Consider the following 70,927-nt stretch of genomic DNA (forward strand, 5'->3'; position numbering starts at 1 on the left):
CTAGAAATTCCCCATTAATGGTAAATGAATATCATGATAAATATCAATATTGTATGATATGGAACAAAAATATATTGTGATAGCCTATTTTTATAAATTTTTCTGGAATATTTTCCTGGATTGATAAAAACATTGAAAATGCTTGTAAGAAATATGTGACATGATATTTATAATTTTATTTATTTATTTGGAGTATATCAAACTAGCAGCCCATCAAATAAAAGGCAATTTTTATCAAAATAAAGGCAAAAAATTGCCAAAAATAAATCATAAATAAAATGGACAATGGACCTTTTTTTGCCCACGACATTTCACCTACATTTTAGATCCCTCATCGGAAAATCAGTGAACCGATTCAACCCGATTCGTGAACGACTCTTTCGGTTCGATTAGTGAATTAACTCTTCAGGGGTGTGTTTCCCAAAAACAACTATGTGGTCGCAAGTTCCGTCGTTACCAATAGAGTTCAATGGAACTAACGATGCTTTTGGGAAACGCACCCCAGACCGATTCAGACAAGTTTTGTGAGCCAGTTCAACCGATTCACTGAAAAGCTCCGACTCCAAAGAACGATTCGGACGTCGCTAACCGAAGAGGGGGCGGGGCACAACGAGGACCATCTCCAACGGGTTGGATGTTGTTTTTCATGAGTTGTCGGGTCTCTGTCAGTCATACAGCTAGCCCTACCCCGCTTTCCGAGTCCAATAGCGAAGCCCGTGTCTCCGACTTTTCGAGCAAGCAGACTCCTAGTCCGTTTTAAATCGGTCTCCAGCGTATCGACATTATTCAGCATGCCTGAGCGGAGGCCCTTCGTGCGGTTGCCCACTGACGTCTACCCCGTCAACTACGGGCTGCGCCTCAAGCCCGACCTCGTCGACTTCACCTTCGAGGGCAAACTGGAGGCAGCCGTGGAGGTAATGTTGAACCCGATGCCATGCAGCCCCTCTGCCCCCCTCTGGTCTGGGCCCCATGTTCATGTTAAGCCTGGTTTTTCACTTTGCATTTTAATAACTGCTGATACTGTCGTTGCTGCTAATCTAACGAGCTAACGTTACCTGCTAGTGCACCAGACAGCGGCTTTACCCACCACGTCTTTCACATTTACGAGTCCAGCATGTTTGAATGTGATTATTTATACTTAAACCTGGTGACCTCTGAGGTCTGCCTCTCGCAATAAAGAGAATTTAGCAGTTTGTTGCCCCGCAAGCTAAAGCGCTAACTGGCGCCACACTGCTAACCACGCTAGCCTACAGAGCTGCTGTCATAATGCACGTAAAAACACAAATATATGTCGAAATTTAACCGCCTTCCAGGTTATAGTTTTCTCGTATTTGGCCGAGACGGTGAATCAGTTCCGTCTACAAGCTCCTGAGTCACTCTGAGCCTGTCTGATAGTTTACATGATACTTTGTAGCTTACTATAATCACAGTGTAGTGCCCCAGGAAACACTAGGTGCTCCCCCCCACAATGCCATATGCATTGTGACTGTGATTGGCTTCCATTTATGAACGCCATTGAAATAATGTACTGCTAGTGGTGGCCTGTCGTCACATGGCCAGTGCACTCATTGCATCCAAGTCACATCCAGCTTCAACAAGCCACATGTGCTCTCTAAAGCTTCACCTTGGCAGATTCAAGCCTCTAAATACAATGCGTATCATTATGCAGGATCCAATTCACTGTAAATAAAGTGTGGAAATAGTTCAGTTGAGGAATAATTAACACAGTCCGTTTACTGACTCTGGGATGTATTTGTCTGTGAAAACTAGCTTATGGACATGAGGAGAGCCTTAAAGCTATTGATCGTACCGGGAAAGTTTCACTTTAGCATTATGCAATAAATGCAGTCTTAAACAGCCTATTGCAACATAAGAGGCCATGCAAACTTTTGTTCTTTTTATTCATAATCTGATTATATATGCACACGTCAGAATTTCATAGCAGCAGCAGGAGATGGCCCTTGAGCCTCAGCAAAGCCGTGAGGATTCAGGCGGTTCTTTTTCCATGTGCGTCGTATTTGCTCATACTCCTGGAGATTTCCTACAACAAAATAGAAAGGGAAATTGTACGAACTATGATATGAGCAAAGATAAAAACGGCTGAAGTAGATGATGCCAATACACTCAGGGTTATTAAAAGATCAATGCTGCATTTATTTGATCAAAAATACAGTAAAACAGTAATATTGTGAAATATCAATTAAATTGAAATGAGCTAGTTTCTGTTTTAGTATGCTTTTAAATGTAGTAACATTTCTGTGACGCAAAGCTGAATTTTCAGCATCATTACTCCACCATTCAGTGTCACGTGATCCTTCTGAAATCATTCTGATATGCAGATTTGGTGTTTAAGAAGCATTTATTATTATTGTTATATAAATACTTGGAGAAAACAGTTCTGCTGTTTTTCTTTTTAAGATTCTTTCATGAATAGAAAGTTCAAAAGAACTTAAATCTTCTGTAACATTCTAAATGTCACTTTTGATCAATTCAGTGCATCCTTGCTTACTAAAAGTATTCATTTCTTTAAAAAGTACTATATATCATTTTAAACTTTGATATTAATTTCTCTTTTTGTGTCAGAAAAAGAGGCTCGTTCGGTATTTACCAAACCAGGAAGATTTTTTCCCGCAGTGATTGGCTCTGTTGTATGTAGGTGACTTGAGTTTGTTCCATTTTTATGGCTGTTATCTGATACAGTATGAAACAAAGGAAGGTTTCCGAAGCTTGCAAAAGGCAATGAAGTGTTGCTAGAAAAGTAACCACACACCAAACACTGAACACTGGAGATCATGAAACAACTGGAGCCACATAAACCTTAAAACTGAACTGTATGTCATTGTTCTTGACAGGTTACACAAGGGACAAACCAGATTGTGATGAACTGTGCTGATATAGACATAATTACTGCTTCTTTTGTGCCTGAAGGGGGGGAAGGTGAGTGCGAAACTGCAAATCCACATTTAGTTGATGTATTTGCATGACTTTTGCCTGATTGCTGGTTCGACCTGCGTTAAATGCTTTATAGTCTGTTTTTATTTTTAGGATTAACTGTGCTCATTTCCCTGTCCATTTAGAAATTAACGCTACAGGATTTAACTATCAGAACGAGGATGAGAAGGTGACCCTATGTTTCCCCAGCATTCTGCAAAAAGGTAAAGCACTCTTGATGTGGCCTGGAAGGAGCCTGCTGCCGTCATGTCAACAATCTCTGTGTAATTAGTTGCTATAGTCGGTTTATTGTCGCTTGAAAGCGGCTCAAACAGCTTCCTGTTAAAAGATGAATGGGCCTTACTTGCTCCGTCCTACTGTTTAATGTGCCTTTTGTTTTTTAATCATGGGCTTCTTGGTTTTCAGGGCCGGGATCATTGAAAATAGACTTTGTTGGAGAGCTGAACGACAAAATGAAAGGCTTCTATAGGAGTAAATACACAAATCCTTCGGGAGAAATCCGCTATGCTGCTGTCACACAGTTTGAGGTAAATTCATATTGGGTCGTTTATTTGTTTACTCGCTCACTTTCTCTGCCACTGTTTGCTTTAGCCCCGTCATTTGTCACATCCCCCTCTCGCTCGTCCTGCTCAGTCATTCACTTTCCTCTGCGATCTTAACCATCTGTCTCGATGGAGAAAAATTCACGTTCACGTAGTCATTCAGCAGCATACTCTTTTATCCTTGCAAATGGGGAAAAACAAGCAATTCATTATACAGGAGCTGATAATGGAGTCGTGCAGAAGTAAAATTGTAGTCAAGTTAAACCTCTTACATAATGTGTTGCTTGGACTTCAAAAGTATGTGTATTGTACCATTTTAATAAATTTGCATGTTTAACTATAATGCTTAGTTGCAAATCCGTTAAGGTGATTTAGATGCTCCTGCTTATTACATTTTTACTTGATAGGTTTTAATGTTCAATGCACAATTAATTGAAAGTTTAGCTTCTTAAGTTAACTTAATCAGGCTCAATGATAAGGATGTTCCCGCTGACTCAAGGCCAGTGTGATAGAGTTGATGGGAAAGTAATTTGCCCTTTCGGTTTAGTGCTGCATTGCCACTGAAAAATTTACATGCATTGATCTTTCGCATCCATTTTTATGCCTTGCCAAGCTTAAAGTTAGTTTTTTTCAGTGAAGCAATCTACGCAGTTGTTGTACATTTTGCTGATTTGTCTGCAAGGTAATGTTATCTGGCTGACTAACATAGAAATTGAAAAGAAAAAAAAATTGTGTAGTCTTGTGTGTGTAAAGTAATGTTGTATATTGTATATTCATTATGGTGTTATATTACAGATTTGTCATTTTCTGCTTAATGCAAATTTTCAACAACAACAAAAAAAAAAGATAACCAAAACATTTTGTAAATTTAAGGAGAGAAAAAATATTATTATTAATAAAAAATAAAAACAATTGTATAAAAAACAAAAATGCATTTTAAAAAGAAAAATAAGCAATAATGTTTTTGCATCAATAATGTTTTTGTTTTCCAGCAAAGGTGTTTTTATTTAAGAAAAATGTTACAAAAGAGTTTTGTTTGTTATTACAAAAAATAACAAAAAAGTAAACAATTCTAGCAAAACTTTATTTGTTACTGACCCAGTGTTATACAACAACTGAATAATTTCCAGCTTGTTGCAATTTCTTTCTTTTTTTTAAATGAGGGGGAAAATGGCAATCAAAATGTTTTGTGAATTTAATAAAAAAAGTTAATATAAATAAAAATACATTAAAATGTGAAAATGTTGGCAGGGCAACTCCAAATCCAAACTGCTGACCTGACTAGGCCTTTAGGAAAAAAGAACACCTGTGCACCTGTGGTTTTTGATGCTATGCAAATATCCTTACACGTTTAAATCACTGCAACCCACGCTAACCCTGAGTCCTCTCTTCCTGTCTCGCTGTCTCTACCTCTCTCGACGTCTCTCACACCCTCCAGGCCACGGATGCACGTCGAGCTTTCCCTTGCTGGGACGAACCCGCTATCAAAGCCACTTTTGACATCATCCTTATCGTCCCAAAGGACAGAGTAGCCTTGTCAAATATGGTACGTGTAATTTTTTTTCTTTTTTTGATCTTTCCCTCTGGAAACAAATGTCCCTAAATGGCTATATTCACATTACTGTCAGACACAAGTGCATTATCTAACACAGGCCCAGAGGCGTCGTGCCTCCCCTAGCCGATGTACGTTTTCTGAGTCATTACACTTGTGGCGCACATGTGACATACAAGTTTTGACCTGTGACATGTGCCATTCGCATTCCTTCTCTGTTTTGAAAAAAAATGTTAGACCTTGTTCTAATAACCTCTGCTACTGGTTTTTACCATTCTTAGGAGGTTATTTGTTATTGTGGTTTCATCAATTTAAATGTAAATTGGCCAACCACAAATGGCCATTTTTTCACACAGTGGCCAAATGTGATGCAGACTTTTCTTTTTCTGTGCAGAATGTTGTTGATCGAAAGCCATATCCAGAGGATCACAGTCTGGTGGAGGTGAAGTTTGCCACTACACCCATCATGTCCACCTACCTGGTGGCGTTTGTCATTGGCGAGTATGATTTTGTGGAGAGTCAGTCATCAGATGGTGTGACGGTCCGTGTGTACACTCCTGTTGGAAAGGGAGAGCAAGGGAGATTTGCACTGGAGGTACGGCAGGCACTCTCTGTTTGTGACTCTTTTAATTTTTTTGGCATGTCAAACTCAAATTGGTTTAGGTATTTGTAGTCTAAACAGCAAAACCACATGGAAAATGATTTTTGCAGATCTGTATGATACTGTATTCGCTATGTAAATAATATAATGCAATTTACATTTTTAACATTTTATTTCCAAACATCTAATTAAATTAAAAAAATATACACCACCATTAAAAAGTTTGGAATTAGTACATTATTAAATAAATGTTTACATTTAAGGACACAATAAATTGTTAAAAAAAAAAAAAAATTCTTTTTAAAATAAATGCTGTTGTTTTGTATTTTCTATTCTTCAAAGAATCTGGTCAAAATGTATTATGGTTTTGGAAAAAAGTATTAACATCGATAATAGAAATTTTTTATTTGAAATGTAAATATTTTGCAATGTTTTACTGTATTTTTGATCTGGTAAATCAGCCTGGGTGATCATAAGAAACCATAAGACCCCAAACTTTTGAACTATAGTGTATTTAAATCATTATTATTTTCATTAATATTATTATGATATTTATACCATAAGCTGACAGTTATTGTCATTTTAGACTATTACTGGTAAATGTGATATTAAAAATAAAGCGCTACAAATAAATAACATCATAGTATTTTAATGTACGATATAAAAAATTAAAAAAAGATTTACTTAATGCTAGCTGTGATTATAATAACACTTTTGTTGTCAAAGTATCATCCTGTGAAAAACATTTTGATTTTGATTTTTTTCAGGTTGCTACAAAGACCCTTCCGTTCTACAAAGACTATTTCAGTGTTCCTTATCCGTTGCCTAAAATTGATCTAATCGCTATTGCTGATTTTGCTGCTGGTTTGTATCATTTTCATTAAATATTAAACATCTCATAGACATTGTTATATTTAGTTTTAACCTTTGGTGCTCTTGTGTCCTGTAGGTGCCATGGAAAACTGGGGCCTTGTTACTTACAGGTGACTTTTAAATGAAATAATTAAATAGCATAACTGAGACTTGATAAATCATCACGCAAACCCAGAACCTTGTGCTTTTTGAAAGCGTCTGTTCAGGGGAATTTCATTAATATTTCATCTGTCTTGGTAGCATGTTAATCCCCAGCCATACCTGAACAATATGAGCCACGTTGTGTCCTGGGTTCTGTTCTTATGCATTTTTTATTTCCTTTTTTAAAATCTCGTGATCATCCCATCACAGGGAGACGGCTCTGCTGATTGATCCAAGGAACTCATGTGCATCGTCCCGGCAGTGGGTCGCCCTGGTAGTCGGCCACGAGCTGGCGCATCAGTGGTTTGGGAACCTGGTTACTATGGTGAGTGTTCAGATGGTCAGTGTGGTAGGTACGCCACATATAGTTTTTATAGGTCACAGTGGTATTTGAACATAACTTATTCTGGGTGCTGAGAAAATGTATGTTGCTGCAGGAATGGTGGACTCATTTGTGGCTAAACGAAGGCTTTGCGTCTTGGATCGAGTACCTTTGTGTGGACCACTGTTTCCCCGAGTACGACATCTGGACCCAGTTTGTTTCTGCCGACTACACTAGGGCTCTGGACCTGGATGCGTTAGATAACAGCCACCCTATTGAGGTCTGCAACAGATGAGTGTATCTTTCTCATTCCACCCAGATCTCCCAGTGTGCGCCTGTTTTGTTTGAGTTTGTGTGGATTGCAGGAAGTTTTGATTTGCACTTTGTTTGTCTGCTCAGCCGTATCACTTGCAGCATTTAACCCAGACCCAGATTTAGCCTGATGAAATATTGATCTCCGAATCATGTTTCAGATCGTGTGTTTTGAATCATAGGTTGATGTTGGACACCCTTCAGAAGTGGATGAAATATTCGATGCCATATCATACAGCAAAGGGGCCTCTGTCATTCGCATGCTGCATAACTACATCGGCGATGAGGTGAGAGGTCACATTCAGTCAGCAGCAGAGAGACATTCCCAGCGTACATCTGTCAGACAGGTGGTCAGTGTGGGTCCTGTCTATCTGTCTATTGTGCTGGAGTCGGTGACGAGCAGCCCTTGTTAATACTGACTTTTAGATTAATTTACAGTTGTGTTTTGAATTCTGTCTGATTGAGTGATCTTTATTCTAGGATTTTAGAAAGGGAATGAACGCTTACCTTTTGAAGTTCCAGCACAAGAATGCATCTACTGGTAAGTCTTTGCGTAGATTAAGCTTTGACCATCTAATAATTGTTATCTCGATGACTTATAATGATTGTACCATAGCCACCTGTTCACAATTATTTGACAGCCAAATTTAGTAGTAGAATTTTTAGGTGTCTTATAGTTTCTAACTCAAATAGGAATTTCAGCATGAAAATAGCCAAATAAGGTGTTAAAAAAACAACAACTAAACTAAACTAAAATATAGCCCATCCTATGTTTGTTATTTTTCAATAATCTGTTACACTCGGATGTCCGTTACATTACAGAAGAAAACATCTGTCACAACTTCCGTTTCATCATGACGTGAAATATGAATAAAAGAGTTCTTAAAATCTGTGTTATAGGCGTAGACTGTATTTGACATGAACAAAACTCAGTTAAGTCACAAATCATAATTATTTTTATGACAATTACTCATTGTGACAGACAGTCCTAGCAGTTATCTTGAACTGTGGAAAGCTTGCTGTGTGTCCTGTGTATCAGTTTCACTGGTTAAATGTGGGAATATGTTTCTGAAATGTAGTGTTTAGCTTGACCTTCATCTGCATTTTATGTTGTTTTCAAACTTTTAAAAATGATAATACAGTATTAGAAATAATATATTATAATTTAAAAACATTTAGTCTCAATTGAACAAAAATGGTGCACTCATTTTCTGTTCTTCTGACTTTTTTATTTATTTATTTTTTTTATCCTGCAACACCACAAAAAAATGAAAATGGTCCGGATTTCATTTTTGTTGAAAATTTTGAATTCTTATGAATCTACACACCTGGAGTTTGAAGAGCGTACAGTGAATTGTAAAAGAAAAAAACATAAATTTTCACTTGTATGTAGGAAAGTGGCTCCATAAGGAAATGATTGCTTGTGGTCCACGATCCGATCCAAACAACAGTGATTACAGCTGTAGTAATTACATAGTGTGTTACATAGTAATTCTGACATGACAGTATTTTGCGGGATTGTTGGGGGCGTGTGTGATCATGCAGCAGTGTTGTTATTATGCTTTGTTAATTGTTGTGTTGTCAGAAATAAAGGGTGTAACGTTCTCTCTTTCTCTATCCCAGAGGACCTATGGGAGTGTTTGGAGCAAGCAAGTGGGAAGCCTATAGCTGCAGTGATGAATTCCTGGACCAAACAAATGGGATTCCCTATTATAGTAGTGGATCAAGAGCAGGTAACAGTTACAAACTTATTCTCAAGGACATCAAGGTTTGGTTCTGATTTGATCTGATCCAGCACTGTGGGATTGTGTTTCTATATAAACAGTCAGAAAAAAGAAAACAATTTTTATATATTAAATTTTTATTTTTATTTTTTTTCCTGGATGTTTTTGTCTCCCTGAAGTTCCAAATATAATTTAAATACCCCTCGGGTATTGAGTCTTGCTGAGATGGACTATGAGCTTCTCAGGGAGCATCTGGTAATAACAACTGTTGTCTTGGCAATACAAGATTTAATCAGAGCTGAAATAATTGGTCTTGGGTTTTTTTCCCTCCAGCATGGCAGTGACCGTGTGCTGAAAATCTCTCAGAAGAAGTTCTGTGCTAGTGGACCACGTAATGGTACATGCAAAAAAAGCAGTTCAACTATTGAAGCCTGTGACTTTAACAATTTGTTTATTTGTCTTTTTCTATACTCTAATATCTGTTTTTACATTCTAGATGAGAACTGCCCCAATTGGATGGTTCCCATCAGTATCTGCACCAGTGAGGACCCGAGCTGCACCAAGATGAAGGTTCTGTTGGACCAGCCTGAAACCACAGTTAACATCACCAACGTTGCACCTGACCATTGGATCAAGGTCAGATTGCTGCATTTCATATATTTTATTGAAAAGGTTATTTATAATTCAAATATCAGTGAAGATTGGAAGGGCTTCAAAGATTGTGCATTTATAAAATCACGTTGTCGTCTTCCACGTGCAGATTAATCCAGGTACCGTGGGATTCTACAGGATCCAGTACAGCTCAGCCATGCTGGAATGTTTGCTGCCTGGTATCCGAGACCTCACACTGCTGCCTGTGGACCGCCTGGGCCTGCAAAACGACCTCTTCTCCCTGGTGAGATGCCACACATCAGTCTGAATCAGTGTTTTGCAAATCTGAGTAGAGGCTCAGGTCTCCACCTTGAGTCAAGTCTCAAGTATTAAGACTTGAGTGAAGTGTCAAGTTACAAAGACTTATGGAAGTCAGGTTCTTTCAAGCCTCCAGGCCTGACTAATACATTATAAATTATGAATCAAATCATGTGGGTTTTGTAACTTCAGCACCAACAAAAAAAAAAGACTTTGTTAGCAAACCTCTATAGATACTGAGAAATGTTAAGTTGGCAATTTGCTGAAATAGTAGAAGCATAGAGGAAGTTGTTGTTTTTAATATCCATTGGACTATTATGTATTCCATATGAATATCCAGTGAACTATCCCTTTAAATGTATAATTTTTTTAAGTATAAAAAAGTATATTTTAAGTACATTGTGTGGCTTAGTGATTGTGTTAGTGTGTCACTAAGTTTTTTTGTAGGTCACAAATCTTTTTTCCAAATGTTGCTATCTTTGTGTTCAGTGTTGCTGAAAAGAAAAGCAATTTCAGCAATATCATTATTCGTTTCTGTTTTTTCTGTCCATCCATTGCCACTGTCTGTTTTTAATAGTGTTGTGCTGTCATGCCCTCAGGCTCGAGCAGGTATGATCAGTACTGTGGAGGTGTTGAAGGTGATGGAAGCATTTGTGAATGAGCCAAACTACACGGTGTGGAGTGACCTGAGCTGTAATCTGGGTGTTCTGTCCTGTCTGCTCTCACACACTGACTTCCATGAGGACATCCAGGAGTTCATCCGAGATCTCTTCACCCCTATCGGCATGAAGCTGGGCTGGGACAGTAAAACCGGAGAGGGTGAGAGCCAGAAATAAAGGCATATGAACATTGTGTGTCATAAATATTCACCCCCATGTCATTCCAAACCTAAACTTTCTTTCTCCTGTGGAACATAAAAGATGAGATTTTAAAGAGGCCATTGACTTTCATTATATGAGCAAACACACTGAGACGTTTATGTTCTCCTGAAGAAAGTAAGTCATAATTTTGGGTGAGAAAATTGACAATTTTAATTTTTGGGTGAACTATTCCTTTAAAGGTGTCATATTCTGCACTTTTCTCTGCACTCCACTTAACAGTCTAGGTTTGTTGCGCTAAAACAGCCAAAACATTTTATTTTCACATCACCAGTTTCTCAACTTCTTTCATTTAAACAGGCTGTTTTTTTGTATGTTCTCGATGTAAATGACCTTGGTTATGATAGGGTAAGAGTGCAATGAGTGACAATGAGGTTTTTAATATATGGTGAGGGTTAACACAATGCAAAAGTTTCTGTAGTAGATAGGAGGACGAGTGACATTGCGCTTTGCATTTTCGAAACCAGTTTGGATACAAAGTCAAAAACAAATGTTATTTAGACTCGTGATTTTAATAAGTTAAATTTGTGTAAATATTAATTAAATATAAATGTAAATGGTATTAATCATGAATGTGTATATATATAAAGGTAAAAAATGACGTAGCTTTCAAGTATTTCTTATTTAAATGTAAAATATATAAATATAAAATAATAACATGAAATTTGAAGTAAGCGTGCCTTGTTAGTCGTTCTTATTGATGTTATAGTGTTCATTGCCCATTAACTGCTCACTGCCTCCACCGTCATTTTACTTATTAAATTATTTAAAAAAAAAAAAATCATTTAGTTTGATAATGGATGCTACAATATAAATCATCTACTCCATACAGCATTAGCAGCAAGAGTCAGATTTCCCTGATCATGTAAGTAGAGTAAGGAGAGATGACTGACAAGAGGATTTGGTGTCAAAGCGAAAAGCAAAAGTGCCTATTTAGCCATATTTCCATGTTTAATATAAGTTATGTTTGTCTTTGTTTTATTGTTATTGTATTTTTCATTAAAATGAATAATGAACCACAAACTAATTGAAGAATTTGACATGCAAGAAGATATACATTTCGTTTCAATGAAACGATTAAAGGAATAGTTGAACCAAATAACTTAATAAAATCTGCAGTTTCTCACAAACTTATGTTTGCATTGTACATATATCTCCATTAACGCTGTTCTGTTTTAGTTCAATGGTTTGTATTTGATTCGTATCATTCAAATGAAGTGTTTTTTTGTTGGTTGCCCCTCTATCCTGTGTCTTGTTCAGGGCATTTGGATGCCCTACTGCGGGGTCTGGTGCTGGGGAAGCTGGGGAAAGCGGGGCATAAGGCCACACTGGAGGAGGCTCGGCGGAGATTCAAAGAACACGTGGAGGGTAAACAGATCCTGCCTGCAGACCTCAGGAGTCCAGTGAGTCGTCTTGCATTTCTGCTCATAGTACAGACACATTTGCATCAATGTGCTAGTGATAATTTCGTTTGAAGTTAATTGAATAGATTAATTAGATTGTAGACAGTGTTGATAAAATACAACAGGAACAGCTGTGTGGATGCTAGTGCTTGAATAACAGTATCGATTTCTCATTTTAGTCGATACTGATCTGGATTCTTAAATCTCAAGATCAAGAAATATGAAACAAAGTCTCAGATGTAAAATTCTGTCAATATTATCACAAAATACAAACAGTAACATTGTTTTGATGCCATTTAATGTGAATTGATTGTTGTTTTGATACTGTTTAATTATACACATGTACTGTTAGTCTCATCTTTATTATTAGTTATAGCACAAAATAAATATGAATGAACATCATAAGGTATGTTGAAAGAAACCGTAATACTGAAATGTATCAAGTCTCGTGCAGTTGTTCAATCGTTTGTTCAAGTTTTTCAAACGTAGGACAACATCAACCATCTTGTACGCAGGAAAGTCATTGAATGTCCATGATGTCCAAATTGATCATCAATTAGAAAAAGAAAACTCGAGAAAGAAGTATTTTGCTAAATATATGCACCGTATTTTACAATTATTGTATTTTTTCTTAACATGTTGTCTTCATTATTTAATGTTTGAGTAAATCTGTCATGAAAAGTTACGAGAATCATCGTTTGAATGTTTATATTTCAACAAGAAATTGGGAGTAGAAACATGATTAATTGATTATTAGATCAAATTTATGTTCCGTTTTATTGTTTTTGTTTATATTAACACTGTTAATTATTATTAATAATTACAGTTTTCGACCAAGTGCATCCTGAATTTTTGGTTTTGCTTTCGACATCTATCAGCTGATTTTGCAAATGGTGTTCCTGTATTGTTTTTATTAGTACTGGCTCAACATGTTCCTGTAAACGTAGGTGTTTTTTTGCATCCCTTTAGGTGTACCTAACAGTTCTGAAGCAGGGAGACAGCACAACGCTTGACACCATGCTCAAGGTGAAAATTAACACGTGTCTGAACATTACACAGCAACAGCCTTAAAGGTGCAGACAAATAAAATGCATCTCTCATGTTCAGCTTCACAAGCAGGCAGACATGCAGGAGGAGAAGAACCGCATCGAGAGGGTGCTGGGAGCCATTCCCGCCCCTGACCTCATCCAGAGAGTGCTTAACTTTGCTCTGTCGGTACGCAAATACACGCACACACTTACTGTAGAAAATAGGTCAGACTGGGAAAATTTAAAGCGCCAGAACCACACTTTGCAAGAGTGTGAAATGTTTGAACGGATAAAGGAAATGGCACAAAACAGTCAGGTCTTTTTGGGTGAATCGTGCCAAGCCTGTCAATTACATATCTCGGAATTATTGTTGATGTTTTATGTATTGAAGGACCAGTATTATTTAGTCCCTCTGATTCATGTTTAAAGCTGCAATGCATCCGTTTTTCTCAGGAGATCAATAAAGCACCATTTCATCTTTGAATTAGGCTAACATTCTCACAAGAAATCCAATCTGATCTGACACGCTCTAATCTGAGTCCGTGGGAATTCAAAATCTCCAGAAGTGTGAACAGTGGCGCTGAGTGTGGCTGTGGTATTTTTAGGAGGAGGTTCGTCCCCAGGACACTGTGTCTGTAATCGGGGGCGTAGCTGGAAGCAGCAAACAGGGGCGCAAAGCTGCATGGAAATTTGTTAAGGACAACTGGGAAGAACTTCATAACCGTTACCAGGGCGGCTTCCTCATATCAAGACTCATCAAGGTGAAACAAGTGCAGCGCACAAATAGAATGCAACAGTCTGTAAATTAAGATGGGAAATACAGTATTAGACTTAATTTATTGATTATGTATCATGAATATGTTTTTTCATTTTGTTTCTTCACTGCAGCTGACAGTGGATGGGTTTGCAATAGATAAAATAGCTGCTGAAGTTAAGGTGAGCATCATGTCACTTATAAGCAGTGTTGTCAAATTATAAAATTATAGTGTATATGTTTTTACTTTTTTTTTTTTTTTTTGAAAACATGGGATTTATTTTTAAGAAATATAATGCAAGCAAACATTTCAACCAGGAAGTTTGTTTGGTTTCAGATGATGGAGCAATAGATACCGTGTTCAAAATTCAGATAAAATGTAGACCGATAACCACCGCAGGTTGCTGTTCTGAACCGAAGTGTTGGGGTTTTTTCTGCTTTCAGAGTTTCTTTGAAAGTCATCACGCGCCAGCGGCCGAGCGCACGGTACAGCAGTGCTGCGAGAACATTCTCCTGAATGCCGCCTGGCTCAAGAGAGATGCAGACGACATCCACCAGTACCTGCTGCAGCGGAAAGTGCCCCCCGTCTGACCTCTGAACTCTGAGCCCTCCCTGACCTGCTCACTCACTCCCAAATGAGCATCATCTGGCTATCTTCAGCGAAAACGGAAACGATTACAAAACTGCAACTCCATCATAAGAATTACCCAAGAGTCTATAAAGAGAAGCGAGACTAGGAAACGAGAAGGTTATTCACTCTCGAGTATGACGTAGCTCCCCATTCTGCCAGCAGGAGGCGCAAGTGCACTCGAGCAGAGCTGTGACTGAACGCAAGAGATTCTTCATGTTATTTTATTATGAGCTGGTAATGCATGTACACATGTGGTTCCCTCAGTATGGCACTCCTCTCATACAGTGGTATTATTACGCAATCATCTTACACCTTACATTCACAGATAGAAAAAAAAAAAGCATGACGTTGATATGCTCAGTTTTAAATGTGTTTTCTTTTGTTCTGTACAAACGACGATCTCCTCTTGTTTTATTAGTAATGGCTATATACGCGTTTTACCCATAATCCTCGGCGGCTTGACTGGGCAGAATGGGGTTAAAGGTTGGGATGCACAGGTGACTGAACAGACTCTACGGTAACGGCTCTGAATCCCATGGTTAGGACTGAAGACGCATAAGCATGGTACTGTGTGTATATTGTAAACTGCAAACATTAGTTCTAAGACCTTCAATTAATCTCAAATGTGATTATATATACATATGTATGATCTCTGATCTTTGCCCTTGTCTCCTGTATGTCACTATCACCTTTTCTGCAGTTTGTACCTCCAGAAACTGCGAAAGAAATGAACACAATGGATGATAAATTAGCATGGGCCATGATAATACAAAGATTTTATCAAATTAATGTTTTAGTGTTGCTGAAATCAAAAATAGCATTCGGGACTATGACAAACTCAGAGGCCTTAAATTGGTGAACCTGATTTGCATAATTGATTATTCGCTGACGAGCTGAGATGCAATGGGCTCATATTAGCTTTGTTGATCAGCAAACCAACAGACAAAGTTCATGATCATCAAATTCTGTCCAAATCTTTCCCTGACATGTGCTTTTGTTTAAAATACAATTGATGTTCATTAAAGAAGATGAGAAAAAAGATAAATGATGGGCACAACTGTATTGTGGGAATGCTGTGTTGGATTTGTACATGTGAGGTATGACTCTACATGCTCTTATATTTGTGTGCATTTTGTAAACTATATACAGATGAATATGTATCCCTTAAATGTAGACTATGCTGTAGAGGTTCACACAGTTCAAATGAGTGTTTCAAAAACATATCACTCATGGATATACTTGTAAATAATGATTTAAATCATGTGCAGCAGGTACAGTGGGAGGAAAGCCCAGGACTTTGCTCCATTTTGGGACACTGAAGTGCAGATGATGATGATGATGATGATGATGAACATTTACCTGTGTGTGTGTTGGGAGCTTGTGTTCACTTTGTGCACCATGCAGCCTGAGGTTTGCATACTATAATCGTGAGGGTCTTGATTTCACAAGATTTTCATTACAGCATTGCCGGAGACAACATAGAAACTAGGCAATAAAGGAAATCACATCCGATGCAAGAGTGAAACCTTGTGCAATGGATTGCTTGCGTTTCTCAACCTATTGAAAAAGACATCCGTATTACAGCTTTAACACGTTAGCTGCTAGCTTATCGATCAAATGCAGTCGTGAGGACTTTGTAAAATTTTACAGTTGTCATGGGAAATAATAAAATGGAGTTTTGACGATGCAGGCATAAAATATTTGTAAGAGTTTTTGTTTGAGAATGCATCTATATAAAATGATTCTTAAAAACTTCATTCCACCCAGGTCGGGTTTCAGAATCAAGGCACTGAGGCTGCTCTACATCTATTTTAACATACTGTGTATTTGTTTTATTCCATTGCTATGGTTCTCATCTCGCTTTAGATACTGTAGTACCTCTCCTCTCCACCGGTAGGCGGCGCTAAAGACACATTCACGCATGTTAGCTGTTTTTCAGTTACACGAAGGAGTCGGTGTGGCTGCTGTGGCAAGAGCATGGCGACCTCCATATGTAGGACGTTGAAATGCCTTCAACCGACAACATATCAGAATATAAAGGTATGAAATTGCAATTTTACTTAAGCAGGGCGCCTTTTGCAAATGTACAGTGCTGCTCGCGTAACTTAAGTGACTATACTTTAGTTGAGTGTCAACTGGTGATTTGGGTACGTTACAAACGCTTCAGGGATTTATTTACCTGGTTTTCTTTTTGTTAAAGGTCAAATATACATGTGTGAGATATACTCCTTTGTTGTCAAAATCTCTCTCTCTGGTGTAACGTTAATTCAGTGCGCCGTGGCTCTGCTGGACGCGCGGCTGCCGCCGGTGTTGGTTCCGATCCGCACGAAGAAGCGGTTCTTCATTCCTCCTGCGGTGAATGTGAAAGAGAAAAGCCAAAGCGAGCAGGACGCTAAAGCCCGGGCTGCTGGTGTGGTGGTCCGGCAGCAGTACATCGAGAGAGCCATCAACATCTCATGCACAGGTACACAAGTCATCGCCTGCACATTTATATGTAACTTAAACTCCTCCAATAAAAACTCTGGACTCACCTGCTCATTCTTTAGTCACTAATAATACATTTGCTACTAATAATAATATACTTTCTTAAGATATGTGTACATTGGCACAATTTACACCAGTGTCAAACCTAGTCAATGCGTTTTTAAGATCATTGTGAAACATACACTAAATTGCATGATTTTTATTTATGTAGCACAGTTTCCATAAAGCAGCAAAAACTATTTTCAGTGTTGACGGAGATCAGAAATGTTTCTTAAGCACCGGAGAAGCATATTAGACTGATTTCTGAAGGATCATGTGACACTGGAGTAATGATGCTGAAAATTTAGCTTTTGCATTCCAGGAATCGATGACATTTTCAAATATTTTAAAATAGTAAATGGTTATTTTAAATTGTAGTAATATTTCACAGTAGTACTATTTTTTTTTTTTTTCTGTATTTTCGATCAAATAAATACAGCTTTGGTGTGTATAAGAAAATTCAAAAACAAAAATCATAAGACTGTTTTAGCGCATCAAATTTTTCAATATGCTTGGTATTATATTTAGAAACACCTTCTCTAAAATCTCTTATGTATTGAGCATTGTTCTTTAGATGTTTAGGTGATAAACCAACATCACTTGTTTAACAATATTTCACATTTATGGTTCATTTTCATAAGTGATTTTGTGTGACTGTTGTTTTTTCAGCGGGCATCTTTGATCCGTACGTTCCTCCTGAAGGAGATGCACGCCTCTCCACGCTGTCCAAAGAAGGTCTGAAGCAGCGCACAGAACAGCTGCGTCAGAGCGCAGCATCACAGCTGGCGTAAGCACCACCGCGGCCTCAGTGACGCTCTGTGAACCTCATACTTCAGATGCTGATGTAATATTGGTACTGTTTTCTGTTTGACCAGGTTTCGTAAAATAAAGGACCACGACCCCGAGTTCTCCACTAAAGCGTTCCCAGCACTAGCTCAGCAAATCTTCATAGATGCTCATGCCGCACTCACACAGTAAGAAAGAAATCCTATCAACAATAGTTACTGCTTCAAAGTTTTACTGTCTTTTCCATTTTCCCACTTACAAGATCTGCATTAATAAATAAACATCATGTTTTTGTAAATGCCCTCTTTTCGTCGTCCTCAGATTTAACAAAGAAAAGCTTCATTCTTTGGTGACAGAGAGGTGTTACCCTGTAAGTAAATCTGTATATGAATCAACTGTCAGAATTTACAAGTTTATTATTTTAGCCTTGTTTCGGACTCCAATCAAAACTGTCAATATACTTGAAATTAAGTAAAGGTTAACTGAAGTAAAATATAAAGGCCCGGTTTCACAAACGAGGCTTAGCGTAAGACAGGACTAGGCCTTAGTTAAATTAAGATATTTAGCAACTTTTACAAGAATGCCTAAGAAAACATTTAAGGTGTGCATCTTGACAGAACAATGACACTGACATATCTTAAGATAGCAAGATATTTTCAGTTCAGACGGCTCAAACATGCATTTTAGTCTGTGAAACCGGGGGGAAAACACGTAAACATTTTATTTCAGCTAGTTGCCAAAGCAACATTTCTCATTTTCATTTAGTTCAACTTCATTGACCAAAATAACTAAAACAGAAATAATGAATAAAAACTAAAAGACATACTATTTAAAATGTGTATAATCAAAATTACTAAAGCATTGACTCAAATGTGTCCTCATTGAGCATTTCAGATTGTTCAATGTGTGTGTGCATGTTTTGCAGGAAATGGTTCGGGGGAACCGTTATAAGACTCTGCGCTGGCGCTTCGTTGAGTCACTGGAGCCACCGCGGGTGGTCCATGCAAGGTGTCCTGACATGATCAGCAAGGGCAACATGTACGGTCAGGTGACTCTCCGTATGCATTCTAAACAGGTCAGTGAATTAGACTAACAATTGTGTGTAAGAGTGTGACTGCATGGGAGTACTCTGATTTTGAGCTCGTGATACCAATCCATCTCTCAGACATTGGCAATCTATGACCGCTTTGGCCGGTTGATGCTTGGGGATGAAGATGAACCCAGGGACGTCCTGGAATACCTAGTGCTAGAGAGGCATCTGGTCAACACCTATGGGCGCTGGAGACTTCATGGCAAGATTGTTCCAGCATGGGCTCCACCAAAAGAACCCATTATTAAGGTAAACAAATAGGATCAAGGAGAAAATGTGGAATGTTTTAACTAAGACTTAAAATTTGGCATCTGATTTCAACAGACTGTCATGATTCCTGGTCCTACTCTGAAGCCTGAGGAGCAGTTTGAAGATCTGCATTTCCAGGTACCAAAGCCAAAGGCAGTGCAGTGGTACAAGTAATTCTGAATGTGGTGCCTTACTCCATCCAACACAGGTCCACTCTGTACAGACTGATTCCCAATAATCAAAATAAATATTTATAAAAAAACTTTGGTGGTTGCTTTTTTTTTTTTTTTTTTTATCTCATTTGGCACTCTCAAATAACTTTACATGCACATATGTGACCTTGGACCACAAAACCAGTCTTAAGTGTCAATTTTTCAAAATTGAGATTTACACACCTTCTGAAAACTGAATAAATAAGCTTTCCATTGATGTATGGTTTGTTAGGATAGGACAATATCTGGCCAACATGCAACTATTTGAAAGTCTGGAATCGGAGGGTGCAAAAAAATCTAAATATTGAGAAAATCGCCTTTATGAAATTTACAAAATATCTTCATGGAACATGATCTTTACTTAATATCCTAATGATTTTTGACATAAAAGAAGAATGGATGTATTTTTGGCTATTGCTACAAATATACCCCAGCGACTTAAGAATGGTTTTGTGGTCCAGGGTCACATATGGACTTGTTATACACGTTAATCAACATGGTGTTACTTTCATTACACATGGAACTTGATGAAGATCAACACCTTGGATTATGCAGTTTAAAAGTTTATTTCATAATACTCAACTCACACATTTTTAAGAATATAAAAATAAATGTTGCATTTTTTTTTACATTGACAGAAGTTAATGTAAACTTCCTTTGGCTACTGTTGAAAACTGACTATTGGTTCTTACAAAAATCTTTACCTCATACAAAAGCACAGTCTTTATGTTCCTAATTTGAAAAGTTGACATTGCAAGTTCTGTCAAAATGATAGAATAACTTAAAAAATAAACTCAATTGTCTTACTGTGGTAGGAATTGCTAGTGCAATCTAATGGTCATTGCCTGTGCTTGCATCTGCTATTATTTTCAGAAGCAGCATGTAAATAGGTTGAATTAAACATGTAGACAATTTGTTGTTAAGCCTGAACATTTAATTACACATCCTCATATACAGTAAGAGTTTCTATGAAACATTGTGTAATTTATATTTGATTCATTTTAACATTAATCATATTTTTTTATAGATCAAGAGTACTTTGCCTTAGAGGAAGATTAGATTTTTTTGATCACACGCACTATGATGTAATTTCACATAGTATAATGTAGTGTTATGCGTTTTTGAAATGAATACTTTGTAGACGGGGCTCCTTGTCAAGAAATACCATGGTGCTACTCTTTAGATTTGTAAATTAAAAGCTGTTAAACTTATGTTTGTCTAAACCATTAGAGTAGACAAAAGAGATGTTAAACATGTACAACGTTTAAGACTAGCAACATTGATGTGTATATCAGGACATCGCATATTTTAACTTAGTTATGTAGTAATATTAGTGCAGTGTTTTTTGACTGAAAATGTGTTGAATCAGACTTTCTAAATTTTCCACCCAGGGTATGTTGGTGATGTAGGATTTACTGACAATATAATCTACATAGCCATATGAACACAAATACACACAAAACAATACCAAATTAAACAGGGTGTTCGAGTCAATGTAAGGCCAAAAGGGAATGTGCACAGGAGAGCAGTCTGTCTTAATAGCAGTCAGTCTTCAGATATGGTTTGTTAGGCTGAAGAGGGAGAAAGTTGGCATAGGTGGAATTATTTCTTAACAGTCACTGAAGTGTGCTGATGACATTGGAGGGACATTCTGCATAAAGCTGTAAAGTGTGACCGGTGGTCCCATTTTGTCACAATGAGTCTTTCAAGCTATATAAAGCACAATGATACTGCCCTTGCAGTTCACAAGTCTGGAGGGAAGATGAAGGCCTCTGCAGCAGTTTCTGCATCACCGTCATCTTCCTCTGGAATCGTCTCCTCCCAAGTGAAGACATCTACATTATCAAGCACTGTTATAGATTCTTGTCTGCTGCCTCCCATGTCCCAAGGGTACAGTGCATCACGTCGAGCCAGAGGAGGGTTAACTCTCATCTCTTCTGCTGTCTGTGTGCCTGTGTCTGAAGGGTGTAACTCACTTATATCTGGGGCAGTTTGACTTGTGCTGCTTTCTGTTGCTGGTGGTGTTCCCATATAATTTTCCCTGGGACAGACAGATTCTTGAGCACTGTCTTGCCTTTTTGATGAGACGGCATGAGTGCAGTCTTGTGGCACAGATTGTTTGGGTGACTGTTTTGCCTCCAACGGACAGGCATCGGAGTAGACACTTTCTTGTTTCTGGAGGGTCTTCACTGGCTCACCTGTCTCCCACGGACAGACATCTGCGAGAACACTATCTTGTTTCTGCAAGGCCTTGACTGGTTCACCTGTCTCCCAAGGACAAACATCTACACGGACATTTTCTTGCTTCTGCATTGTCTTTGCTGGCTCTCCTGTCTCCCAAGGACAAACATCTGCACTGACACTTTCTTGCTTCTGCAAGGCCTTTTGAGGCTCTTTTGTCTCCCATGGACAGACATCTACATGAACACTTTCTTGTTTCTGCAAGGTCTTCGTTATGTCTTCTGTTTCCCAAGGACAAACATTTTTACAAACACCTTCTTGCTTCTGTAAGGTCTCGACTAATTCACTTGTCTCCCATGGACAGACATCTCCACAGACACTTTCTTGTTTCTGTGTAGTCTTCACAGACTCACTCGTTTCCCATGGACACACATTTACATGAACTGGCCCCTTGTTTGTAGCACTCACCTTCTCTTCTGACCTCCCAGAATCCTCTGCTTCCCAAGGACAAACAGTAGCTTTCTGAGGCATGGTCTCTTTTAAAGACCGTCTTCTAGCGTCTTTTGTATTTGGCTCAGACTCCCAAGGACTTACATCAATTACAGGTGGGGGTGGTTCAGGAAAATCACTTTCTGCTTGTTTCAGTATATAACGTGGTTCCTCTGAACCTGCATCTCTCTGTATCGCTTGGTCTACTGGACTTTGTCTTGCATTAACATAAATTACCCTTTCACCATGTTTTGAGTCACTAGAGGTTTTGATGTATCCCTGTCTTACCTGAGATATATTTGTGTCTAGTACATAAGAAGAGCATGCTTCAGGCTTCACATTTACCTGCTTCTGGGTGTCTTCAGACATAGGGACTTCAACACTGCTATTATATATGTTGTCTTCAGTGATTCTTGATGGCTCACCATCTGTTTCCCAAGGACAGACATCGGTATGTATGCTCTTGGTTTGCAATTGCTCTTCTTCCACAACCTCCCAAGGACAGACATCAGAAATGCTGGTTTGATGAAAAGGTTTTGGGACATCCCATGGACACACTTCTGTATTAGGAACAGCCAATAATGATTTCAGTTGGAACTCAGGGGGATTGAAGACATCATTACTTACTGTCGCAGATAGTACTTGCTTGTCACTATATTGTCTTTGTAATACACTGTCATTCAAATTCTGCTTCCTGACCTCCAAGATCACCTCCTCTGACTCCCATGGACAGATGTGAACTGGAGCAGAATGTTTGGGACTCCTTTCAGGAGAATCAGTAGATGGCAGCCGTATTGCTGTTTGTTTGACAAGGCAAGGTTTTGTGCCTACGGTAGTCATAGCCCGTCTGTGTGTCTGAGGGGTACGCTTGTCTGAAGCTGCACTGCCTGGGGACAATCTCATGGATGTAGACAAAGATTTCTGTAGTGTTCCCTCCCTAACATTACTTTCTTGTGTGCTTTTCTCTCTGCTCATACTTCTTCCAATTTCCCCAATGCCTTTTGCTGTTAGGAGACTTTGGGTAGTGGAGCGGAAAGAGAAAACCTGAAAGTCCTTCGGCTTGCCGGAGAATGTGTGTGGCGACCCTGGAGCGCTACAGGAGATCAGAGGCTTGGGTTTTGTGGAATCAACATCTGACTGAATACCATTCCCAGTTTCTGTTGCAGGAGTAGGAGGTGGCAAGAATTCCCATGGACAAACATATAACATCGTTGGTGACGAGGTAGCACCAGGTGATTTGGGTTCTTCTTGTGTCGAAATGGAATATGTGACATGTTTTTGGTTCTTGTTTGCAGGGAGCTCCTCTGGAACCTCCCACGGGCAGACTTCAGCCTTGTCAAATGACTCTGAGAGCAAGGCACTTGAAGTCTGCCTCTTTATATCAACATCCACAGTTAGCTGGGGCTTATCTGCTGGGGCAGCTTTGCCAGCAAGCAACACATTTTCAGTGCTTCTACAAGGAGTCACAGAGCGATGGCCATTGCGTTCTATGACACTAAGTGACTTTTGAAACCTGCTGGGCTCTGGAAGTAGAAGGTTAGTGTCTACCGATAGATTGTGGGCACTGGCAGACTTGCAGACCAGCAATGTTGCGATGATGGATCCTGAGTCAGAATGCAGTGAAACCCTTTTCTCTTTGCTCCTTATGGAGGAGTTTAATAGGGAGACCTCCCTTTCTGGGGTACAATCATAGGCACTATGGGACTTCCGCAGCTTTGGAGAGGGCTGCATTAAAGTTTCAGTCATCTTGTTAATGCTTGTGGTGTGATGACTTTTGTAATAAGATCCTGATCGGGTTATACTTCCTATTGCAGCATTGACATCTTTATCTTCACGACTGCATTGCCTGCTTAAACTTTCTGGGATCTCACTGATCCGTTTTATAAGGGACCGTCCAATACTGAGGCGAGAACTGCGCTTCTTTGGAAGGTGGGGATTGCTGTTTGCCATCCTCTTGGTCTTGTGGACTTCCAGCCGAGAATACAGTTTCTTCAGCTCATCCTGGTGCAGAGGAGAAAAAGGGTTTCAGTTGAGGAAAGCTGGAGGGAGCAGTACAGTAGGACGGTTTTTGTGATGGTATGTCCACAACAATGATGTTCAAGAGGCATCAAGTTACAGGGTAGTTTTTCAAAAGAGGGCAAGTAAAGGCGGAGGAGGAGGAGGAGAAGACCAACATCGGTAATAATTCTGTAATTCTTTTGAAGGTGATTTTTAATAATAAAATTGCTCGGGACATGTTGGCTCATGGGGACCAAGGTTTGAGTCCAATCTGGGTCATATCCCAAACCCATTCCCCTCTCTCTCACCCACCCCTTGCTGCACTCTTTCCCGTAAAATAAAGACAAAAAGCTAAACAAGCTTCTTTTATCTTCGCATTATTTTATACTTAGTAAATGTTTATGAAATTTTAGACTTAGTTTATATTAGTTCATTTAATGTGAAAGGTCAAATGTATGCTTTTTATGTAATTCATAAGTATAAAATGTCAAAGTGTAAGTGTATGTGGTTTTCTTTATATGGAAGTGTGAGCATGTGTGAGTTAGTAGAGCTGCTGCAGGGCAAGGTGTTTTACCCGAATGTCATCAGGGTCCAGGCTGTGGTCACTCCAGCAGTTAGAGTTGAAACTACTGTTGAGGTAAGAACATGAGCGACGCAAGTCCACCTCATCCTCATATACTTCTGCAGCTATTTCCTCTCGGCCAGGCCGAGACATGTGGAGGAACTGCAACAAACACCAATGCTGATTTTTGCTTGGCACAGGCTACATAACATTAATGTGAGAAATGTGTGATATGTGCGCTAGTTTATCAGAAAGTACTTAATAAATAGATGGACGCTGCATCTATTTTGAATACTTATGCTATTTACTGAAAGTAAAACATTGCAAAAGTAAACAATGATACTCTGGACAGTACCTTGGGTACAAAAAGCAGGCCGAGTGTTACTGTAATTGTGACATGGGTGTGAGTGAAGAACAGCAAGAGCATCCAGTCAGGATGAATTGATGGTCTTGCAAACCTGAAAGTTGCAAAGACAAAGAAGTCAATAGAACAACCTCTTCTGATTAGTGATAAATCAGAACAACTTTATTCCCCCACCTGAAAAGATGAAACATGGAGGAGAGCAGTAGCTCATTGTGGATTGCGATGCTCATGTAACGTGGTTCATGAAATGCTGAAGGTACCGTCTTCACTGCACTGCACAGGAAACTGCCCCAGCACAGAAATAACAGCTCCGCTGAGAGAGAAAAACAACTTTTTGTTAACTTTAAAGCTTTTATTTGTCACATACACAAATATACACAACAGCAATAGGGCAGTGAAATATATGAAGTGAAAAATGTGTAAGGACAATGTGACTTTTTTTTTATTATTATTTGTATTATGTAAATTATAAATATCAGTTTTTCTTAGGGTTACTCCATTTGGTCCAAATGAAAGTTGCTTTTCCAAGATCAAAATATAACATTTTGAAATAAATTGCATGGTTATGAGGGTTTATAGAAGTTCTCTCTGTGATATAATTTCCTGTTTTAGGGTTTGCTGGTTAAATGAAAATAGTTTCGACTACATATGCTGACCAAACTTATTTCTTAACCCAAAAACGTTACTCTTTAAATGAGACTTAAATAAATAAATAAATAAATAATTATGATCTGCAGATAGTTGCATCAGTTCTAACTTTGAACCCAGTGTTGCTTTTTTATGTAAAAATATCTAATATTAAAAAACATGATGAGGGTTCATATAGGTCCTCTCTGTGATATAATTTTATTACATATGATATAATTTTGATACAAATCGTTGCGAAGCAGCTTTACAGAAAATGTAAAGTTTCTACATTATATTTAGGAGTAGGTTATTAGTTAATCTTGATACGTGTACTGCGTTAAGCTAACCGAGACATTGACAAAATGAGACAAAAAGTTATTTATGTACAGCATAAATAAGAGTTACAGCTCAAGACAAGAAGGATTATCTATTTAATAGAAAATATACAGTGCTAAGTATTACAGGCTATGGTGTCACGGCATAAATAATCCAAAGTTTGTTGTGTAAGCTGTCTTTGAATGTCCAAAGGTAATTCGGAGTGTGCCAGAATGATTGTGTAAATCTATTTCATCTCCTGGTGTCATTTCAGGTCAGTCCCTCATTCACTTAGTCTAATTTATGACATTATAGCAGTAACATTATTATTATTTGTTGTGGTATGTTATTAGTATGGTAGGTAGTGGTTAATGCTGAATCATATCCAATGACAGCGTTTAACGGTGTTCAAATCATCAACTAAATGCTTCAAAGAACATTAAATTATCCAGGACCATTCATCCTTTCATTTGTCTGATCTACTAATGTGCCCCAGTTTCAATTAATCTCTCTGCCAGACACTCAAGAAAACTGATGGACTACTGCCACCGGTCAAAAATGATATCACTTACCCACAGCCATCATGTAGTCCCACCGGTCCAGGTCGCACACATTGAAGCCTTGTCCTTCTGAGGTGGTGGAAATGATCAGCAGTGGAACGTTCCGGTCTCGATTCTGAAGGACGCCCACGGTCCACGCACACAGGAACCAGCTGACAGTAAGCACTATAACTCCCAGCATCCTCAGCACACCTGTGGTAGTGATGTATGGCACTCTCTGGGCCGTACGTGACAGAAACACCTTCAGAACCCTGGAAACACATGACCGTGTCGGCTGGTTCATTTAAGGAGTTTAATTAGGTTGCATTATCAGGTTTTTTTCCCCACCTCCAAAGATTACAGAATTTTAGGTGCAGTCAGTAATTTTTCCCTAACAAAAAACGGTAACACTTTATTTCGAGCGTCCACTTTAGACATTCTACTAACAGTAAGTAACTTTGCAACTACATGCCAACTAGCAGTCATTAGAGTATTAGTAGACTATCTGCTTAATATCTTCTAACACTTTATTTTGATGGCTCCACACCATACTGACTATGAGAAACTTTGCAAGTGTATGTCAACTTATTCTGCTAACCCTAAACCAGTCTACTCTAAGAGTTAGTAGACATGTAGTTGCAAATGAATGAGAATTAATTGACGTAGTTGACATGTATTTACAAAGTTATTTAGTAGAATGTCTAAAGTGGACAATCAAAATAAAATGTAACCAAAAAAAATAATATTATACATATCATGTGAACTCATTTGTAGCCTAATAAAAGCTGTTTTATTTTACATGGAATGGGCCAACTCATGGAGGAACATTATGAATATTGTTATTAGGGGTTCATGCACGCAAGTGCTGAAACCCTGTTGTAATTAATAGAATGGCCAAAGATCAGCATTCTCCACTTAAAAGTGATCGGGCAGACCAAACTATAAGTCGCAGAGACTTGAAACTTGGAGGGATGGTAGTACTCACACCATCTACAGTGTCACCAAGGCTCGCTCCAAGTGCCCTGATGGTGGCGCTACAGTGATCAAAAGTAACTCATAAACCGTTAAGTGCCTTATATTGTTGGAATCCTTGGCTCACGATGGACAAAATGCATGAAAGTTAAGTTTAACTTTCGACTCTTCGATGCGATGGAATGCCAAAATGGTCGAAAGGGGCGGAGCTACTTTTAGTAAAACACCTAGAACTCTTGAGAGTTAACTGAGATATCTTCGCCCAACTCAGAACACTTATGTAAGATCTCAATCTGAAGTCAAATGAAAAGATAGTTTAATTTCCAGAGTTTGGCCACTTGGTGGCGATATAAGAGTAAAAAACAAACAAACATTAAAACGGCTAAATCTAGTCTGATCAACCTGACAATTGTTATGCAGTGTCTTTGTCCAACATGTCACAAGTGTCTATGTGGACATAGCCTATGCGCATCTAAAAAAAACATGGCTGCCATCGGCTAATGAAATTTTAGCACCAATTAGACAAGGTTAACGGAGGCTGATTGGAACGAAACTCAGTGGGCCTGTTTGTCTCTTGGCCCTAAAGGTCTGTGACAAATTTGAAAGAAATCGGCCAAAGGGTGGTGCTAACGAGTTTTACGCCTCTGTAATCACACAGCATTTCACATATATACAATATTCATATCATATCATATCAATAGACAACTTTGCCTCAAGACCCACTGCTGTCAAATCATTAGTTAACTATTTGAGAGATTATGTGAAAAACCTGCTTTTGCGAACTAGTCCGTTTTATCGTTATATCCTGTGATGCATAGCTGAATTTTCAGAAGCCATTACTCCAGTGTCACATGATCTTGAAACCATTCTAATATGCTGATTTGCTTCTTATCAATGTTGAAAACAGTTAAGCTGCTTAATTTTTTTTATGTTTTTTTTTTTTTTGCATGGAGCGGCTTAACTTATTTCAACTTATTTTCATTCATTATAAACCTTTTATTGGACACTTTTGTTAGCCAAGTAAATTGATTATTTCTAGAAACAGCAGAACTGAAAAACACTAATTAAATTATTGAGAGAATTTTTAAATGCCTTAAGAATAGCATCTTATTTTGCAACATTTCATCTGACAGATGTGCAGGTGAGACAGATGGAAGGGAGGGCTGAGTTTGATCAATTTGGTATTACAGGACTGAAGTTCTACAGACCGGTACATCTTGAGCGTCACAGTTCCATAAACAATGGCGAAGCCAAGCAGACGGACCCAGCGGAGCAGAATACACCGGAAAGTGCTGGGTTTGAAGTATAAAATGAAGACCTGAAAATACAGTTAAGAAGCTGAAATTATTGGTGAAAGGTACAAAATTCTTAAAAAAAATAAAATAAAATAATATTAATTTTGTCATTACATTCTTAAACTTATGTTGTATGTTTAAGACCATATGACTTTCTTTTGTTTCTTTACAGAATGCTGCAAGTAAACTACACTACCATTCATAAATTTGGCATCATTAAGATTTTTGTTTTCTTTTGAAAGTCTTTTATATGATTACTATTTTAAATAACAGTTTTCTATTTTTAAATATTTTAAAATGTAATTTATTACTGTGATGCAATGTTGAATTTTCAGCATCGTTACTCCAGTCTTCAGTGTCACACAATTGTTAATTACTTTAAAAAAAATATTACTGGCCTCAATTTTTGAATGACTGTATACCAATCACTAATTTCCTTGTTATGAAAAATGTTAAAGAAGGTAATATTGTCTAAAATGTGATTTTGTTTGCATAATAACCTCACTTATATCCTAATTCACATTTTTGTAGTATAATTACTGACATAGTTACTTTGCTAAATGCTATTTCATTATTGCACAGTTGGTTAACCTACTAGCAACCATAAATAGTGTTATTATTTTATCCTTTTTATCCTTTTCTGCCTTCTAAGTGCAACCCAGCCATTATGATTTCAACTGCAGTCCAGTAATCTGAAAAGAAGATTTGAATCATACACTCACTGGGAAGTAAAGCAACAGAGAGCCACACAGGATCATCTCCAGCAGCAAAAGCCCCGACGATCGGATCCGCTGAGAGATAGAAAGATGGAGAGAAGAAAAGGGTGAGAAGTGGAGAGGGGAAGCTGAGGTGAAATTACTAAATGCATGAAGTTTGTGCACATGTGGAACCTGTTTGAGAGTGTGTCTAAAATGATGCATCGAAACACAGTACCATAATATGTAAGATATATAGCATATTTGATTAATCGTGTGCTCAAAACCTACCTTGGTTCTCCTGCACTGATATGCCACCAGCATGCTGATAAGCACAAGGACCATGAAGAGGCCCTGCACAGCCAGGACGCCTGTCCTCAGCAGCCAGTCTTCCTGCACCCAACATGGGGCTCCATCCTCACACTCATCACAGCCAGGCCAACAGGGCAGACACACAGGGACTTCTGGGTAACAAGCTCGGGTAATATTCACACGGTTGTTCCCTGTAACCCCATATACCATCAATTATTATTCTTTAAACGAACCAATTTTAAATGAATTAAAATGAATATACTATATTTTCTAGTGGGGGGCAAAATTATTTGATCCCCTGCTGATTTTGTATGTTTGCCCACTGGCACAGAAATGATCAGTCTATAATTTTAATGGTAAGTTTATTTGAACAGTGAGAGATAGAATAACAACAAAAAAATCCAGAAAAATGCATTTCAAAAAAGTTATAAATTGATTTGAATTTTAATGAGTGAGATAAGTATTTGACCCCTTCACAAAACATGACTTAGTTCTTGGTGGCAAAACCCTTGTTGGCAATCACAGAGGTCAGACATTTCTTGTAGTTGGCCACCAGGTTTGCACACATCTCAGGAGGGATTTTGTCCCACTCCTCTTTGCAGATCCACTCCAAGTCATTATGGTTTTGAGGCTGATGTTTGGCAACTCGAACCTTCAGTTCCCTCCACAGATTTTCTATGGGATTAAGGTCTGGAGACTGGCTAGGCCACTCCAGGACCATAATGTCCTTCTTCTTGAGCCACTCCTTTGTTGCCTTGGCCGTGTGTTTAGGGTCATTGTCACGCTGGAATACCTCCCACGACCCATTTTCAATGCCCTGGCCCTGACGGTACATGGCCCTGTCCATCGCCCCTTCGATGCGGTGCAGTTGTCCTGTCCCCTTATCAGAAAAACACCCCCATAGCATAATGTTTCCTCCTCCATGTTTGATGGTGGGGATGGTGTTCTTGGGGTCATAGGCTGCATTCCTCCTCCTCCAAACATGGCGAGTTGAGTTGATGCCAAAGAGCTGGATTTTGGTCTCATCTGACCACAATACTTTCATCCAGTTCTCCTCTGAATCATTGGCAAACTTCAGATGGGTCTGTACATGTGCTTTCTTGAGCAGGGGGACCTTGCGGCCGCTGCAGGATTTTAGTCCTTCACGGCGTAGTGTGTTACCAATTGTTTTCTTGGTGACTATGGTCCCAGCTGCCTTGAGATCATTGACAAGATCCTCGCAAGTAGTTCTGGGCTGATTCCTCACCGTTCTCATGATCATTGAAACTACACAAGGTGAGATCTTGCATGGAGCCCCAGTCCGAGGGAGATTGACAGTTATTTTGTGTTTCTTCTATTTGCGAATAATCGCACCAACTGTTGTCACCTTCTCACAAAGCTGCTTGACGATGGATTTTTTCTGGATTTTTTTGTTGTTATTCTGTCTCTCACTGTTAAAATAAACCTACCATTAAAATTATAGACTGAACATTTCTTTGTCAGTGGGCAAACGTACAAAATCAGCAGGGGATCAAATATTTTTTTTTCCCACTGTGTGTATGTGTGTGTGTATAGATACATTATATATATATATATATATATATATTATATATACACTGAACAAAATTATAAAAGCAACATTTGTTTTTGCCCCCATTTTTCATGAGCTGAATTCAAAGATCTAAGACTTTTTCTATGTACACAAAAGGCCTATTTCTCTCAAATTTTGTTCACAAATCTGTCTAAATCTGTGTTAGTGAGCACTTCTCCTTTGCCGAGATTATCCATCCACCTCATAGAGGTGGCATATCAAGATGCTGATTAGACAGCATGTTTATTGCACAGGTGTGCCTTAGGCTGGCCGCAATAAAAGGCCACTCTAAAATTTGCAGTTTGTAATCGCTTGCAGTTTTTGATTTTAATTTTTAACATTTAATTTTAAATGAATAATTTAACCTATAATAATCATACAGCTTAAATATTTCTCAGTTTGAATGACATTATGGTTGCCATGAATTTGGTTTTTGGACTTCCATCCGCTAGCCACCAGAGATCGCTATTTCATTACATTGACTTTCACACCACACAGACTGTTACATATCACCCTGGACTGCATTTCCCATCATCCATTGCAAGTACACACAGCTGTCTCCAATCACACTCTCACCTGAGTGCTATTACACCCACTATATAACACCTACTCAGATCGTTTTCATACTGCCGAGTATTGTTCTGCATTTATCACTCTCCTGGTGCTAGCTGCTTTACCGAGCCATTCCGTGTTTCTGTTTAGTCTCTAGTATTGTTCTGTGTATTTCACTCACCTAGTGATAGCTGCTTTACGGAGCATAGTTTCTTGTTCTAGTTCAGTCTAGTCATTTCGTGTTTCCTCATTTCCTGTTTCCTGATTCTTTCCCGTGTATCTTGGATTTACTCGTCTCGCTGCTTGGACTCTGTTTGTACCTAATCTGGACTATAGCTCATGTTTCTGGATTACCCCTGTTGTCTATGAGGTTCCATTTGTGCCAAAAATGAGTCGACTGCTTTGTACTATACATTTGTCTTTGTCTACAGTCATTGCCTACTTGATCAGGTAAATCCGTATGTTGGCGTGTATGTTGTCTGTTGACGTCGTCCTGCCTGCTTTTTCTCTGTTGTTTTTACTTTCGTCCTTATTGTCGTTTTGTTCTGTCGTCTTGTGTCATCTTATTCTGTCGTCCTGTTCTGTCGTCCTTAATGTCGTCTTTACTGTTGTCTTGTTCTGTCATCATAACCTTCATCAGCGTGGTAAAGTTGGTTTCAAATTTCATATTTGACTAGGCTGCTTTAGGGACCGTCTGCAAACTTACCTCACAGTACAAAACGAAGTCCAACAATTCATTCAAATTAATGTTTACAGGAAAATACTAAATGCCTAGTGGGCAAACTGACTAAATATATTTTGCCAATATCTTGCCTTAGACAATACTTCCAACATCTCCCTTACTGTCTGTACAGTACACAAATATTTTAATGAAAAACATTTTTTTTTCTTCATGTTACAACGGTTGTAGGTTGTAGAAGACCGACATATTACAGGTGAAATTTTGCCAATACCTGCTTTACTGGAGGTACAGTGCACAAATATGTTTAGAAAAAAACTAATGTAATTCACCAAAAATGCCTTTTTTTTTACCTAGTTACAAAACTTACTACAGGTGAGAGTTTGCCAATATCTCCCTTGCTGTATGTGCACAAATATTTTTTGAAAAAATTAATTTAGTAATTTACCAATAGGTTTTTTTCATGTTCCAAAGTTTGTAGTATGTTCTTAGATACAAGACTGACTTACTACATGTGATATTTTGCCAATACCTCCCATCATATATGTACAGTACACAACTATTTTCATAAAAATTACTGTAGTACAACCTTTAGAACATGAAAAAAAAACTATTGGTAAGTTATTAGTGGGCAAAACTGACTAAATATAGTACAACCTTTGGAACATGATAAAACCCTCTTGGTGAATAACTAGTTATTTTTTTTCTAAAACTATTTGTGTACTGAACATACAGTAAGGGAGATATTGGCAAACTCTCACCTGTGGTAAGTTAGTCTTGTAAATAAGAAAACACTACAATCTTTTTCTAAAAATGATTTGTGCACTGTGCATTTGTACACTGTAAACCCATTTGGTAAATTACAGTAGTTTTTTCTAAGAATATTTGTGTACTGTATGTACAGTAAGGGAGGTATTGGCAAAATCTCACCTGTAGTAAGTCAGTCTTGTAACTAAGAGTGTACTGCAACCTTTGGAACATAAACAAACACTTTTGATAAATTACAACAATTTTGTTTCTAAAAATATTTGTGTAGTGCACATACAGTAAAGGAGATATTGGCAAAATCTCACCTGTAGTAAGCCAGTCTCATAACTAGGAATGTACTACAACCTTTGGAACATGCAAAAAAAAAAAACTATTGGTAAATTACTATAATTTGTTTCTAAAAATGTGTACTGTACATACAGTAATGGAGGTATTGGCAAAATTTCACCTGTAATAAGTCAGTCTTCTACAACCTTTGTAACATGAAGAAAAAAAATACAGTAGCCTAATTTTTTTTCATGAAAATATTTGTGTACTCTAAAGATAGCAAGGGAGATGTTGGAAGTATTGTCTAAGGCAAGATATTGGCTAAATATATTTAGTCAATTTGCCCACTAGGCATTTAGTATTTTCCTGTAAACATTAATTTGAATGAATTGTTGGACTTCGTTTTGTACTGTGAGGTACATTTGCAGACGGCCCCTAAAGCATCCTAGTCGAATATGACATTTGAAACTAACTTTACCACGCTGATGAAGGTTATGATGACAGAACAAGACGACATTAAGGACGACAGAATAAGACGACAGAACAAGAGGACAGTTAGAACTAGTGTTGGGGGTAACGCATTACATTAAGTAACGCGAGTTACGTAATAATATTACTTTTTTAAAGTAACTAGTAAAGTAACGCATTACTTTTTAATTTACAAGAAAATATCTGAGTTACTTTTTTTCTATTTATTGACTGACAGTGCACGGTGTGAACATGCTGTTACTGTAGTTCTAGACTAAACGTGAATGTGCATTAATTAGTAAAGCATTAGGGGAAGTTGTGGCCTAATGGATAGAGAGTTGGACTTGTAACCCGAAAGTTGTGGGTTCGAGTCTCAGGTCCGGCAGGGATTGTAGGTGGGGGAGTGAATAACCAACACTCTCTCCACCCTCAATACCACGACTGAGGTGAGACCCTTGAGCAAGGCACCGAACCCCCAACTGCTCCCCAGGTACCGCAGCATTGGCTGCCCACTGTGGGTGTATGTTCACTACTGTGGGTACACTTGGATGGGTTAAACGCAGAGCTCAAATTTCGAGTATGGGTCACCATACTTGGCCACACACTACTTCCCTTTCCCCTTTCCCTTTCATCCCACTCGCAGTTTTAGTATTCATCAAATTAAAACAGTGAAATGCAAACTCTGAATATGAGACAAACCTGAAATAATTAAACATGTTAAACAACACAAATGTATCTAATCCCATTTTATTAACCAATGTCTTTGATGATCCAGTTCAACCATACTAATAAGCAAAAATGACTTTAGATAAACTAACAATTGTGCTTCATTGTTTTTTATTGCTGAAGAGTGTTGAACCTTCTTCTCCTGCATTCTACTGAACAGACGTGAATTTACTTTGTAATGTAATGTAATGTAATTAGTTACTTTTTTAGGGAGTAACGCAATATTGTAATGCATTACTTTTAAAAGTAACTTTCCCCAACACTGGTTAGGATGACAGAACAGGACGACAGTAAGGATGAAAGAACAAGATGATGGAACAAAATGACAATAAGGACGACAGTAATATCAACAGAGAAAAAGCAGGCAGGACGACAGATTAAGGCGATGTCAACAGACAACATACACGCCAACATATACTGATTTACCTGATCAAGTAGGCAATGACTGTAGACAAAGACAAATGTATAGTACAAAGCACAAAGCAGTCGACTCATTTTTGGCACAAATGGAACCTCATAGTTGTCAAGCCCTCTGTATTTTGTACACCGATCGATGATCTATGCCAGCCTTTGGAATACTCTTTGTCTTGCCTCATACATATCTGTTTGCTGATGCTCGACCCTGCCTGTTTATGACCAAAATTCAGAATCTATTTTAGTATATTTATTTTTCACTAGGGTTATCAAAAATACAAATAACTTAAGTTGAATAAATAATTCAGATACTATTATAGGTCATCATGTTAGCTATATATTATCCAATGAAATAAGACAGAGCCCACTGTAGACTCGCTTTTTCTGTGCGACTGATTTTTGATTGTTTCAAGATTCTTACTTTTGTTTTCTCTGTCTGGATTTGGACTGTAGTAGCCCTTTTTACATCGGCAGCAGTACTGACCCATCCGGAAGCCCTGTTGTGGGATGGTTTCACACTGAGGGGGTAGAGAAAGAAAGAGACATGAAGTCTGCTCATGTGTTTACCTTCGGCGTTAAGCAAATGTCTTACTCCCAGAAAAGGGGAATCAACACTGATATTCCTGCCAGTGACTGGGTATGATTGTGCTCTCTCTGCTTTCTGCCATTAATTGCATGTGCAGTCAGTCCCTCATCAGCGGTTTATCTGCGAGAGTCGGCTGACCCACACATCTGACTCACTCTGAGTTAATCTAAGCTAAATCCTAAATGGAGGGGTAATGCCTCCATTGACAGAGCTTTATCTTTTTATTCAGGGAAATCTAGCACTGTTCACATACATTTGTTATTTTCTATTTTACCTTTATTTAATCAGACAACTCACTTAAGAACATGATTCTTATTAATAAGAGGGTATTATCCTTGTGGAGAGGAACAATTAGGAATAAATAAAAAATAATTTCTCTGTTGCTTTTCAGTCTCTATTTATTATTAAAACCATTTTGTTGATTCTTGAAAAGGAGTAATATATTATATCTGTACATTTTACAGCGATTGACTCATTGGAATTTATTGAAACCGTTTAGTCTTTTTTTTTAACTTAATTTTGTTAAAGGGATAGTACACCCAAAAAATAGTTTCTTTCTTCTACTGAAGATAAAAGATATTTTGAAGAATATTGACAACCAAACATAATGGTCCCCATTGACTTCCATGGTATTTTTTGTCCATAATATGTAAATCTGTGTGGACCAGCGACTGGTCAGTTACCGGCAATCTTCAAAACATCATCTTTTGTTTTCAACAGAAGAAATTAACTCTTACAAGTTTGGAACAACTTGGTGTTGAGGAAATTATTATGTAATTTGCATTTTAGGGTGAACTATCCTTTTAAATGTTTGTATTTATTGTTCTATTTGTTGAATCTGTATCTTCCAATAGTCTGCACTCTTCAAAATAAAGGTGCTTCAAAAGGTTCTTCACAGCGATGCTATTTTTGGTTCCACAAAGAACCATTGAGTCAAAGGTTCTTTAAAGAACCATCTCTTTCTTACCTTTTCATAATCTGAAGAACCTTCTTTCACCACAAAGAACCTTTTGTGAAAAATGTTAAAGGTTCTTTCTGGAAGCATTTAGACAAAAAGTTTCTTCTATGGCATCGTGAAGCACCATTATTTTTAAGTGTGCGCGAAACTATAAAATATTTCTTAAGTAAAACCAAAACGAATTCTTGTCTACGTCAGTTTGTCCATTTAAATAAACAGAGTTTGTGTCCAACATGTAACCTTATTCATGGGGCTATATCATGCATCGTGTCAAACTAATGTTTCATGTAATGAATGCATCATCATGACACTGTTCTATTAATATGCTGCTCCTTTCATTTATAGGCGGATCAACTCAATTCTCATTAAATTCGTTCAGTGTGCCAAATCCTGCCATTGCTTAACCTGCCAACACCTGTGAGTTTGTGCTCTGGTAGGACGGGATGGTGGGGGGGTCTGGGTCTTGTGAAAGGGGGTGTAGGAGCTGGTGCCCTCTGGGAAGGGGTCAGAGTTGGGTAGATGGGGGGGGGGGGGGGGGGGGCTTGTGGTGTGTGAGCATCACAGGATTATCAACCTAATCCTCCAGATCATCCTGCACCCAGTGCTCACGTCTTTAAATAGAAGGTCTGGATGAAAGTGGGAGATGAAATGGTAAACGTATATAACAATCCGGCAAAATAACAAGCAAAGCAGGTGATGTACTAATGCATTTCAAACTTAATATCTAGATAATATACATGGAGAGATGCCAGATCTGATGGCAACAGGCATTACGAAACAGTGTGTGGTTTTAAAGTTAAAAGAGTAGTTCATGTAGAAATTAAAACTCTTCATTAATTTCCCCTCATGTCATTCCAAACCTGTATGAGTTTCTTCAGTGGAGCACAAAAGTAGATATTTTGAAGAAAGTTGGTAACCAGACAGTTTTGGTTATCAGTGACTTCCATTGTATGAATATTTAAAAAACAAAACATTTCTTAATTTGTCATTTTTTATGTTGGAAGTCATACAGGTCTGGAACAACATAAGGGGGAGTAAATGAAATAATCATTATTTTTGGCCCAGGTATACATATTATAGTATCAATTTTTAACAAGGATTGTCAATCCAAAAAATCGATCTTGTGATGTAATTTACAGAAAATATATTAGAGGAACGCATAGCTGATAACAAAATTCAAATGCTAACATAATAGATTACAGTGGAGAACCAAACATGCTCACAGAGACACATACAAAAATAAATCACTTCCCCACAAATGTCCTCTTGACATTTAGGGGCAAGTGTTTTGAGTGGATCTCTGAATGTGTTTTGGCCCTGCTTGTCCCTGGTTTGTGAAATCCACCCATGCAAAAACGGCCTATTATACAGTATATAGTGCATTCATTGTGGGTTAAATTTCTCTTTTTTCTTTCATTTTGACAATGAAAACACGATGAACAATCTTACAGCATTTTATTAATCTAAATATTCTAATACATTTTTAATACTAAACACTGAGACATTCTTCAAAATATTATTTTTTTTGTTTCGCACAGCAAAGGAAAGTCGTAAAAGTTTGGAACGACGTGAGGGAAATAAATGATGACCGAGTTTTCATTTTTGGTCGAGCTATCCCTTTAAATAATGTTAAGAAGTTGAACCTTATTGTAAAGTGTTGATTAAACTTGATGACTCTGGAAACCCATGGGGCCTGCAGTAAGTACTTTATAAAATGATTGAATTTGTGTTCAGTGTACAGTACGCTCACCTCCATGCTGGTCCGATTACATTGATGTGTGTTTGCAAACCAGAAGTCTCCACTGGCACACTGATCCACATTGAATCCCTGGATGTTGACGTCGACACGGATAACACCCCTACACCACCAAAACAAAGATACAGTAATGATGGAAGACTTGAAAGAAGTAATGCAATTATTCGGATAGTTCACCCAAAAATGTAATGTTCCAAACCTGATGACTTTCTTTCTTCAATTAAATACAAAAGAAGATAATTTTTGTCTATAAAATATGGAATTGTTCCTTTTCATTGTATGGACAAAAAAACTATTGAAACATTCTTGAAAATATCTTCTTTTGTATTTCACAGAAAGTAATCAATGTCCATTTTTAGACGAATTATCCCTTTAAGGGAATTGAGACTAAGAAATATTTTTAAAGACATTATGAGTACACAAACTTGAACACACAAAAACGAGAAACCATTTCAGCAAGAAAGTGCACTCACCTGAACTCTGGGTTTAGGTCTGGCTTTAAACCATAAAATGGCACTGAGAGACTCAGTAACCACCCTGGCAAAAAACGTCCGTCAACGCACTCAAGGAAAGGGGTTTCGCCCCACTGAACCCCGCTGCTGTTGATCACATAACTATCCCCACGTGCCCACTTGGGAGTGTCTAGGGTGCTTAGGTCATTTAGAAGAACCCGTTTCGACAATGCATGGAGGGGTGGAGAGCTAGACTTAAACATATTGAACCAGCTTTGGTCAGGTACAGGAGGACGGAAGCTACTCCAGGCAGATGTCAGGTCCTGCAGATGAATGTCCTGGGTTGTGCCTTTGGAGGCACGGAGCACCAGTTGGGGCTGTTGAATCGTGGGGTCTGCGTCGAATGTTAGAAAAGCTCGTCTGACCAGGCCCGGCCTGTCCCCTTCGAGCATGGCCCGCACCAGTGCATGGTACCACTCGATATCCTCTCGTACACTCGTTTCTCTCAGCTCACTAGCTTGGAATATCAGGTTGAGAAAGTTGGCAGCATTGGTCAGAGACGCTATGGCTTGGTGCAAGAGAGGGAGAAGGTCTCTAGGCGGAGATCCCAGTCGAACAGGCAGCTGGAAACTCCGTGTGCAGGTAGAGGCAGCCAAAGAAGACGAATTGCCAGTGTAGAAGTAACTCTCCGCAGCAGACTGGTCCTCCTCTGTGCTCGCTTTTACTGGAGCCGAACTGGTGGGTCGAGCACTGGAAGATGAGCTCTTCCCCGCTACGGTATTTGGGTCAGTAAGACAAGGAGTAGGGGTGAACTCCAAGTTGGACGTGTCCTCAAGTTCAGACACAGTGGTGAGCTGAGCAGAGAGCAGGATGGGAAGTAGCAGCAGCAGAGGAAGCAGACCAACACACGGGCCCATTCTTGAAGCAACTGCTTTTCCAATGCTTTTGTGACGGTAAAGATCAGCTTAACGCTTACTCACATCCTGAAAGATGCTTGGCCTTCTTTTCTTCTCTATTCCTGGTTTTGTTTCTTCTCTCCTCTTCTTGTTAACTGATTGACGGGTGTCGGTGGTGATAGAGTTCAACCGCACTTTGCTGCCAACAGCGCCTTGGTTTCACACACAAATAAGTGTGCATTCATACACAGACCGACATGCACTATTCATTTTCGAGGGTGAAGACGAAGCACAAAGAGGAGGCGATGCTTAAACTCCATGCGTCCTGCAATCAGTTGGCCGGGTCCACCCTGGATGCGACGATGCTGGGACCTGCACAGCGTGGAGTTAATAGGCCTGCAAGAAACTGGAGTGAGAAACAGAGATTAACGAGAAACCGTCAACATACCGCTGTCTCTCTCTCTGCTTACCTGTTCACTCACTCTGCAGCCCTCCAGTAAATCTCTCCCTCTCTCCCATCTCTCCCAATCTCCCGGTAGTGGTGAGCGCTGAGAGTAGCACATCTGTTAATGTTGGATTGTTATGATGAGTGTATGTGCATGAGGATGGGCTGATGGATGAGAGGATGGGAGGGTAATCCTCTCTGTTGGGGTATGCATCAGAATCTCACCGCTTTGTGGATTAACCCAACACTCCCCGGCTGGGTCAGTCATGAGTGGTCTTTTACGGACTGTGTATGTGCGTGCGACTTGTGCATCTGTGAATATGTGCATGTAGCGGTTTACAAGTGTGCATCTGCCTGGCAGATAAAGTGCACTGAAATGTTAATCTCGGATAGACAAACTGCGTTCTGAACTGCCAAATGTTTAGTGCAACAATCAGGGAAATTAAAAAATAAAGGAAGAAGAAAACATATTCCACATGTATTCTACATGAATGAACGTCTGTCAGATCTGTGTGTGTGAGAGAGAGAAAGATGATTCAGACAAATCCAGTCATACTGGGTAATGCAGGCAAATCCTTGTTTTGGTGCCATGGCAACAGGATTCTGAGATTCAACACTCATTCCTGTGGGGCCCCACCCCCACTCAGGACTGCAGAAGCTGTGGCTGTGTGTATACACGTGCATCTATATGCACACAATTATCAAAAAAATCAATTGTGTAAATGTTTTTGTTTTTTTATGGATGGATATGTGTGTTCAGCTTTGTGCACAGTTGTATGCATTTAATTGGAGAGGATGTAGTCAACGCATGTAATATTTCTCTGACAGCGTTCTGTGAAAACACATTTTCGTCTGGATATTTGTGTAAACCCATAACTGTAATAAAATCCACTCTTCGTGTTATGAGATGGCAGGTTTTAAAGGGATCTTGTGGGCATGTGTAAATGTTTGTGTATAGCGACACCATTCGGTCCATCAATTAAATCGCATTTCGCAAATGAAAATTCTTGACCACAGAACAATGGGTAAATGTAAACAATAACTGTATTGCATATCTATATGCCTTTTAATAGACATATATATATATATATATATATATATATATATACATAGGCGTAGATGACATGAAACACTTTTGGAAAGTTGACTTGTTCCATCTAAAACTAAACTGAATTTTGATAGTTCTTTCCAAATGATTATTAATTGAAATGCATTAAATAAAAACTCTAGCATTTAAATTTATATTTAACCTTGTTGGTTAAATACTCCATATTCTGCATTAGTAATACGAAAAAAGAAAATAAAACCAATGCATTTTTTGTTTAAATAAGTTAAATTTATACACACTACATAATATGATAACCAGCATGATATTTTATATTCTCTCGATTGTAGGCCTTGTGTTTGACACGATGCTTTACGTTTTTAGCTGCTACATGAGGATGAGAGTCATTATTCAAATGATGATATCATGCAAGTCATTTGTCTTTGACTCAACCGATATGCAGGGAGAGTTTGGCTGGTGCTGGAATCGTGCGGAAAGGCGATGCCACTACAATTGATGCATCATAAACATCAGTGGGTAAGGCCATCTTCCAGACAACAGCGCGGTAAATGACATGAAAGCAACGTTACAGCACGGTGCACGTCACTAAGGGGGACAGCACATAGCCTGCAGCCAAGTGGACAGCAATGGCACCGATAAGACCAAACACGAAACGCATCGAATTCGCGGAAGTGAGCGAGCGGGTGGGGCCTCGACAGTAATGTGACCACAGACGCCGTTAGGATTGCGTGAAACGAAGCGTTATGTATGACCCTACAAAGACCCGTGGAGGATTTTAAGGCCGGACGCGAAATGAGACGAGGACGTGCGCAATGTTGAAGGAGCGACTGAAATAGAGTTTATATGCACTAATTGTCTGGCACTGAGTGAGGGGGCTACCTAACTAACACCAAGAGGATTACCATCATCATTACCATCATCACACGAGCGAGATCTCATGACTGGAAGCAATGTGAAACGCTGATATCGCTCATTCCTTCAGTATATTGAGGAATAATAATGAACAACGCGCAAGATATGTCTCCCGATTTTGTCTTGATGCGCCTGGTCTCCGCGGCCGAGGATGACCGCTTGGACGAGGAGAATGGGAATCTGTCGTCGGTGGCTATCAAGGGGAACTTTGAATGCACGCAGAATCACGGCCACATCTCAGCGGTGAACAAAGCTCCGCAGGCCAGCGGAACGGAGGCACCTGACTCGGGAGTGATGGCGACCAGACCTGCGCTGTCTGCGCCGCCGCCTACTCTTCATTCAGCCGAGGCCCACGGTTACGATCTCACCCACCGAGGTGGAATGGGGCCTCAGCTGTTGGTGTTCAGAAACATATCGAGAGACTCCGAGGGATTCGCCGAGAGCAACTCGGAGGATCAGCGCAGGGCTTTTGAGGACCAAGTGGCGCTCGCTTCCGAGTCTGGCGCTGTGGATGCTCAGCATCCGCCTACATGGACGCTGCATCCGCAGCTCAAGCTGCCAGCGGTTGCTACGGATACGGATGGAGCCGAGCTGTGCCACCGGCATCGCTTGATCACCGACAACCAAGACTGGCCGCCGGTGGTGGATCACAAAACGAGCTCGGGGACGGCGCAGCGGCAGCTTCATCAGCTGCCCGACGGTCCTGTGCTGGAGCTGGCGAGGAAATTCGGCGAGCTGAGAGTCGCTCCGGTTCCCGAGTTTCTGCTCAAGGATGGCGAGCTGCAGCGCTGCTCGTGTCAAAGCGTGCTCGGCTCGGCTGGAATCAGGCAGGGAGAGGACCCTACCGAGACCAGCGATGCGCTGCTGGTGCTGGAGGGCCTCGGGTCAGAGGAGGTGAATGGCCTGGGCATCAATGCGTGCCAGAAGACCGAGTCTCAGAAAGTGGAGCCGGGTGCGTTTGCGCTCAAGTGTTTCCCTTCGGTGGTGTCCGGGGGACTTTGCTCGCCGGCGTGTTGCTTGTTACGAGACTCGGTAAACACCAGGCCTCAGGCTCCTGTTAGCGACAAACGGACTCCCGAGGTCCCGTCCCAAGCCGAACCCAGCCAGGGCACCCCATGCTCCAGCCAAGCGTCGACGCCGAAGGCCCGACCGGACCGGAGCGCGACCCGGACGCATCTTTCCGCTGCGAGCGGAGGAGAGAAGACTCTGAAAGTACCAGGGAAATCCAGGAAGGGCTCGCTTAAAATCCGTCTGAGCAAACTTTTCAGAACTAAAAGCTGTAGTGGCTCTAACAACCTTTTGGACAAGAGACCTTCAGTCACGTTCTCCATATCGTCCGCGGGCAGTTTAGTTGACATGTCCGGAGCGAGCGGTGGGGAACAAGACACGGCCAGGTGAGTCCTTCCGCCCAAAACAACTGGAGCTTTAACCTTTCGTATATGCCTACTTTTACATGTACACATGTAAACCTGTGACTTTATGTCTATACATGATTTGAAGACAATTTCGTGTTTTTTTTTCCATACAACATAAACTACACACCTAAAATCTAAATCTATAGCAGTTTTTTATTTTTTTATTTTTTAAATATTGCTTGATGAAGAGGACCATCAGTGTTAGGGAGTAGTAACTAGTTACATGTAACGGAATTGTATAAATGTAACTGTAATCTGTTAATTACTGAGAAAAAAAATGTATAATTAAATTACAGTTATTACTGAAAATGTGAACTATTACAAAGGGGGTTACATCTGAATATTTTCACCCACATACAGATATGAGTGATTTCTTTCCCAAATATATGCTTTAAAATATGAGACACCAAAGTTTCAGGAGTTGAGGACAGAATAGAACAATTTCCTATTTGCCTTATTTTTTAAGATTAACATTGTTTGATTAACATTTAAACACATTTGTTATAAATTTAGAAAAGTGATCAGGAATTAATCAAATGTAACCAGTTACATTAATAAAGTAATTGAAATATTTACACTACTTATTACATTTTACATTGGGTAACTTTGTATTCTATTACATTTCCAAAGTAACTTTCCCAACTCTGACAACCATTGTAGTCCAAATATGGTTAGTAACCTATCTTATGTACAGTGGCTTCAAATTTGTGTGTAATTTTAAGTTGTAGAACAACACATACCTTAATTTACTATTAAATCATTAACCTCTTTCCAAAAACACATTGTAAATTGCATAGGCAACACATGGCGTACTAGCATTCGTTGTTTACTTATACCTACAAACTATGGTCTTTAACCTATGGCCTTTCTGCATGTTGTGCAGCTTTAAATTTGTCCCTAAAACATTTAACATTTCAATCAAAGATTGATCCCCTCACATATACTGGGGATTGAAATTAACCAGGAAATGGGGCATTTTTTGCACTTTTCTTTTTAACATAATTTGTGTTACTTCGTAAATATTCAACAAAAAATATATATTTTCTCATAAACTTTCTATCATAAAATACATTTCATTTCATCATCAACTTGTACTTTAAAAAATAACATCTGTGATCAATGTGGCTCACAGGATCATGGGTGCAGGTCCTGTAAGACATTTATAATGGGATTACTTCTAAAGCATTGTACATTTTAGACTAAAAATGGTACAATAACTTGAGATACAGAACAGAATGAATGAAAATTGATATGCTGTCTATCTTAAACTCTTCTAATTCAAATTGCTTATTTTCTTTCTGCAGCCAACCTGGACTAACAAGGGCACAAAGTGCCTTTTCTGCGGCCTCTTTTACTCCCGGTTTTACAGGTAAATGAAGATTTAAGGGAACATAATGGGGTGGAATCGTTGGAATACATTAAATGAAGGCACATTTGCAAACCACTAATCAGCTTACACAGTGCATGGGAAATATAATGACACAGACACACGATTTGGATGAGATTAGTCTCATTTTAGGCCAATCTTTGGAATTATGTTATAACATTATTGTAAGGAATGTTGTTAATGTCGTTCTTATGGCTCTTGTCATTAAGTTGTGTATTGTGGCTCTGGTCACAGGAGAGACTGTGTCTTTGGTTGATGTGGACATCTCTCAGAGAGGCAGGAACTCCCCTCACCCTCCCACTCCTCCACCTCCCCCTCGGCGGAGCCTCAGTCTGCTAGGTGAGACCCACTACAGATGTTCACACACCTCCTCCATCTCCTTCATTCAAATCTCCATCTGTTTCATACTCTCTAAATATTTACACCCCCCATCCCTTGCAGTATATTCCCTTTATCCTCCGCACTGACACCTCTAGCTTCTGTATATGTCTGTGTGCATAGTTTGAAACGTTACCGTTCAAACGTTTGGGGTTGGTAAGTTTTTAAAAATGCTTTTTATTTGATTTGATTTGATTAAAAGAGTAAAATAGTATATTTTGAACAGTGTAAGACTGTTTTATATTTGAATATAATATAAAATGTAATTTATTCCAAGCTGAATTTTCAGGAGTCTTCAGTGTCACATGATCTTTCAGAAATTATTCTAATATGCTGCTCAAGAAGCTCAATATTGATAACAATGGTGCAATTTTTGTTTTTTTTATAGAAACCATGATTCAATTTTAACCTTTGAATAGAAAGTTTAAAAGAATGGCTTTTTTTGTAACATTATTAATGTCTTTATTGGCACTTTTCTTCAATTCAACACATCCTTGTTCAATAAAAGTCTTAGTTTCTTTAAAAAAATGAACTGACTCCAAACTTTTGAACAATAGCGTACAATTAACATCGATTTTGGGCAATTCACTCATAATAAGTGGTGGGCACCAAATGTAAGCATAAATACATAAATCATTTTATTTCATTTATATCCTAAAGAGATCAAGTTACAAAAATATGGAATATATAAGTATTCTTCAAGCAAAACGGCTTATTTCTTTAAATTGAGAAAGTGTTTGTGTGCCAATATAGGACATTGGCTGAAAGAAATGGTAACAAATATGTCAAAGAGAAAGATAACTTATATATTAAGAGATTAATATACAATTTTTGATGAGTTTGGGGGCCTTTCAAATAGGAAAATTCAAGTTGGAAATGTGTTGATAGAAGACTAAAATAAATATGGTCGACATATTTTATGATCATTCAGACCAAACCCATTTAACCAGATCACATTTGTAATGTAAATGCTCATCTGTCTCAGTGATCTGATAAAATAGGATATTAACTAAAAATTATTATTTATTAATTTATGAACTTTTTTATTTTTAGTCTTTTTTTTTTTTTGTGCTGTATAAAGATGCAATGATACTGGTATAGTAAGTAATGTGTGTAGTGTTGAAAACAAAGTCCCTCTCTTCAAAATCCCATCACAAGTGTTCAAACTGCTGAGATACATGTTGCACTTTTGTAAACGGACAGTTTTTCATCAAACCCAAGGCGGATGTTAAAGATAGATACGATGTAGGACGTCAACCTACATGCTTATTCTTTCACTTTGTCCTTTCATTTCCCTTTCTTATTCAGACTTCATTCTTTTCATTCGATGGTTACCAGAGTCTCTGATTGCATTCTGCAAGCTTAAAATTCACAGAAGCGCCACTTAAAGCGAGTTACTGTGTAAGTCTAGTTGTGGTTTGACTTCACTGGTATTTGGCTCTTTCTGTTTCTAATAAAGTGAGGCCTCTGCAGACGCTCTTCCAGTTCATCAGCTCAGTGTGGTAGTGTGTGGTCTTAGGTAGTGAAGACTGACATGATCACAGTACTGGAGATGTACGTATTGGACCTGAAGATTTATATATGAAGAAGTTATCTTTGTCATGAGTGAATGAAGATGATTAGGTATGTGGATTATTCAGTCATTGTGTGTTTGAAGTGAATTGTTTATCATGTTTAGGTTGGAGGTTTTAGGGAATATTCTGGGTTTCAATACAAGTTAAGCTTAATTAAATGCTTTTGTGGAATAACGTTAGCAGCATGAAAATAATTTTGACTTTTGTTATAAAAAAAAAAAGGTAAAAGAAAAATGCAGGTGAAAGGGACCAATGTCTGGAGGATTTAAAAGCAGAAATTCTAATTTTATAAAAATCACTTTCTTTTGCTAAAAACTGTGTATTTTTGAGCTATAAAGCTGTTTAATTAATTGTTACAGATGTTTTAAAGTTTACAGTGTTGTGTTGGCAATGCATCAAAGTGGTAAAATTGGATATAACTGTACACTGAAAAGGTTAGCAAGTGTTTTTTCCACACTACCGTCATGTTAACATTCATATTGTTCACATCTTGTGGCTGCACTATTGAATGAGTGGGTGTAATTTAACTTAAGTGTTGGATCACAAATGTTCTTAAAAGAATATGCATTATTATTGTAGTAAACTAAAATAACAAAAAAAAGACAATTATTTCAAAAATAAAAAAACGCATTTCTCATTTTAATTTAACTTAACTTGTACTAAAACAACTCAAATTTAAAAATATATATATATAAAAAAAACTATATAGACTTTTTTTTAAATGACAAAAGCGTACAATAAAGTTACTATAATTTTAATGAAAACTGAACGTATAAAAAGTGTTAATAAAAGTTACAGTAGTATCTCAAATATCACTGTATTGAACCCGGGAACATTCTTTTAAAATATTTTTTTTAGCATAATTTCTTCCCAGCTGGGAAGAAATTAATTTCCCAGTGTCGTGAGCGGGTGATTGAATGCACATCCCAGCGTGTGGATTTATTTTTACAGATGCCTGTGTTGTTTCCCCACTTTGCAGTTCCCTGTGTCATATGCTTCCTGTCACGGTGTCTTAGTCTTCAAGTGCTATAAGAGGATCAGATATTGTCACATAATTGGAGGATTTGTCCTGCTCCTTTATGGTTCAGACAGGCAAAACTACATGTTACTCGTACATAAAGCGCAGGTCATTGAATGCAATATTCATGTTAGTTGCAATACTGCGGTTTGCACAGTATAATCTGGCTGCGTTTTGATCTATTTTTGTTAATATATGCGAGAATGAAGGATGTTGCTGTCCCTTTGCTCTGAAGCTGAGTGGTGTTAGGGTTGAATTCAGTCATGTTCTGATTCCTCTTCATCGCCCGTGGCACCTGTCTCATTCTAATAGACTCGAACCTTCTCTTCGCTTCTGTCTGCTCTTCTATTGCTTTCTTTTTCTGTGACATCTCCTTATTCTCCTGGCTCTGAACCCTCCCTCCTGCTCTCTTCCAGACGATATAGGTGGGCCGCAGCCTGGGCCTTTCCTAGTGAGTGTAATGGGGGCCTCCCTGCAGTCTCTCCCTCTGCCTCTTCCTCCTCCTCCCCCTCTCCACGCCACCATCCAGCATAGTCTCAGCCTCAATGGTAAGACCTGGGTGCAGTGGAGGGGGTGGTGTGTGTGTGTGTGTGTGTGTTTCAGGGTGTCTTTCTGGTTCTGAGAGCAGATTCCAACCTCCCCTTCCCCTTTTTTGGAGACCGGCTCAGTTTCTGCCCTCAGAAGCACCTTTATTCCATTCATTAAACGTAAAGAGAAATGGAATAAAGTGTGAATGTAACTGTGGTATATTGTGAACAGCAAAGGCAAAGACAATACATGTCACCCACCACATGTATCGTTTTGCTTAACAAAGGCTTTGGTTGATCGTGTGGTTTAGTTTTTCAGTTCCTGCCGTTCAGAGGAAAAAGGCGGTGTGTGACTAATGTGCGTTTGTAAAGAGAGGAAGTGTGAGCGATGGTGTCATACTGTAGAGTTCAAACATAAGTGTCTCTTATAGAAATATAACTTAATTTGTATAAGATATAAAGGAGATATGGTAACTAGCATGTCCACATGGTTATTGGTAGTTGATATGACATTTCATCAGTGTGCTGCAGTGTGATGTGCTATAGGGGAGACCGGGGCAAGTTGTCACAGGGGGGAGTTGGCATAAGGTTTTGAATTATACATCCAGTTCAGAATCCTATAAAATTACAATCACCAGTCAGCTGTTGGGTAAACACAATATAAAACACAACTGGGGCATGTTGTCACAAAAGGGCAACGTGTTCAGTGAACTGTATCTTTTTCCTGGGCAACACTGGTGAAAATGTTCAGTTGTTGTTTTTTTTGTAGCAAAGAATGTAAGGTTTGTGCCAATACACAAATTAAATGAACATTCAAAAATAAACCTCCACTAATAAATATTCACTGGTGTAAAAAATGTGACAACTAGCCCTGGATTCTGTCTAATTCATCTGAATAATATATATTATATTTTTGTTTAATTGTTATATGTAGTTTATATATAGTTTCTAATAACTTCATATTAGACATTACAGACACTTATTGTCCTGTCACACTATAATGAAAAACTTGGTGATCATGTTGCGATTTCCAGTAAAACTTTAAGGAGCACAACTGTTTTAATATTGATAATAATAAATGTTTCTTGAGCAGAACATCTGCTAATTAGAATGATTTCTGAAGGATTACTGATGCTGGAAATTCAGCTTTGCCATCACAGTAATAATTGACTTTTTAAAATACACTAAAATAGAAAAAGTGTAATAATATTTCACAATATTACTAAATTTACTGTAATTTTGTTTGAATTTTTTATTTAACTAGTTTTAGAATGCAACGCAATATTTGCTGTTGTATTAAAAAATGGTTCTTTTGTGTCTCAGATGCTTTCTTCCGGGCACTTCCACATTCGGTCCCATCACCAATGGAGACTCCGGTCCCAGCTAGAGTGGTCCCGCCCCCAATCATGTGTCCACTGAGAGGAGCCGATTCCAGCAGCTTCACTGCCAGCCTGAGAGAGCTGGAGCGGGTGAGAGACAAAACACTTGAAAATTTCCACTTGGATGATTGTAATATCATTCGGCATGGTCATTTATAGACCTTTTTAACAATGAAATATGACTCTGGTTTCCTGTGGTTGTGTGTGTTTTTCACTGTTGTATGGTCATTGCAGTGTGGCTGGTATTGGGGGCCGATGAACTGGGAGGATGCCGAAATGAAGCTGAGAGGAAAGCCAGATGGCTCGTTTTTGGTGCGGGACAGTTCAGACCCACGATACATCCTCAGCCTCAGCTTTCGCTCACAGGGAGTCACACATCACACACGTATGGAGCACTACAGAGGTAAACACACACACGTACAGTATATACATATCAAAAAGCGTAGCTAAAAAACACTCCTGATCTTAAATCCTGATCTATACCACATCCTCTAGTGCAGTGCTTCCCAAACCTGTCCTAGCGGACCCCCTGCCCTGCACATTTTGTATGTCTCCCTAATCAGACACCCTAATCAGTGTGTTAGATAAGGGAGACATACAAAAGGTGCAGGGCAGAGGACAGGTTTGGGAAGCACTGCTCTAGTGGTTTGAAGTCAGATTAAATATTCAGTGTTGACTACACTGCCTGAACAAACAGATTAGATTTCACCACTTTCAGATTGACGGTTATTCCTAAATTCAGTCAAATCAGTAGTCAATCATTTTTTTCACATCCTCCTTAGATTTCCTATGCATTACACTGAAGAACAGGCATCATGTTTTTTTTTTTTTTAGCGTGGTCTAATCAAAAGCCATGGTTTCCGTTTCAACCCGTTTCATTCAGTTTGTCTAAAAGCAAATAACTTAAAAATTAAAAGTACTTTTGTGAACGTGTTATGTTTACTGACTGCATAAATGACTGTGGGTTTTGTTAATTTTTCTTTTTTTTAGCACATTAGCACATAAAAATTTATACATAACAAGTTAGTACATATTTAGTTAGTACATAACACATTCATGTGGTTTTAAATAAATGAATCTTTTTACTTTGTATGAATGTTTTTGTCTTTGGGAAAATAAATATTTTTTATTAAAAATAAATATTATTTGAGAACAAATTAATACATTTGACAGTAACAAATTGGAGTGTTTTCTTCATTCAGTGTATTTTTTTCCCTCTTCCCTTTTTAACTCTTCAGGAACCTTCAGTTTATGGTGCCATCCTAAATTTGAAGACCGCTGCCATTCTGTGGTGGAATTCATTGAGCGAGCCATCATGCACTCTAAAAATGGGAAATTCCTCTACTTCCTACGTTCACGTGTACCTGGTAAGGCTACAAATATCCATTGCAGACAGGGTTCTCAGCCACTACTGCTGAATATAAAGCATTTCATTTTTATTGTTTGCTGATGCAGGAGGGATATAGGGACAAAAAGAAGTCTTTTAGTTATTTTTTTTTCCTTGGAATATTATGGGTAACAGGTTTATGCACAAAGGATGGGACATAATACATTGGCTAAATATTACATTTGAATATCAACATGTAATTTCTTCACTATATTTGTGACCCTGGACCACATATCCAGTCATAAGTTTCAATTTTTCAAAATAGAGATTTATACATCACATGAAAGCTGAATAAATAGGCTTTTGTCATTTTGATTAGTTTTTGTTTATTTTTAAATATTTCTATTAAGCTTTAATTTATTTAGTCATTTTAGTACTTACTTTATTTCAGGTAGTTGCCAATATGCACAGAAGTAAAAAGCAGAGTTTATTTATATTGTTTGTAAAACCAAAAGCAGGTTTGAAGGTGTGCGAGATGAAAGGTCAGCGTAACGAAACGTGTGGTGTCTGTTTCAGGGTTGCCCCCGACCCCTGTGCAGCTGCTCTACCCAGTCTCACGCTTCAGCAATGTGAAATCACTCCAGCATCTGTGCCGCTTCTGCATCCGACAACTCGTCCGCATAGACCACATCCAGGAGCTGCCCCTTCCCAAGTATGACTCACTCACACCTTACATTATTTGGCTTATTTACATTTCCGATACACTACCATTCAGAAGTCTGTAAGGTAATGTTTTTAAAAAGTCTCTTGTGCTCACCAAAGCTGCATTTATTTGATCAAAAAGACAGATCAATTTATTGCATCCCTGCTGAATAAAAGTATTAATTTCTTTTATTATATGGTTTTGAATGGTGGTGTATATAGGAGATGCATGAAATACTAGTTGCTGACCTTCTGTGTTCCTCACCAATGTAAAGTTTTAGACATTTGGACACATTGTAGGTCATAATTTACTGATTTATATTAATTTACTAATCTAAATTAAGTCAGGAACACAGTTTAACATATACATAAAGAATATGGCATTCAGTTGCCCTATTAAAAGTATTTTAAAGTGAATTCTATTCGAGGCAAGGCAAGTAAAGTTTATTTATATAGCACATTTCATACAGCAATAAAAATAAGGAGTTGAAAAAAAGAGAAAAAAAAAAACAAAACAAGAAATTTAAAAACAAATATTCTCAAGCTTTGTTCAAACTCTTCCGCACTAAGTGAGCGGGAAAAAGAAAACCGTCCAAAACTATTCCACCACTTCACCCCCTACTTACTTTGACCATCATATCTGACCTATTTGCTAAAACTCGGGACGTGCCCCTGTCTGTAATGGTAGGAATTTAGAGTTGGTAGAGCGATTCACGACTAGAACCTCCCTTCTAGCGTCTCACATTCTCTCGGTTCTCCTTACAGAATGCATTTTGCATAAAATACTTTGCCTACAAAGTGCCTAAAAAGTCTAACTTTAATTTTTTTTATTTTAGACCGCTCATCGTCTACTTAAGGAAGTTCTATTACTATGATCCTGAGGAAGAGATGTACCTGTCAATCAAAGGCATGCGCCAGGCAGCAGGTGTGGGACAGGAAGCTGAGTCTGAAACATAGCCAGATCGCTCCTTTTCACTGTACGTACCTGCAGCCGTGACTGACCTACATTCATTATCTTGTGCTCGGTGCCAGTATGTTTAAATAACAGAACACAAATGGATTGTTTTTTAGGATTTCTGTGTGTGGATAATAGATGGAACAGTGCATGGACACTTCCTGGTGCACAGCTCTGCTCCAACTCCCTGCCAGTCTTCCAGCAGAAGCCAATGAACATCAGCCGACTGGCCCCTCCTCTTTGACCAATGCGCGGACAGAGGGAGTACAGAGGAGTGCTGGAATACTGTCTATGTTGAGCAGGCAAATAAATCCAGAGACTGACATGATAGACAAAAGACTTGAAAGGTCACTGGACAGCAAACAGTGGACTTAAAAAAATAATTAAGTTAAACGAAAAAACGATCAAGGACATTTGACTTGGGGTACTAGCAAAAGCCTTCATCTGTAGGTTATATTACACTGGAGTTTTTAAACTGGCCAGTTTGTGAATCCGTCTCTGTTTGGTTCTTATTTCTTTCCTCATCAGGCCCCTGACCCCTGGGTGGAGTGTGTAACCCCTTTATTTGTCCTTTCCCTGATTGTAACTCCTTCAGTCTGATCAGGCCACATGAACTGTATTTTGAATAAAATACAAAGTAAACTTGAAAATAAGTGGTGGTATATTTGATGACTTTTTCACAATTATTTATGATTTAAGATTATGATTGCTTGAATTTAAATTGGCCTCGCCACTAGACGTGTCCGTTTTTCCTTGCAGATCACTATATTGAGTTTTTTTAACCATCATGGTGATTCCAAGGTTTTCTTTAAAAGCAGCGTGGTGTTCTGTATTAAGGCAAGGCACTACAGGCAAAAACATTGTTTTTCCATGCACTGGTCAGTTTTGAGATTTTAAGAATTGGCTTTTCATAATGTTATGTTTCAGACCAGTGGAAAGAAAACATCCAAAATATACAAGTTTATTTTTATGCACTTCATCTATTTGTGTCTGTTTATGTCTGATACATATCTTTAAAGGCAGTTTTCTCTCATGCACTGAGCTCCACTTCAGAAGTGCTTACATACAACAAACTTTCCAGTGTTTCCTATTTATATTCTGAAGGTTTTTAGGGAGGAGTTTGTTTATATATCATTTGCCAGCTCATTTTCATTTCTAAAAACATGGTGATTTTTTTTTTCTGGCTATTTTCTGATTTATGGGGTGATAAAAAGATATATCCAAAATCCTCTCTGTAAAAAACAATCTAATATGTGACCCTGGACCCCCAAACCAGTCTTAAGTCTGGGGTATATTTATAGCAATAGCCAAAAATACATTGTATGGGTCAAAATTATTGATTTTGTTTTATGCCAAAAATCATTAGGACATTAAAGATCATGTTCCATGAAGATATTTAGTAAATTTCCCACTGTAAATATATCAAAACTTAAATTTGGATTAGTAATATGCATTGCTAAGAACTTCATTTGGACAACTGTAAAGGCGATTTTCTCAATATTTGGATTTTTTTGCACCTCAGATTCCAGGTTTTCAAATAGTTGTATCTCGGCCAAATATTGTCCAGTCCTAACAAACACCAATGGAAAGCTTATTTAGTCATCTTTCAGACAATGTATAAATCTCTGGTTTTGTGGTTCAGCGTCACATGTGTCATTGTCAACAAAATGAAAGAATTTTGAACCTAGCTTCATCTAATGTTCAGATTTCTGTTGTGGAAATGTATGCAAATTACTTCACATTTAAATATAACTTTTCATAAAAAACTTTTCATTTGTGATTCTAAGTGTATTGAATCAATAATATAATCAACTGGGAAGGTAAGGTGATATCTATTAGTTACATTTTTACCCTTTTTCACTTCTGACTTCGCTACTGTTCAGAGGCTCTTTGCTTACTGCTCTGCGCTTTGCTCCCTGTTTATGTACTTTTCTCAAATTTTTCTAAGATTTTAACTTCAGCAGATCAGCACAGTGCTCAAACAACAAATTTTTGGAAAAAGAGGACTCTTTGCCTCCCACTGCCAGCAGCTTACATTTTGGAGATGGGAAAACACAGCTGTCAACACTATTTATTTATTAGTTTATTTAACAGGGACAATGCAGTATAACATTGCTACAATTTCAAGCAGCCGATGCTCCACATATAGGCTTCAAACATATGAATGAAACAAACAGATGAAGCCACATATACATTCAAATAGACGAGAGAGAAAATGCCTCTAATGGAATCTACTTGCTGCATGAACTGCCAAAGACTTCTACAAAGGATTGCGGTTCTTGAAATAAAGTTACTTGCTGGACCTCCAAAACAGGTGTAACACATAGCAGATCGTCATCATGGACCCCCCTCAGCATACTGCCGGTGAGTCCTGTGAATCTAGTCAATCTCAATCAGTTTATACCAAGCGTAGAGGAACAAGCCGAAACTGATCGACAGACTAATCTATGGCACAAACAGGAAGCGAAACCCAAAGGTACTCGAGACATCAGATTGTCAAGAGTATCTCATATTGCTGCCGTAGCATCCTCTACCCCAGATACAGCTATGACAAGGCTTGCAAACACTGGTATTCTACCACCCCCTATACATCTTGAGAACAGATTTGAAGCATTAATGAATGTGGGTGAGGAATCCCCAAATGTGACTGAACATGGCTCGTATCAGCCAGCACCTAACATTGCTACTACCAGGTGCTCAAGGTCCAGCAGACAGCGGCACTCAGCTCAGAGCGCAGCCGAGCCCAGGACTCTGATAGTGGGCGACTCGACTCCATTATCAGAAACATCATTAGCAAGACTACAACATGCTGCTTTCCACAAGCAACCGTCTCTGATGTGAACAAGGAACTTCGGAACATTCTGATGAAGCACAAGATTGCAAATCGAGTCATCGTTCATGTGGGGAAGAGTGATATTTGGAAGGAGCAGTCAGAAGGATTTCAGTGAACTCTTTGAAACACTTCAAAGACTTGAAGTTCAGTTGTTCATCAGTGGACCACTCCCAGCAAGGGGAACTAACATGTTTTCACGGCTGCTTGGGCTGAATATATGGTTACAAAGAACCTGCAGTATAAAAGGAGTCAACTGTCCAAACTGGATGGCCTCCACTAAAGGACAATATCTATTTCTCCCTCTGTCATCCTTCAGTAGTGTGTGCTAATCCACTTAACCTGAATGGCACACACACACCTGGACAGAATATGAGTGACCACAGGACTTCATATCAGATTCAGAGTCATCATGTGGTTGACGCATCCCACAAGGACATTGATAATGCCCTACAGCCAAAACAAACTCTGCTCATGGATATCCCGGCTGAGCCCTGCCCACAGAGCTCATCACAGACGGACTTCAGTACTCAGCACCCAAGGACAACTTTCTGGAAAACAGCCAGGGAAGCCAGGAAAACATATTACAGCCACCGGAAACACCAGAGCCAGAGCTCCACACACCAGACATATTATCCCTCTCTCCAGCATCTCCACTTCTAAGCTTCTCACAGTAAATCGAGGAACTGGCGTAAGCTGGGACCAAACTCTCCCACTCTTTCGCTGCAAGCCCACAGATATCAACTTAAAAACGACAAGCTCCACAACCACCAAAGCCAGCTCGCCCTTCTCCTCCTGTGAGAGCCTCCGGCCACTGCCACAACACCAGAGCCCAAATCCTCCATCTGCTGTAGGTGAATCAAAAACTGATAACAGCTCTCAGTGATATGTGTCGGGTCCCTGCTATGATAGCAGCAACATTCACAAATGTTTACAGAACAAGCGGGAACCCAGTGTGCCTGTAGCTTTCTCTGTTTTATCACGTGATAGAAAGTCTAAGGCCCTCAAGCCATACGGCTGACCCATCTAATCTGCGGCCTATTATGCATCAAACTAGATTGCTGTAGAGACACAAAGTAATGCCATCAAGTTAGCATTTTTAAACATTTCCTTACTAAAAAATAAATAATTTCTGATCAATGACTTAATAACCACAAACAACCTGGATTTTATATTTCTAAATGAAACATGGCTAGAAGACAGCTGCAGTGCAACAGTCCTCAATGAAACAGCCCCTCCTAACTTTAATTTTATAAGTGTCTGCAGGACTGTTAGGAGAGGTGGAGGCAGAGGTGTAAGAAGTACTCAAAAATTTTACAATCTGGCCAAAATCATACTTGAGTAAAAGTAAAAAAGTACAACTTTAAATTGGTTTCCGACCACATCACAGCACAGAGACAGCACTCAATAAGATAATAAATGATATTCGCTTTAATTCTGATTCTGGCAAAATACCAGTGCTGGTACTACTAGATCTTAGTGCTGCGTTTGACACTGTAGAACATAACATACTTCTAGAGAGACTCGAAAACTGGGTCGGGCTTTCTGGGATATGGTACTCAAATGGTTCAGGTAATACTTAGAAGGGAGAAGTTATTATGTGAGTATAGGAGAGCATAAGTCTAAGTGGACGTCTATGACATGCGGAGTCCCACAAGGCTCAATTCTTGCACCGCTCTTGTTTAGCCTGTATATGCTCCCACTAAGTCAGATAATGAGGAAGAACCAAATTGCCTATCACAGCTGATGATACCCAGATTTACCTAGCCTTATCTCCAAATGACTATAGCCACATTGACTCCCTCTGCCAATGCATTGATGAAATTAACAGTTGGATGTGCCAAAACTTTCTTCAGTTAAACAAGGAGAAAACTGAAGTCATTGCATTTGGAAACAAAGATGAAGTTCTCAAGGTGAATGCATATCTTGACTCTAGGGGTCTGTGACGAGTCGGCTGCCTCCCCCCTGTCCATCATCACCACCCCGTCCCTTATTCGCCGCCCTTCACCAGGCTCCCGACGGGAGTGGGTGTGTGAGAGAGAGGAGGGGCGCTGAAACAGCCAGGGCTGGCGGCGTGTGATGAGGCGCACCTGACGTGAATAGAGCCTCATCACCGCCGCCGTTTAAACTCCGAGCGCGCCTCTCCTCGGGAGACCGGTCTCTTCCCCGTGCATGCACGCTGGTGTCCTCGTGGGTCCAGGAAAGGGAGCGTAGAGGGAACTACCTGCCGCCGCCAGAGACGCGAGCGGCCGGACCCGCAGTCCGGCCGACACTGCACCCGCGATACGGCCGTCGGGCAAGGACGCCGGGCCGTGGAATCCCGTCGAGCACCCGGGGATGAAGGAGTTGGACGAAGCCGCCACAGAAGCCGCCGTCACCCGCGCCCCGGGACCTCCAGACGGGAGCGCGTGCGGCCGCCGGACTCCGTCCCTTACATGGACCCTTCCCTCCTGAACACTGCCCTCCTTCACGAGCCCCGCAGCACAACGAGGACACCAGATCCCTGTTTATTTTGGACACTTTTCCCCCTTTGGACACTTTATATTAAATATTGTTTAATAAAAACCTCTCCGAGGCTTGACGCCACGCCCACTGTGTCTGTCGTTGGCTCCTCCCGCCACAGTGGTGGAGAATGCGGGCAGGCGGAGCCTAGACAGCACAGTTGGGCAACATCTGATGACGTCATCCCCTCTCGCTCGCAAGAAGCCGTAGAGCCCGTACGGGGACGGAGGAAGGACGGGGACAGCCTCCCAGCCACCAATGGGGTAAGTGACATTCTGTCTATTTGTCATCATTACCCCGTGGTTGGTTGAGGCTGTCAACTAAAACCCGCTTTCTCTGTCCCGGCTCCGGCGCGGTGCGAGAGGGAGCGTTGCCCGGAGAGGAATCCCTGCCCCGCCCACTCCGACCGTTGGAGCCTGGTTGAGGAAGGTAGCACTCCTGCGTGGGCGGCGACCCTCGGACGGGGATGTCGCTTGGGGGGGGGAATGTGACGAGTCGGCTGCCTCCCCCCTGTCCATCATCACCACCCCGTCCCTTATTCGCCGCCCTTCACCAGGCTCCCGACGGGAGTGGGTGTGTGAGAGAGAGGAGGGGCGCTGAAACAGCCAGGGCTGGCGGCGTGTGATGAGGCGCACCTGACGTGAATAGAGCCTCATCACCGCCGCCGTTTAAACTCCGAGCGCGCCTCTCCTCGGGAGACCGGTCTCTTCCCCGTGCATGCACGCTGGTGTCCTCGTGGGTCCAGGAAAGGGAGCGTAGAGGGAACTACCTGCCGCCGCCAGAGACGCGAGCGGCCGGACCCGCAGTCCGGCCGACACTGCACCCGCGATACGGCCGTCGGGCAAGGACGCCGGGCCGTGGAATCCCGTCGAGCACCCGGGGATGAAGGAGTTGGACGAAGCCGCCACAGAAGCCGCCGTCACCCGCGCCCCGGGACCTCCAGACGGGAGCGCGTGCGGCCGCCGGACTCCGTCCCTTACATGGACCCTTCCCTCCTGAACACTGCCCTCCTTCACGAGCCCCGCAGCACAACGAGGACACCAGATCCCTGTTTATTTTGGACACTTTTCCCCCTTTGGACACTTTATATTAAATATTGTTTAATAAAAACCTCTCCGAGGCTTGACGCCACGCCCACTGTGTCTGTCGTTGGCTCCTCCCGCCACAGGGTCAAACAACTAAAAATTAAGTAAAGAATCTTGGTGTGATTCTGGAGACAGACCTTAGTTTCAGTAGTCATGTCAAAGCAGTAACTAAATCAGCATACTATCATCTCAAAAACATTGCAAGAATTAGGTATTTTGTTTCCAGTCTTGGAGAAACTTGTTCATGCCTTTATCACCAGCAGGGTGGATTACTGTAATGGTCTCCTCACAGGCCTTCCCAAGAAGACCATTAGACAACTGCAGCTCATCCAGAACGCTGCTGCCAGGATTCTGACTAGAACCAGAAAATCTGAGCATATCCCATCAGTCCTCAGGTCCTTACACTGGCTTCCAGTTACATTTAGGATTGATTTTAAAGAACTTTTACTCATTTATAAATCACTCAATGGCACAGGACCTAAATACATTGCACATATGCTCACTGAATATAAACCTAACAGACCACTCAGATCATTAGGATTGAGTCAGTTAGAAATACCAAGTGTTCACACAAAACAAGGGGAGTCCGCTTTTAGCAATTATGCCGCCTGCAGTTGGAACCAGCTTCCAGAAGAGATCAGATGTGCTAAAACATTAACCACATTTCAACTCATCTGTTTAGCTGTGCATTTATTGAATGAGCACCGTGCTATGTCCGAACTGATTGCACTGTGTTTTATGTATAATCATGTTCTATTCGTAACTGTTTTAAATTCATTTTAAATCAATTTCTAAATATTTTTTGAAAGTTTTTATGTTCCCTGTTTTATTGTTGTGATTATTTTTTCATGATTATTTTACTTCCTTTTATGTAAAGCACTTTGAATTACCATTGTGTATGAAATGTGCTATATAAATAAACTTGCCTTGCCTTGCTTTTTTACCTGGAATGCTTTGCCTTAATACCATGGGATATGACTGTGATAATCATTCAGTATGATTGTATTACTATTTGCTACTGTCATTATGTCATGGTAACACTACAGTCGTTTTTTGTGTGGGACATCATACACAATTAACAAACAAAATGGGGACATTGCATTGTTCTTATATACAGATAGTTCTAAATACTATAAGCAACACCCTAACAGAAAACTTTCTGCATTTGAACAATTTTAAACAAAACCTTTGTATTTATAATTTATTTTCAACTGTGCAAGTCCGAAAAGGAGGTTTTGTCAGATTTAACTCACTTCTGAGTACAAATTTGTCTCCAAAATATGGTTAAGTACGTACACACATATTTTTACATCCCTTGGTTTTATATATTCAGGTAACACTGCCTAAACATTAAACCTAACTAGTATTGGGGTCAAATGGCATATACAAAATGCAAAATGCCATGTTGAACAGTAAAAGATGCACCATATAACAACAACCATATATTCTGCATGCAATAGAAAAGTAACAAAGTCCACGCAGATTGATCGATCGAGATTCTTGTCAATTACTTTTGATTGATATGCTTTACCCATTTCTAACTGGCCTAGCTAAACGTCAGTGAAATTCAAGCCTGTGTATTATTGGTTCGGCTTATTATTTTGACTGCTGCCCAACGCCCGCCTTTCTCCTGAAAGCTCGTCAATCTATTGGCCAAAAATATATCCTTCGTCTGTCATAGAAATACTATCTTATCTCATTGGCCGGAACAAACGTCAATCAGACAAATGCCGTACTGTGATTGGTCAGAACCGCAAGCTCTCGCTGATTGACAGGTAAGCAGATTGGCCAGAGCTCGCGGGTGGGGCGGTATCTCGTGTGGGCTCTTCAAGGCTTCACGGAGAGTGAATGTCGTCATGAGCGGTGGGTAGGAATTATAACGTTGGTGTTTATATTACTATGTTACTTTCTTAAACATTTTCTTGAGCGAATGAACCGATATATATTTTATGTCGTAGCTAGCACACACGAGTTTAAAAAAAACATGCGTAGCACAGCGATTGTACCAAATGCACACTTCCGGAATCACGGTTCTTTTCCGCAGCGAAGAGTTTATCTGGCTAGTTAGCACTTTAGCATGCTAAGCCAGCAGTTTCCTCCTCCATCAGCGCACTCTTGAGTCTGTCTGCCCGCAGACGGAATAACCTTTGAATAGCGCACTGCCTGCTCGCAGGAAGACATAAACGTGTAAACGGCTGGTTAAGACATAATATAACATGAGGTTAAATAGATATTTTAGAGAATTCAGTTAGCATATGTCAACCACTTGCAGGCATCTGACGTTTAGCCCGTTAGCGTTAGCCGCTGGTTTCGGCTTGCAGCTTTAACTAAACTGTATGTTGCTTCTATATAAGCTTAAAAACACCACTTTCTTCTGTAAGTACACAAGCGTTGGTTATTAGCGGATGTGCCCTGATTTTCAGCTTAATTAGCTTGTTATGAGAGCAAGTTGCAAAACCGTTAAATATGAGGGTAGAAAGCTCACTGTGGTGTAAATCCCTTAGACTTGCTATCTTTTTGATCCCGTTCAAATAAATGTGGACAAACGGTTAATTTTGCTAGCTTTGACAGCCAGTTAGCAAGCACCATAACGTCAAGTGTTTATTTGGGTTGGGGTCTGAGATCTTAGTACATTTCACCTTTATTTATATAGTGCTTTTAACAATACAGATTGTGTCAAAGCACTTAACAGTATCAAATTGGAGGATAGAGTGTCAGTAATGTATAAAAATAAGATTAAACACTCAATTTTCAGTTAAAGGCATTTCATTATTTAATTCAGTGATGTCATTGTCTAGCTCAGTTTAGTTTAAATAGTATCTGTGAAATCAAATTGATGATAATCGTTAAAAAATCAAGTGTCCCCAACTGAGCAAGCCAGAGGAGATAGTGCAAGGAACCAAAACTCCCTCTGTGACAACATGCGGGGTCAATGGGGTCAGTGCTGGGTGTTTACCATAGACGTATATAATATACTAGAGCAGCGGCTCTCAGTCCTAGTTCTGACGAAGCCCAGCACTTCAGGACCAGGATTGAGAACATCTTATGGTGTGCTATTAGTGGATTGAGTTTTAAACCCTGTCCCACTGAATCACTCCTCTCCAGGGCTTAGATTATCACAGGTAACGCCTCCTTAGTTACGCTGTCATAACTGAAAGTGCATGCCTTTCTGTTTTGTTTATTTTGCTTTGAACAGAACAATCAGATTATTTGATTTGTTCAGTATGTCCAGTTTCTATGCAAACATTGATCACAATGCTTGTGGTGCTTTGGAAAATAAGGAAACCACAGGCATGCGCAGTCTAGGCACAGAATTCATTTGACTTTAGTTCAAATAAGTCCTTCTGCAATACTTCACTGTCAAGTGGAAATGGATTGATTGGAGAGTTCTGATGTACTTTTGCATTAATAGATTCACCTTTTTCTCAGATCAAAAGGACAGTATGGCCACCACTGTCGCAGTCAGCCCCAGTGAATATCTTCAGCCCTCCACCACCACTTCTCAAGTAAGGGCCCATCTGTCTGTATTTTTAGACTATATTTTAGGGATGCGTTGGCAATAAAATTTTAAACTGATAAGCCAATAATCTTTCATCTAAAGTAGTCACTTGAAATGCTATAGTGAAACTACCATTTCTGGTTATACTCAATTTATGTTTTTATAACTTTCATATTATGACATTCAAATAAAATGTCTCAGAAATATTGAGAAAAATCTTCCATTGTGCTAGCTTTGCTATAGTTAGTGTAGTTCAAATTCTGGTAAATGTTGAAATAACATGGTAACAGTCGAAACGTTCACAAAAACTAAATAGTGAAGATCGTTTATCATTTTTATTGATTTCTTTAGCGTGAGTCAAAACTTGAAATTGAAATGTTTGTGAATTGAATAAAGTTATTTGGCAGATACAATGGGATTCAGTTGAAATGTATTAAATTATGACTGTTTATTAAGCTTACGTAAACATTTGTAATGTGCCATAGATATAGATATTCATTTTGAAATGGATATCCTTCACCAAACTGCAGTAAATGACTTTTGCCCTGCATTACAGTCTGGACAAGCTGACACTAGTTGGCAAAAGTCTAAGCCGGTTTGCACATTTGAGTTGACAGATTTCGCAGAAAAAACATGTAGTGTGTATGATGAGCACAGACACTATTTTTTTAGCCTCAAACTATGAATCCATCCAGTCATCAGAGATTTTCATTTGTCACACATATCCTAGCAACAAGGCACATGATGCCCAGTTTTTCTCTTTAACCATTTACAGGCTCAGGAAGTGTTTTAAAATCTGTCCAGGTTTTAAACGTCATGTAATGTTATTCTGACCTTAAACTGTATATTTGACAGCTGTCCCCAAAAAACGATAGCTGTGCCAGTTTAATGTCTTTTCTTGTACTCTTTCTTCACTATTAAAGAAATACTGCTCTTCTCATGCTTGCGTTCTTACAATTATCAGTTAGTCAAACTCTGCTAAATATTTCCTGCTGCTAATTGTGTATCAACACTCTTTCATGTAGGATTCACAGCCCTCCCCGCTGGCACTTCTGGCGGCTACCTGCAGTAAGATCGGGCCTCCGGCCGCCCAGGCCCCAGTCAGCACGACACTGTCTCAGCCAACCACACGTCGTCTGCACCCTATCAAGCCCGCCCCTATTGCCCCAGCTCCACCAAAAAGCCTTGGATTCCTCTCAGCGAAAGGAAATGTTATCCAGCTGCCCGCGGGACTTGGTTCGTCAGGGGCCAGCCCTATTGTCTTCACTATTCAGAGCCCTTCACGTCCAGCAGGCACATCCACTGCCAACATCCAGTACCAAGTGATTCCTCAGTTCCCGGGGTCTCAGACCATTCAAATGATGCCTCAGGGAGGACAAATCCAGATCATCCCCGGAACCAACCAGGCCATTATCACCTCACCCGTCACGGTTCAGACTGCCACAGCAGCCCCGCCACCTCTGGCCCCGGCCCCCCAGCAGAAGACGATCAAGCCATCTTCTCAAAAGCGGCGGCAGAATAATGCCAGCGTAAATGCTAACGTTGTACGGCTCCCCAGTGGACTCACGCTCCCACTCAACGTTAGTACGAGCGAGGTGGGAGGAGCGCAGGTTGTTACGGAGACTGCTGCTGCTGCTCCAGTGAAGGGCAAGAGGGGGAGGAAGAGACAGGTGGCTATAGCCCCACCCACCCCAACCCCACAACCGGCCTCACCGCCACCTGTAGCTGAACAGGTTGAAGCCTTGCTAATAGAGACCACAGCCGACAACATTATTCAAGTAAGTGTGTTTTTGTAGTTCTGCTTTGGCTTCCTGCTTTAGCTTGAAATTGTGAAATTTTGTCAATTGCTGGTTTCCTGGATGTTGTCTCATCTGACAGATTTCTACATCAAAATGATCTTTGTGGTTTACACTAGGGCTGTGCAATTAAATCGAATTTCGATTATCATGCGCATCTCGTCAGTAAAGCCGGTTCAGTGATTGGGAGTAAATCGCCATCACCTGCTTTCAAATGGAGCGGGAATTACTACACAGAGCCGTACTTCACCGACGAGATAGACAATATCGCGTTCATAATTGCAGACGAATCGCCTTCGATTATGAACACGAAATTGCCTAGCTTGTCAGTGAATTATGATTCCGTGTAGTAATTCCCGCTCCATTTGAAAGCAGGTGATGGCGATTAACTACTGATCAAGAAACTGGTTTTACTGACTAGATGCGCATGATAATCAAATTCGATCAATTGCACAGCCCTAGTTTACACTGTTCTATGTTGGCATGTGTCTCAAGGGAAAATCAAGGGATTTTCAGTTATGTTGTGTTTAGCCCGATTCAGACGGTAATTGTTTCTCATATGGAAGTCTGTTAAAAATACATTTACATATCACCTCTGATAAAACTCATGGATTCGGAAGGCCATTTATTCACAGTGGAGGAGTGAGTTCTGTGATCCTATGAACCCGTCAGTCACATGATTGTCTGCTGTAAATAAAATAAATTTTATTTACAGATTTTTTTCTTATGGTATTTAAAAATACTTATGTAAAATGTATTCTTATTATTCCAAGCATATTTTCTAATCCTATTTTTTATTTGATTAAAATATCCTGTTTAAAAATAGGAAAATAGACATGCTATAGCTTTATACGTGATATATCTGTTTATAATACACATTTTAAAATTGTATTGCATACCTGCTTCTGCCATCATTTCGAATGTTTACGTGCTTTTCTTCTCTTTCTGCTCCCAGTCGCTGTGGTGGAGCAGACATGAAGTATTGTTCTTTTAAATACTTTTCAACATTTCAGAAATAAATACAGTATGTATGCAAATTAAACTGAAGTACAACATTACCGTACGGTGTTCGGGAATGTTTAAAAAGGGTTTAAACACTGAATTTTGAATAGATTTTTTTCTCGTAAACTCAGAGATGTGGATTCGGAACGGCAATTAAATTATCACACGACCTTGGTATTTGCCAAAAAACAGTAGGTAATTCGGCCAGGGATTTGTACGGGGGTAGTGAGAGAAAAACAGCAATAAATGAATTTGGACAGCAATAAAATCACCAACTACCCCCTGAAAATGGTGAAAATCACTTACGTCTCCCTGAGAAACAATTACCGTCCGAATAGGGCTTTTGTTGCGCTGCGCAAAGTTTGCATAAAACCGGTCCTGTTCACCCCAAATTTAAAACACATCAAGAAGTGATATTATGCTAAAATTATGCCATTTAAGATTTTTTGGATCATGACATTATACATGACAGTTAAGTACATTTTCATCCCCAATGCAAAATAATTCCTTCTCAGCATTAATGCAATTAAAAAAAAGTAAAAACAAATGATAAAGTACATATACACCATATTTGTTTTCATGCTGGATTTAAATAAAAATCATTCAAATTCTCCAATAATCATTAATGTCTGTATGTATTTTAGAGTATTTTGTTATTGATTAGTCTACTTATGGACAGCACTTTGGTCCATTCTAATGGCTTTGAAAGTGCTTTATAAATAAAAGTTGAGTTGAGTTGAGTTGATTAATATTTTATTGTATTTAGTATTTTTAATGCTTCAAATTTGAAATTTCAGAATTAAAGTAATACCAATGGTGTAATGGTATTATTTGTTGTCAACAAAAATTCTTAATTATAATTATTAGAATGTAATGATGAGGAACACAATTGAGAATATAAAAAAAAACAATAAATGAAAAAAAAAAAGTTCAGAATTTAGTGGAATTTTTTTTTTTTTTTGAGTGAATTATGAATTTGATCAAATTCACCCCGGATGTATGCAGGCAGCTGTTTTTGTTGATTTGCGTATGTCCCCAATAATGCCTTCCTGTCCCAGGCAGGAAATAATCTCCTGATCGTGCAGAGTCCAGGTGGGAGTCAGCCTGCCGTGGTGCAGCAGGTGCAGTTGGTTCAGCAGAAATCAGATCAGCACGTCGTTCAGATCCCCCCGCAGGCTCTAAAAGTTGTACAGGCCGCCTCTGCCACACTTCCCCCTGTACCACAGAGACAGACAGTCACACCCAGTATGCAGGTGTCCCCCCCAGAACCCACACAGGTACATCAGAAAACCACTTCTTTTTTTTTTCCTCTTTATAATTTAATCAAGTTTAAACTAGGGCAATTAAAATTCCATTGCTTGAGAAATTAAGAAAAATCAACAATTCTATAAAGATGTCATGCATGTGCTCTGCTCTCCCAGGTGCTGATTAAAACAGCCTCAGGTGAATGGCAGGCTGTACAGCTACAGGAGGCAACTGTTACCACGCCAACAACACCCACCAGCACGCCCACACCTGCCATGGTCACTAAAAGGGCTCAAACAGGGACAAGGAAAGAAAGGACTCTCCCTAAGATCGCCCCGGCTGGAGGGGGGCTGATAACACTGAACGCAGCCCAGCTGGCTTCTGCTGCTCAAGCAGTTCAGACCATCAATATTAATGGTGTCCAGGTGCAGGGTGTTCCTGTGACAATCACCAACGCTGGGGGTGAGTGAGTGCTTCATTTCGACGGACATCCAGCTTGTGATGTGATGTTAACATGATCTTGGCTGCATTTTGATTGGTGTCTTTTAGGCCAGCAGCATCTCACAGTGCAGACAGTTCAAGGTGCGGGTCTGCAGCTGGGTGGTATGCAGACACAAACGCAGACCATGCAGGTGGAACAGACACAGACACTCGCACTAGAACTGCAGAGTCAGCCAGGAGAGAAAAAGCGGCGCATGGCCTGCACCTGTCCGAACTGCAAAGACGCAGAAAAGAGGTGGGAAAGCGTTACATATTATGGGTTTGTTTTAATTGGTGTAAGATCTGGGCAATATGGCTAAAACATCACAATTTATTTTTCCCATTTGATATTGATATTTGTGACCGTGGACCACAAAACCAGTCGTCAAGGGTCAATATTTTCGAAATTGAGATTTATAGATCATCTGAAAGCTGAATAAATAAACTTCCAATTGATGTTTGTTAGGATCGGCCAATATTTGGCCGAGATGCAACTAATCATACAAGAATCAAGCCAAACATGAAGATCTGCATGCATACTTTTTTTAGGCTATTCAAAAGTTTCTTATAGATATCTTGGATTTATTTTCTCTGATAAATATCAATTAAAGATTAAATGTAAATGGTGAAGCAGCAAACTGGTTTGGGTTCTGTTCGGTGTAGATTAATGGCTGTCTTTAAATGAAATACTCAATGTAGTTGATTTGTACATGCTGCAGGCCAGGAGAGGTGGGGAAAAGAAAGCACATCTGCCACATAGCAGGCTGTGAAAAGACCTTTCGAAAGACTTCGCTGCTGCGGGCGCATGTCCGACTGCACACAGGAGAGAGACCCTTTGTGTGCAGCTGGGTCTTCTGCGGAAAACGATTCACACGCAGTGACGAGCTGCAACGACACGCCAGGACACACACAGGTATCCAAGCTTTAAATGCACACATGCACTAAATACAAGTGTGATGCATCAGTATTTAAATTCTCCTCCTTTTTTGCCTGTTTTCAGGAGACAAACGCTTTGAGTGCAATAAGTGTCAGAAACGTTTCATGCGGAGTGACCACCTCACAAAGCATTACAAAACACACATCAACACAAAGAGCCTGTGAACGTCATCTTTCACAGGGTTTCAAGAACTTTGAGGGGGATAAGAAAGAAAAATGCTGTTCCCAGGGCTTGTGAGATGTGAGGAAACCGAGGTCAACCTGCTTTCACATGTACGACGTGGCCCTGGAAGATCACCTGTTTTGACCAGCCGTTTCAGATAGTGTAGTGTAAACTACACTCCCGCTGACCTCTACTCGCCCTCATCAACAGAGGAACGCTGGCGTACGTAAACCAACGCGGCACCGTAAAGTGTGGCCCTCAACTGGGACGCCAGTTGTGTGTTGGCTGATTCCTCTGTAATACGGAGCAGAAAAGACGTCTGTCTCGGCACCAAGAGACACTCCAGCCAAAAAAAACGAAACCGCTACTTTTCCCCCTGCACTTACAATTTCTCATGTTTTTGCTTGTTTTAGCTAAACCAAGCCCCTCACATGAAGTGTAGCAGCTAATGGACAGTGTTTCCCGGCTTTTATTGTGTAAATGTTTGTTTTCATAGATACAAACATACATTTGTACATACTATGGCAAATTTGAATACAAAAGCAACGCTTTGGACAAACTCTTTGACCCAGTTAAATTATATTCAGTTGATAAATTTATTATTATTTTTTTTTAAGTCTGCTTTGGAATTTTAAATAGAAGCTTGAAACTTTGTATAACTTTGGTTGGTTGTTTTTAATATTAGTGAAGGTTTGGAATATTTTGGCTTTTACATACTTGTCCATGTTAGACAATCATGTCTTTATATAGAGGAGATAAACTGGAGGGTAAATATCTTTGGACTTGCTACATGTTGAAAGGTTGATCATCATAATAAGGAATAATTTATTTATATATATAAAAAAAAAGCTGGCATTGAATGTATGCAGGTTGTATCTTTATTAAAAGATTGCAAATGTGTCCATTCAAAAAATGTAGATAAAGAAGAACTCATGTTTATGTTCTCGTGTAAAGCAGGATGAAATGTCACACAAAACAGGATGAAAATGTGATTGTTACATTATAACCAATTCAAATGTTTTATTTTATTGAAGGTACTTGTAAGTCCATGCTGATGGATTTTCTGGTTAGCTAAATTCAGTCATTCCATTTAAGTACATCCAAGTTTTTGTCCAAGCTCTCTAAAAGAGGCCTTAAGAAGAAAAAAAATCTGTGCTTATGTATGTTTGTATAGTGTCTGAGTTCACGCTGTTGTATTTGGGTGTAAAATGTAGGATAACTGTTACACAAACATGTATTGGCTATTGTTGCCAAACATGAAAGATGTGGACTGTGTACAGTGTAAATGAGAAGGAAAAAAACAATGTTGTATAGTTTCATTCCTATAACATCTAAGACTAATAGATTACCCTTTTTATTGACTAAAAGTTGCCTTAGTCTGCAGCACCCCATATTTAAATAGATTTGTCTTTTTCCGGGGAACTGCATTTGTAGACCTGCATTATTATTTTTTTTTCTTTAATTATTTTTTGTCTAACTTATAAAGTGTGAAGAAATGCCAATTTATGTGCACTGACCAAATTCAGGGTTTTCACTGAGTGGATAATTCAATTTTTTTGGTTCATGTACCTACATCTGATTTGACCGAATAAAAAGTTCTCTATCTATCCTTGATAAACCCCCACATTTAAAGAGCCCTGGCTTTGAAAATCGGTAGATAACCCTGTGTTTGTATAACTTGTACTGAGGAGCTTAGACCAGAGAACTTGCTATCTTTTTCTACAGTCAGACCACCGCTCCCACTCACCCAATAAAGCATAACACAAAACACTTGAGTGTTTCTGTTTTTCAGTGGAATTAGTGCTTTCACATGACTTATTCTCACATTCAAACCCACACATGTCTTTCTGTCATGACTACATATTAACATCAGGAATAGAGCCTACAGGCCATTTTAGATTTAAGAAATGATTTTACAGTATACAAGTTCTGTTGTGCATCAGCTTGTTTCATATAGCACCCCACTAAAACTTAGGCCACGGCTGTCCCCCTCAGGATAAAAAACTTTATACTTCAAAAATTAATGTTAATTACTTTGTTTTTGGAATTATTTGTAAATGTACTAGCAATTTCTGACTTAACAATTTACATTTTTCTTCAGTGTATACTGATGAGCAAAAAAAAAAAACTCATGGATATTAATATAGATCAATTAAACAATTTCAGTTACATTGATGAATGTCTTTTTCTCGTAAATGTGCCTTATTTTACCTCAATCAAGGCCTCAGCAAGGGAGCCTGAGGATGACTTAAAATAAGCTAAAACAACTGAAAATCAAGATATATAGTTCTTTCATTTTTGGCATTATTTTAGCGTGACGTGTTGTACTGACACTGTACACTTTTTTTTTTTTTGGCATTTCCTTGTTTGTGCCCAACGAT

At 39.4% G+C, this 70,927-nt stretch overlaps 5 protein-coding genes across 10 annotated transcripts; 4 read left to right on the forward strand and 1 right to left on the reverse strand.

Moving 5' to 3' along the window:
- Positions 1-595: 595 nt before the first annotated feature.
- Positions 596-16,316, forward strand: LOC306857188 (puromycin-sensitive aminopeptidase). Of its 2 annotated transcripts, XM_079396977.1 has the most exons (23): positions 596-914; positions 2,853-2,937; positions 3,078-3,155; positions 3,358-3,479; positions 4,933-5,040; positions 5,441-5,641; positions 6,415-6,511; positions 6,597-6,630; positions 6,872-6,986; positions 7,099-7,263; positions 7,478-7,582; positions 7,776-7,836; positions 8,919-9,028; positions 9,353-9,416; positions 9,516-9,655; positions 9,780-9,914; positions 10,528-10,747; positions 12,067-12,209; positions 13,179-13,235; positions 13,317-13,424; positions 13,843-13,998; positions 14,126-14,173; positions 14,436-16,316. In XM_079396977.1, the coding sequence occupies exons 1-23, from the start codon at positions 792-794 to the stop codon at positions 14,580-14,582; spliced, it is 2,622 nt and encodes an 873-aa protein (XP_079253103.1). In that variant the 5' UTR covers positions 596-791; the 3' UTR covers positions 14,583-16,316. The 2 variants fall into 2 exon arrangements, with proteins under 2 accessions (XP_079253103.1, XP_079253104.1); XM_079396978.1 differs by lacking the exons at positions 14,126-14,173; positions 14,436-16,316 and having other exon boundaries at positions 598-914; positions 13,726-13,847.
- Positions 15,520-20,265, forward strand: mrpl45 (mitochondrial ribosomal protein L45). Its single transcript, XM_079397055.1, has 8 exons — positions 15,520-16,662; positions 16,894-17,086; positions 17,815-17,932; positions 18,021-18,119; positions 18,253-18,301; positions 18,857-19,006; positions 19,097-19,270; positions 19,346-20,265. The coding sequence occupies exons 1-8, from the start codon at positions 16,600-16,602 to the stop codon at positions 19,442-19,444; spliced, it is 945 nt and encodes a 314-aa protein (XP_079253181.1). The 5' UTR covers positions 15,520-16,599; the 3' UTR covers positions 19,445-20,265.
- A 960-nt stretch (positions 20,266-21,225) lies between these two features.
- LOC306857240 (metabotropic glycine receptor-like) lies at positions 21,226-39,944 on the reverse strand (the record flags this gene model as incomplete). Its single annotated transcript, XM_079397069.1, has 11 exons — positions 21,226-24,153; positions 24,725-24,874; positions 25,068-25,170; positions 25,251-25,389; positions 26,591-26,829; positions 28,738-28,847; positions 29,547-29,615; positions 29,811-30,022; positions 35,697-35,793; positions 38,570-38,678; positions 39,049-39,944. The coding sequence occupies 11 exons, from the start codon at positions 39,942-39,944 to the stop codon at positions 21,226-21,228; spliced, it is 5,052 nt and encodes a 1,683-aa protein (XP_079253195.1).
- Positions 39,945-41,874: 1,930 nt separating this feature from the next.
- LOC306857191 (suppressor of cytokine signaling 7-like) lies at positions 41,875-53,654 on the forward strand. 2 transcript variants are annotated; one of them, XM_079396985.1, is made up of 10 exons: positions 42,061-43,740; positions 45,066-45,130; positions 45,383-45,487; positions 48,535-48,666; positions 49,969-50,114; positions 50,259-50,427; positions 51,263-51,391; positions 51,928-52,063; positions 52,890-53,030; positions 53,125-53,654. In XM_079396985.1, exons 1-9 carry the CDS (start codon positions 42,434-42,436, stop codon positions 53,008-53,010), a joined length of 2,310 nt encoding a protein of 769 aa, XP_079253111.1. In that variant the 5' UTR covers positions 42,061-42,433; the 3' UTR covers positions 53,011-53,030; positions 53,125-53,654. The 2 variants fall into 2 exon arrangements, with proteins under 2 accessions (XP_079253112.1, XP_079253111.1); XM_079396986.1 differs by lacking the exon at positions 48,535-48,666 and having other exon boundaries at positions 41,875-43,740.
- A 7,588-nt stretch (positions 53,655-61,242) lies between these two features.
- Positions 61,243-70,318, forward strand: LOC306857200 (transcription factor Sp2-like). 4 transcript variants are annotated; one of them, XM_079397001.1, is made up of 9 exons: positions 61,252-61,288; positions 62,855-62,931; positions 63,950-64,702; positions 65,676-65,699; positions 66,781-66,999; positions 67,144-67,429; positions 67,517-67,703; positions 68,167-68,360; positions 68,448-70,311. In XM_079397001.1, exons 1-9 carry the CDS (start codon positions 61,282-61,284, stop codon positions 68,546-68,548), a joined length of 1,848 nt encoding a protein of 615 aa, XP_079253127.1. In that variant the 5' UTR covers positions 61,252-61,281; the 3' UTR covers positions 68,549-70,311. The 4 variants fall into 4 exon arrangements, with proteins under 4 accessions (XP_079253128.1, XP_079253127.1, XP_079253129.1 ...); XM_079397002.1 differs by lacking the exon at positions 65,676-65,699 and having other exon boundaries at positions 61,243-61,288; positions 68,448-70,318; XM_079397003.1 differs by lacking the exon at positions 65,676-65,699 and having other exon boundaries at positions 61,276-61,306.
- Positions 70,319-70,927: the final 609 nt, after the last annotated feature.

The sequence above is a fragment of the Barbus barbus genome (assembly GCF_936440315.1).
Source record: "Barbus barbus genome assembly, chromosome: 37".
Classification (NCBI taxonomy): Eukaryota; Metazoa; Chordata; class Actinopteri; order Cypriniformes; family Cyprinidae; genus Barbus; species Barbus barbus.

Bases quoted from the DNA above. Each gene is read 5' to 3' on its own strand.
- LOC306857188 (XM_079396977.1), top strand. From the start codon at position 792: ATGCCTGAGCGGAGGCCCTTCGTGCGGTTGCCCACTGACGTCTACCCC. The intron at 915-2,852 runs GTAATGTTGAAC...TGTTCTTGACAG, and splicing joins AACTGGAGGCAGCCGTGGAG to GTTACACAAGGGACAAACCA. The intron at 13,236-13,316 runs GTGAAAATTAAC...TCTCATGTTCAG, and splicing joins CGCTTGACACCATGCTCAAG to CTTCACAAGCAGGCAGACAT.
- mrpl45 (XM_079397055.1), top strand. From the start codon at position 16,600: ATGGCGACCTCCATATGTAGGACGTTGAAATGCCTTCAACCGACAACA. The intron at 17,933-18,020 runs GTAAGCACCACC...CTGTTTGACCAG, and splicing joins AGCGCAGCATCACAGCTGGC to GTTTCGTAAAATAAAGGACC. The intron at 18,302-18,856 runs GTAAGTAAATCT...CATGTTTTGCAG, and splicing joins TGACAGAGAGGTGTTACCCT to GAAATGGTTCGGGGGAACCG.
- LOC306857191 (XM_079396985.1), top strand. From the start codon at position 42,434: ATGAACAACGCGCAAGATATGTCTCCCGATTTTGTCTTGATGCGCCTG. The intron at 50,115-50,258 runs GTGAGAGACAAA...TGGTCATTGCAG, and splicing joins GCCTGAGAGAGCTGGAGCGG to TGTGGCTGGTATTGGGGGCC. The intron at 52,064-52,889 runs GTATGACTCACT...TTTTTATTTTAG, and splicing joins CAGGAGCTGCCCCTTCCCAA to ACCGCTCATCGTCTACTTAA.
- LOC306857200 (XM_079397001.1), top strand. The intron at 64,703-65,675 runs GTAAGTGTGTTT...TTCTGCTCCCAG, and splicing joins CAGCCGACAACATTATTCAA to TCGCTGTGGTGGAGCAGACA. The intron at 67,430-67,516 runs GTGAGTGAGTGC...GGTGTCTTTTAG, and splicing joins GACAATCACCAACGCTGGGG to GCCAGCAGCATCTCACAGTG.